Source organism: Melanotaenia boesemani, chromosome 19, assembly GCF_017639745.1.
Source record: "Melanotaenia boesemani isolate fMelBoe1 chromosome 19, fMelBoe1.pri, whole genome shotgun sequence".
Lineage (NCBI taxonomy): Eukaryota > Metazoa > Chordata > Actinopteri > Atheriniformes > Melanotaeniidae > Melanotaenia > Melanotaenia boesemani.
Genome location: NC_055700.1, coordinates 2,342,378 through 2,403,325, shown reverse-complemented (window position 1 = coordinate 2,403,325; position 60,948 = coordinate 2,342,378). Strand labels below are relative to the sequence as shown.

Sequence of the window (60,948 nt, the reverse complement as noted above, 5' to 3'; positions counted from 1 at the left end):
AATATAAAGACGTCACCCACCGGCTCGATCACCATGTCCTCCTCCTTTGCTGTTTAGTTGTAACCGCTTTGTTTTTATTAAAGCAGAAGGGATGAAATATGCGAAGATCTGAGCAGGAAAGATGCAAAAATCTTGTCATGTATCATGTGAAACAGCAGAGAAAACTGTTGCTCTTCTGCTGCAACGTCCCACAGTTAGAGGTCCGATTCCGGTTCTGTGTTGGATTATGAAGCAGAGAACTCTGGAGCACATCCCAGTGCATCTGTTTTTTAATACGGGGGTCCAGAATCTGACGTGGCAAACAAAATACTCTAAATTTAGATCAATCACAACATATAATGCTACTTCAAGACGTCATACTAGGGATTAAGAGAAGTTTTCCTCTGCTGACCCCTAGAAAAATCCTCGTCATCATACACAAATGAACTGAGTTACTGTCACATGCGAAGAACCACTAAATGGTTTTTATTCCAGAACTCTGATTCATTAGCTACTGTGTCTACATCTTCTGTGTGAAACGGTTAAGACACCTCAGATGTTGTTTTTGTGGATCTGTAGTCACAGCTCTGCAGCAGCTTGGATTCCCACATTTTCTGGACCATGTTTCTTTATTCCTGCAGTCCTAGAACTGAAGCTTCATACAGAATCATTTAGGGTGAATAATGACCTTTTTTATATTGTTTGAGTATTGTAGCAAATCTGATTATTTGCATTTTCCATTTTATATAGTATTATATGATTTGGATTGGACTGTATTGTTTTGAATGTACTGTGTTGCCTTTGGTCTGCTTAGGGACTGAAAACGGAAATCAGACCTGGTCATAATCTTGCATGTTTACATGTACGTGTTAATTAATATGCATTGCCCCTTTATAAATAAACAGTTATAGTTGATATGTTCTAGTTTTAACAGGACTCTGAACAGATTCCAGCAAAAAGTCTGAACTTTGTATAACTGATAACTCAACCAGTTTCCAGCACCTTCCTGTTCTTTCTCTTCACTTCCACATTTGAGGACTTGATGCTGTTTGGCTTTGCTAAAAGTCAGTTTTTTTCCATCGATTTGGACCGATCACTGGAGGTGTTTTTGTACATTTTGTAACCATTAAAACTCAATGTGTGGCCATCCAGCCTGAAACCTGACAGCGTGATGATTTTATTCACCTCGCTTGATGCCGCAGTTTCTTGCAAACAGCTGATGCAATTGTTTGGTCTCTAGATGTTTGTCACATTTCTGCACAGATTGTGAAAAATAATTTCCTTTTGGGGCATTAGAGAACAAAAGCTGCATGGCCAAAGGTTTAGTTGATCCTACACATGATGCAACAGCACCATCTACAGGTGAGACAGCAGAACAGCATTCACGTTCTGCGTCTGCAAAGCATCTTTCTCTCACATCTGGGAAGTTTAAACTGGTTTGACAGGTAAGGTGTCAGCCATGTTTAAAGCCTAAAACTGATCCATAAACTCACATGAACTATTTCTATATTTTCTGTAATTGTAGAATTTTCTGACTAGAAGTGAACAAGGTTTTTTGTGAACCATAATCTGATTCTGTTGTTTGCAAAGATAAATTATTGTTAATTCATTCCTCACATCTTAGAATTCTATATGAGGATTTTCTACCATTTTTCCATTTATTTAGCAAATCTTATGTGCATCAAATTATAATTTTAATATTTTCTTCTAGGATATTTTCTTCTTCTAATATCTTCTTGTAGCCTCTTCTAGCCTCTTTCTGAGAGTGCAGCCTGTACATCCCGTTTTACATTTAATGTCTCATAACGGTGAGTAATTCTGAAATGTTTCTGTTAAACAGATGCAGTGGTTTAATGAGGGCATACATTTAGAAGAAATAACTCAAATTAACACTTCAGGACAGAAAAGGCAGTTTTTTTTAATCCCAAAACTCAGTTTTTAATTCAGGTTTTCATTATCAAAACGACATCGTACCAGATATTTGAAATCTGAAGAAATGATTCGAAGTGTTATTGTCAGGATTTATCTCTGAACAGTAAACATAATTACTAAAACCAGGAGCTTATATTTTGATTACAAAGAAATTACCAGCATTTAAAGATAAATGCTGTTTTTATTTACAGTTCATTTTAGATAGGGATGTTCCAATGCCATTTTTTTCTGTCCGATACCGATTCCGATACCTGGGTTTAGATATCTGCCGATACCAAGTACGGCTCCGATACCAGTGTTATTTTATTAAGAGGTCTATGAATCCTATTTCATTCTTCAGCTTCACGTCATTTGTTGTGAGGGATAAAAGGAAGCTTCCTAAACAATTTGTCTCTCTACATCAACAATGTCTTTGTCAAGCTTTTCTCCTTTCAAAATAAGAGTTACGTTACAGAATGACTTCGGTGCACTGTGTCGCTCTTTAATACTTCCTGGTTCCTTAACCAATCATATGCGACTCCTCACGGATGCAGAGCTGACAAAGTTAGTCTACTAGTCTGTTAGTTTACAACAACAAATGTAATGATGTTTGGGCCAAATGAATACTGTGTTTGTCCTTATAAACTTATGAAATCACTATTAATTTATTAAGTGAGACTACGGGAAAATACCAGCTGCTTGGCATTTGTTGATTAATGTAGCTTTTGTTTACACTGTATTTTATGCTAAAGTAAATTAGTGCGTGACGTTAGCGCTAGCATAGCAACTTACTGTGTGTGTATCATCTTCGCTCGTCATCATGATGTTTGCTGGCGCCATGTTCTCCGTCCTTCATAGCTTGTATAAAAGAACCGTCCTCTCACAAATTTGGTTAGTATTACTTGATTGCAAAATTTCAATAGTTTTTAATTGAATGCTGGGAAGGTTATTTATTAACTTTTTTTTTTACCCGGTATCATTGATTTTTATTAAGTCATTTCACATTTCTATGTAAGTCTTTTTTCTGGCGAAACTCTCCGAGGGGGAGGAAGAACACTGTTTTTCTCTTTCAAGTGCAGTTCTGATTTGAAACGCTAGGTGTCAGTGCTACTTATTTCACCTTTAAATGAAGGAGTGCGGGTGTTGAAGCCTCTCACCGGGAAGTGTGCCGGTGAGGGGCTTCAACACCCGCACTCAGTTAACAAATAAACACAATTACATCAATTAGTTTATGCTGTTAACACGTTATTTTTGATAGCCTTGATATTTATTTATATAATTCATGTTTTATTAAAACATGAAATCCATGATTTCCACAGAACTGTTTCAGTTTTTGAGTAAATTCGATTCAGAATCTGACCAAAGAACTTCTATTAAAAACTATCTTGAAATTGGACGTACAGTGAACATTTTCCACAAAGAACAGGAGCTGTTAATCCAGGACAATAAATTGTCTGTTATTGGGGTGGCTTTCTGGCTTTCTTCTAATTCCTCATGTTTTTTAAAGCAACGTTTGTTATTGCTGTGGTTTGTTGCGCCTTTCCTTAAAGGCAAAAAACTCGTGCTGTTTCACGTGATGACAACTCAGATGCTTAATAAAGTCGCTGCTGGTAAATGTGGCAGCATTCATGTCGCCTCTGGAAACTTCAGCCCTGCATATGAGGAATGTCGCTGTTTTGCTAGCAGGATTTTCTAATGAGCAATGACGCTAAATTACTAACATACCATTAATGCTAAATGTTAGCACAACAGTGACAGTGCAGCTGGTTCCCCACCTACCAACTCACAACAACGGTCACACAAGACCGCGTAACTTCCTGTCTGTGTGAGGTCGTGTTCGGCAGGAAACACATAATTATGATTCCGTTTCCATGGTATCGGTTGGTGTTTAGACAGAAATAGTAGTTCCGATGCTAGTATCGTATCGGCCCATCCCTAATTTTAGATTCAAAGTGTTTGGACCAAACGTGGTCGCGTTCATAAGACCAGCGGCTTCGGTTGTTCCCAGGGGAACTCTTTTCTTCCAAAGTGGCCGTAGCAGGCGGTGGGCTGGTAGATGGGTCGCTTCAGTCCCAGTTCCCTGGAAGAACAACACAGTTACATCAGCAGGTTTGATTTTAACCATCAGCAGCCATAAAAAAGAAAACTGGACATACTTCACGATGACTCCAGGCCGGAGGTCGAAGTTGTTCTGCACGATCTGCAGCAGCTCGTCTTCGTCCCTGGTGGACGTGCCGTAATGAAACACTGTGATGGAGAGAGGGTGGCTCACACCGATGGCGTAGGATATCTGAAGGACGGACAGGAAACCAACACTCTCAGCTAGGAACATGGCCGACAAAAGGAGCTGTAAACCGTGAGCATCTTCACCTGAACCAGGACCCTCCTGCACAGACCAGCTTTGACCAGAGACTTGGCGACCCAACGTGCCGCGTAAGCGCCCGATCGATCCACTTTGGAGTAGTCCTTTCCAGAGAAAGCCCCACCTCCGTGCCCACCCCATCCACCGTAGGTGTCCACGATGATTTTCCGTCCTGTCAGTCCTGCATCGCCCTGTTGAACCAGAACACGTCGTTAGCGCATCACATTAGAAATGCATCCAACTCTGTGGTGGAGCCGTCACCAACCTGTGGGCCTCCCATGAGGAACTTCCCACTGGGCAGCAGATGGTAGATGGTTTTATTGTCCAGGTACTTGGCAGGGATGACGACCTTCACCACCTTCTCCATCAGGTTACGTCTGATGTCCTCCAACGTGATGTCCGGGCTGTGCTGGACCGAGATGACCAGAGTGTGGATGCGTAGCGGCTCCATGGCTCCCATGTTATCCCGATACTCCACCGTGACCTGCAGAAAGACAACGCAAGCCTGAAAGTCAACGTTTTAACCCACAAATAAACACAGACAGCAGACAGAAGACATAGAAGAGCCTCATTTTTGCTCTACAGAGGATCACCTGTGTTTTAGAGTCAGGCAGTATCCAGGGACACTCTCCATTAAGCGAGAGCTCCTTCATCCTGTGGTTGAGTTTATGAGCCAGTAGGAGGGTTAAAGGCATACACTCCTCCGTCTCATCGGTGGCGTATCCAAACATCAGCCCCTGAGGAGACAAACAGCACCAGGAAAACGTTGTGGAAAAGTTTAATTTCAGGTTACATCTATGAAACAAATGCTTCCAGATTTGATTGACTGCTGGTCCTTCACTGGAATAACTTATCAGAAGCTCAGTGTCCACAGGATGACTTATGTCTTCTTTAATCCCAACAAAAAATGAAACAATAAATGGGCTTGTTGCTCTGATGTTGGGCTTATTTTGGACTCTAGATGGCTAGAAGATCCACAATCTTTACCTTTTCTTGGTTAGAGGCATGATATCTGTGCAATTCAGGTGTTTGCAAACAGCAGGAAGCAGCAACGCTAACATGTAGCATAGCAACATGACTAGCAGGAAGCAGCAACGCTAACATGTAGCATAGCAACATGACTAGCAGGAAGCAGCAACGCTAACATGTAGCATAGCAACATAACTAGCAGGAAGCAGCAACGCTAACATGTAGCATAGCAACATGACTAGCAGGAAGCAGCAACGCTAACATGTAGCATAGCAACATGACTAGCAGGAAGCAGCAACGCTAACATGTAGCATAGCAACATGACTAGCAGGAAGCAGCAACGTTAACATGTAGCATAGCAACATGACTAGCAGGAAGCAGCAATGCTAACATGTAGCATAGCAACATGACTAGCAGGAAGCAGCAACGCTAACATGTAGCATAGCAACATAACTAGCAGGAAGCAGCAACGCTAACATGTAGCATAGCAACATGACTAGCAGGAAGCAGCAACGCTAACATGTAGCATAGCAACATGACTAGCAGGAAGCAGCAACGCTAACATGTAGCATAGCAACATGACTAGCAGGAAGCAGCAACGTTAACATGTAGCATAGCAACATGACTAGCAGGAAGCAGCAACGCTAACATGTAGCATAGCAACATGACTAGCAGGAAGCAGCAACGTTAACATGTAGCATAGCAACATGACTAGCAGGAAGCAGCAACGCTAACATGTAGCATAGCAACATGACTAGCAGGAAGCAGCAACGCTAACATGTAGCATAGCAACATAACTAGCAGGAAGCAGCAACGCTAACATGTAGCATAGCAACATGACTAGCAGGAAGCAGCAACGCTAACATGTAGCATAGCAACGGGAGAAACTCAGCTAAAAGACTCCACCAAGCATCGGCATCACACCAAACACAGTCCAAACTCCAAGCAGTTCTATGTGAATGTAGAAAACATGACAACAGCTCTGTCCACTTTAGAGCTTCTGCTAATTTCTCCACACAAACCAGGAGTCACATGACAGCAGAGACTCTGCTGGTTACAAAGACGTCTGTCTCATCACTGTGGGACAGAACTCTGGAGCTAGCAGCCAGAACCAGAATCATGTCTTACTTTTGCTGTTTGTGGAGAAAAGTTTGATTCTAAAAAAAACTGCTAACGTTTCTCTTACGACTCTGTTTAACATAAACCATGAAGGTCCTGCTGGTTTCCATGGAGACGAATGAGGTTTATAGTGAATGATCACTCTTCCTATTAGAGACTATCTTCACTTCTTTCTGGATCCTCATGGTGTTTCTAAGGTGAATGCAGGGTCTATCCCTGGATCCTCCTGACTCTGGCCATTGATAGAGGTGTCCATCATCATCATCGGCCGATGGCTTCCTGACATATTTACCTGCGTAACACCTCTATTCAACACCTGGAAACCTGCTCAGGTACAGTTGTTACCCTATGCTGTAGCACAGTTCCTCCTCAGATATTACTTTACTCATTCCTAGATGAACTGAGCTGCTGTCTCCTGGTTTCCACTGAAAGTAATGTGGTTTTCTTTAAGGAGGAGATAACCATTTACATTTTCTATTGTGTTCCAGGTGAATTTACTCTGACACATTAACACATATCTGGAATCTTATTCTTGCCAAGTCATTATTATTGCTGTTATTATGGCTGTTATGGCATTTTAATATTCAATTATCAAATAAACTACACATGAAATTAAAGGGAAAATGTAATTTCTTTGTATTCTTTTGTGTTGAGCTGCACTGAAAAAGAATTTCAGAAGTTTGGCTGTTTAAGGTCAAATACTGAACCTGATCTCCAGCTCCGATGTCCTCCTGGTCCCGGCCTTCAAACACACAGTCCGATATCTCCTCACACTGCGGCTCCAGAGCCACCAGCACATTACAGGTCTTGTAGTCAAAACCTGCATCAGTAAGACCAGATTCAGCAACACTGTCCTCGCAAACAGAGATTTAATCACTGGATAAGAAACCTGCATCACTTCATACTTCACCTTTAGAGGAGTCATCGTAACCGATCCTCTTCACCGTGTTCCGGACTACGGACTGGAGATCCACTATGGCTCTCGATGTCACTTCTCCAACCAGTAAAATCATTCCAGTCTTGGCCACACACTCTGGAAGGACAAAGAGTCTGAATGGATGCATCACATGTTCATGGTTCATCCACTGATCATGTTCAACCTCAGAGAGGTGAAAACTTCAGACTCTGGTTGGGAAAAAAGGTCTGAATTATTCCTTTACAAGATGGAGGAGATGAAGTTCATCAAACAGCTGATACACAGAGATGTACGCTGGATGGACGGGCGGACGGATGGATGGATGGACGGAAGGACGGACGGACAGATGGGGGTTCTGACTAAAACACAGTCATGGAAACCAGGACAAATATTAACAACAGAGCAGCTTTACAAACTAAATCTGAGCAAAGATGCAACATTTAACAGCTATTTAAAAAGTTAAGAAACCTTCAATCTTTTATTATAAACTGCTGCCGGTTCAAAATAATCTGCATGATCTTAGTTCATCTTGTATATACTGAACTGTATAAGGACCACCTTCTAGTACCGGATCATCCTCTTCATCAGGCCCACCTTCTAGTACCGGGTCGGATCTTTTTAATCCTGGTGTGATAGATGAAGCAGGTGGTGGAAACCTTCCTCAGAGGTTTTCTACATATTAACATGACAGCATCACACAGTTGGTGCAGGTTTGTCGGCTGCATCCATGATGAGAATCTCCCGTTCCACCACATCCCAAAGCTGCTCTACTGGACTGAGATCTGGTGACTGTGGAGGCCGTTGGAGTCCAGTGAACTCATCGTCATGTTCTAGAAAGCAGGTGGAGATGATCTGAGCTTTGTGACATGGTGCATTATCCTGCTGGAAGTAGCATCAGAAGATGCTCCACTGTGGTCATAAAGGGATGGACATGGTCAGCAACAATACTCAGGTAGGCTGTGCTGGTTAAACCAGGACACGTTGGTACTAAGGGGCCCAAAGTGGGCCAAGAAAATCTCCCCCCACCATTACACCAGCAGCAGCCTGAAGCGTTGATCCAAGGCAGGATGGATCCATGTTTTCATGATGTTTCCAGCAGATTCTGAGCCGAGCATCTGAATGTGGAGCTGAAATGGAGACTCATCAGACCAGCAACGTTTCTCCATCTTCTATTGTCCAGTGTTGGTGAGTGTGTGTGAATTGTAGCCTCAGTTTCCTGTTCTTAGCTGGCAGGAGGCACCCGGTGTGTCTTCTGCTGCTGTAAACCATCTGCTTCATGGCTGGACGTGTTGTGTGTTCAGAGATGCTGTTCTGAAGATCTTGGTAGATCTTGGATATTTTCTCTTCTTCAGGCTATTCTCTGGAAACCGTAGAGATGGTTGTGTGTGGAAATCCCAGTAGATCAGCAGATAAAGAGCCGATAAAGTGAACGGTGAGTGTATTTGTATCTGTTATTTCTAATCACTATAAGAATTCACCTTTATGATGATGCCTTACTTCAAGTAGAAACATTAAAATCTTAAAGAACTCATTGGAAAAATGAAGAAGGTAAAACGTTATTTTGGGTTGAACTTCTTCAAATTTGAAGCGGTTTCACAGATAAGTTAAACTTTGATAAAAAAGAACAAAGAGGAACATGAAGCCACAAGCGGCCGCTGAGATAACACCGTTAATTATTAATTATAACAATACCTTTGAACTATTTTAGCTCCAGCTGAAGTTTATGGAGGCCAACAAACTAAACGCTCATTCCAGGGATGACTTAACTGTTTGATGTCTCGTGTTCATTGAGTAAAATCAGTTTTAATGTTCGGATAAAAACTGTAAAATAATGATGAACATGATGACACGGATAAGAAAACTTACCACAGGCCACTTTAGAGTCGGGGTCTTGACTCAGATACGCATCGAGCACAGCATCACTGATCTGGTCACACATTTTATCTGGAAACACAATGTCACAAAATTACAGAACACACACACACACACCGAACTGCACTTACAGTGTTTTACACCAGCACTGCAGGAAACCGCAGCTGAGTCAGAGATCAACTTGGGCCCCTATAAAATGCTGATGCTTTCTCTTACTTTCAAATACAAATTCAGTATACCACCCGCATACGTCGCTCTGCATATTTAACGGAGCAAACTGATACCAAACCATTTTTTTCTGAAGTCGCTACCCACGAATCTTTAAAAATGTGACATCAAGCCAACTACAAATACTGCAAATGTATGTGTGTGTTACATTTACAGTGTATTACCTCAACCACTTTTACTAGTTGACTACTAGTACAAGTTGCTGAGGTGGAGTGGGGGGGGAGAGGGGGGTAAAATCTGCCTAGGGCCTCATAAAGTCTCAGACCGGCCCTGGTAAAAGGGAATAAAAGTGTTTAAATGATGAACAGATGATATTAAAGCTGCCTGACTCACACTTCATTTTAACTTAAAGAGCAACTCGACCGCTCTGCACCAGAAAGCAGCTGGATTAACCTCCAGCCCTCTGAGACCCTGCATTGTTGCTCGCGGATGTCAAAGTCCGGTCCTGCAGGTTTTAGACGTTTTCCTGCAGCAACACACCGGATTAACAATAAATGCTTCACCAACAAGTCGTCAAGTTCTGCATTTTGTGTCTTTAAACTGAATCTGAAGTCAAACACTGAAAAGAAATGTGCTTATTAAAATCCTGGCTCCTTTTCTCTGACCCTGAACATGTCCACACGCTTCTCTCTGAGGGACTCCTGGTCCAGTTCTGGGATATTCTGGGTCTACAGTACCGGAGTGTCCTTCTCCGACAGACTCGGATGTGAAGAGGAACGTCTTCCCGCTGCTCGGGTTCATCTTCCAGACGTCGCTTTCTGCAGAAAGTTGAATGAATCGGAGATGAAATCGGTCAAACTGTGGCGGTGTTTGGACGAAAGACGCAGGCTGGAGTTTCGGTCAGAAACTATGAAGCAATGACGAACTGCGGAGGATTTGATAAAAACGTGCGGATATAACCGTCAGGCACTCTGGATACGGCTCATAAATCATCTTATCTTAAACTCATTTCCTGTCCGGGACCGGGACCAGCAGGCGGCCTGTAATGGCTGAAGGTTTTTCTGGGACTGTTTTTCAGCTGTAATCCGCCCAGTCAGCCTCCAGATGGCGCTGTTTCCACACCTTTCACCCCAGGCGTCTCCGCCAGAGTCACGTTCAGCGGAAAACTGTGTTTTTATTCTCTAGCATCGGATTAACAAATAAATATTTGATTTTCTTTAATTAATGTGAATAATTTCTGCAGTTTAAGGACTGGACCACTTAAATTTTCTGAAAAGACTCCAGCTGATCCAAAAAAATAAAATAAAATAAAATCCAGAGCAGAAATTTAGATTCTCCTCTCATATAAAGCTCTCAGTGGCCAAGCTCCATTTGGATCTTAAAGAATTCAGAGTTCCAGATTTTTTCCCTTCAGAGCACCTCCTTCTCAGACTGCAGGTTTACTGGTGGTTCCTGGAGGTTCTGGTAGTAGAATGAGAGACAGAATCATCAGGAACCAGACCCTCTCTAACTTCAGATCATCCTCCTGATAGATCTTATAGCAGGTATGGCTTGGTGACCCTGATCCATCATTTAGTCCTGCTGCTAGAAGCCGAGGCTGCTGGAGGACGTCCCATGATGCACTGGGCTCCTCTCTGCTCTCTTTACTCTCCACGTAGAAACATCTGACGTTGTAGTTCATTCATTTGTGTTTTTCCTTCTTTCTCAGCAGGAATCCCTGGATTCGAGTTCTGCTGCTGGTTGACCCGTTTCCTGTCCTCTACACCCACAACTGGTCCAGAAAGATGGCCTGGTTTGCTTCCTGGTTCCAAAGGAGGTTTCCCTTACCTTATGTGTTCCTGGTTCTGGTTCTGATGCAGGTTTTCCATCTTGGTTCTGGTTCTGATGCAGGTTTTCCTTCCTGGTTCTTGTTCCGATGCAGGTTTTCCTTCCTGGTTCTGTAATTATTTTTTTAACTATGTAGCTCATAATAAATTTAATTGGACTTCAGTGAATTTTGATCAGATTGCATCTGTAAAAGGGCTTCGAGGTGAATCATTTCTATACAGCATCTGAGTCTCTTACATGACTCCATCTGACTCTTGGTGTTTGGTAATCTTTTCCACCCTCCCAGTCTTCTGTCTGACACATCCTGTTTGTCGGGGAAGCTGCAGAGCTGTTGGGATTATTGGACAGATTTGGGATTTCTGTAATAATTGAGAGAATTATTTATTTCTGACTCCACCCAGAGGCTGGTTTCAGTTATTTTACTTCCTCTTCTACTTCCCTGCTCAGCTCTGGTGATTTAAAGGGAAAAACTGTGTTGCAATTCATGCAGGGAAGAAAAGCAGAAAGAAGAAAAAACGGCAGCAAGTTCAGGATTATGTTTAAGTTGGATGCTGCATGTTTACTGACTCAATGCTTACGGGACAGAGCTCAGTGGGACTGAACTAAAGACAGTAAATAACCAGTCTGTACAGGAAATTACATGTTCAACCACAAACTATTTAAAAAATCTTGAATAGACAAACTAAAAAGAGGCTTAAATCAATAAAGAGAAAGAAACGAGCCAAGCCAACTTTATTTATAAAGCACTTTACAACAGCAGCTACTGAACAAAGTGCTGAATATATAAACAGCAACAAGGAAACAAAAACTAAATAACTGAATCTGCATTAAAGAGGCAGAAAACAGACCCTTAAGCCTCATAAGCTTGTAAAAACAAGCACTTCAAGGCAGGTTTAATCAACCCACACTGACTCTGTTTAACTTTATTTGTCTTAAGTTATTTCTGTGTGCTGTTTCTTTTATGGACAGACAGACACGCTTTTTGCCTAAACCGCCATATTGCATGTTCACTAATACACAACTCAGAAGAAGTTAGGGAAATTTGGCTCATGTATGATGTCAGAATGAACATAACCTGCACAGCTGAACATATGACCTTCTCTAAACTTCTTAGTGCACATATACAACTGTTTAAGTATTTATTCGACATGCTGATGATTAACCACAAAAACCCGAATAAGAAGCATCTAAAGCCATGAATGGAGCAGTAAATGTTCTGGTTATATGACAGCTCTTATCTAACCACTGCTCTTCTTCATCCTCTTCACATTTAGACTTCCATGACCATTCAGACTTAGCAAACATGTTTGGGCCTAATCTGGGCCACTTTTGGCACTTACAGCTCACTTACAACTCTGGCAGATGTCGTGTGGGCCAGAAGTGGTCCAGATGTCAGTTGCTGGCCTGGACTTGGGTTACGGGAGGTATTTTGTGAGCCAGAAGTGGTCCTAACATGGGAAGCCTTCCTTATGTGGTGGTCATGTGACTGAGCAACACTCACACTTAGTCAAGGCCAAATCTGGGCCAAACATTGTTTTTAATCTGGACTAACACATGACAAGTTGTTTCAGGATGTAGATTTAGTTTCAATAAATTAAGATCAAGGAATTACTGCCACGATTTTCATGAGATGTCCTACAGTCATGAAATAATCAGTGTAGCATCGACTTTTTTTAAACAAGCTGAAAAAAAGAAAACAGACATGAAGTCACTGCTAAAAACAAACAAGTACAAACTATTGATTTTAGCTTGTTTGTCTTTATCTGCTTACAGAGACAGAATGAAGACAAAGAAAAGCACCAAATAAGATAAACAAGCAAGTACATCTACAAAACAACACATACAATAAGGCTGAAGTTGTGTCTTTTGTTAAAATATCCTAAAAAGATTAAAAATATCCCCCAAAAAATACATTACAAACACGAAGAAGACAAAGATCTAAACAAAAACATGTCAGTTATAAAAGATCCAAAACATGTACATGAGCTCAAAGAAAGAAAAACAGAGGATTTTCCCTAAAGTTAGTTTGTCTGAAGTCCAACCAGAAGCGTTAAACACGACCCTTCATGCTTTCTGTGGAAATAGACGAACACAGTTAGAATCAGATGTGATTTAAACTCCTCGGCAGCAGTAAAGTGTCGTCCTCCTCTTTCTGATGAAATGAGCTGCACAACACAGGATGAGGAAATGCAGTGACTTCACCCCTTTATTGCCTTGCAAATATCCCTGTGCTGCAAACACTGAGCCCTTTGCCCGGACATATCAGTTGATCCTCTGACAGCTGATGGTAGGTAAAACGTAGAACTGGGACTAACAGGTTTTCACCAGCTGCTCCACACGACTTTGCTCTTTTTCTTTTAGATGTTACAGCTAATCCAGGGGCTTTTGTCTCTTTTCTGTGATAAATGTGAGGCAGCCGAGTTTCTGAAAAGCAGGAAATGAAAGTACGGCTTGTTCATGAACAGAGTAAACCTACTTCTTAGTGCTGATCCGCTCCAGTAAAGCCAGCGGGATTTTGATTGAGGCAACTGGTAGTTAATGAGTAACTGGGCAGAGGTGCAACCCTCAGCAGACGTTTGTTATGCGACCGTACGCCGATCACTGTTTGTGTTTATCACTCTAGCTGGACTGGACTGTGCTGGGAGGATTTCTGGTTCATTTGATCTGTATGAGGCTGCGTTTTGCTGGCTTGGACTGATTAACTGCTGTCATGGTGAGTGGTGTCATATCTTCACTCTTAACTTTAGCTTAGAGCTCATCTAAAAAGTTTGTCTTTCTGAAATCACAAAAAAAGACATGGTTTTCTTCTTTTATGTTATTTAAAATGAAATTCTTAGACATTTAGGCAGATTTGGGCTGGGGTGGCTGTGTTGAAGCGACCCACAGCTGACGGCTCTGCTTCCCGTTAACACAGAAGCAGGAAGTGAAATCTGGCCTTCAGAGTGAAGCTGTCAGGCTTTCAGTTTCCTGGACAGGAAACGTTTGGCGTTTCTAAACTGACCACTTCTCCTCCGCCGTTTCCCGCAGGCTGACATGAACTCTCAGCCACCCGCCTCAGGCTCGGCCCAGAAGCTCGACCAGGTGCAGACTCAGGTGAACGAGGTCAAAGTTATTCTGAAAGACAACATCAACAAAGTGCTGGAGAGGGGAGACAGACTGGACGATCTGATCGGCAAGACGGACGACCTGCAGGCGTCTGTAAGTCCTAGATAAAGATGGCGTTTGAGCCTGATGAGCTCATCTCCTTCATGTTTGACTCATTTTAACACACACGGGAGTGTTAGTGGTTAACGGTGCCACACATTTCTCAGACATCTCCATGGACACAATCTGATTCAAACCTTATCCAAAACTACACACCTGCTCCAAACTGGGCCAAATTCCTTCCAATAGTCCAACGTCTGATGGGAAAGGGAAGAAACCATCATTCAGAGTTGAAACAGAAGCCATGTTGCACGTTTATCAGATCAGAACTTAAATCCAACCCCATCTCATCTTAGCCTTCATAAAAACATGCTCTGACACGTTCACACAAGCCAGAGTGTAACTGCAGCTTCCAGCATTAACTCACAAAACGTCACATTTCTTAACCTCTTACAAGCTGACGTCCCCAGACTGAGCAAATGCTGGAGATCTTTACTGTCTGCACTTTAACCTCCAGCTCGGCCTTCAGAGAAAATGTTCACATATTGTTTGATGATCTGATGAAGGTTTGGAGCTACAGCTGCATCACTTTAAACACACTTTCAGCCTGAAAGTGTTTGTCTTGGTTTTTTTAGGCAAACCTGGAACTTTGCATTTGCGCTTTGTGCTCCATTTCTTTTGTTCTTCACCACTAACACACCGATGTTTACACATCAAAATCTCCTCTTTCTATGACTCCAGAAGTATTCAAACCGACCTTGTGGTTGCAGAGATCGACTCATTCAGCAGAAGCCTTTAAAAAAAAAAAAAAGCTCTAAGAGGTAAGAACTAAATGTTTAATCCTGACATGTAACTGCGATGGACTGGTGACCTGTCCAGGTGTACCTGCCTCTCACCTGTTAATGCTGCGATGGGCTCCAGCTTACCCGCGACCCGTAATGGACTAAGTGGTACAGTAAATGAATGTATGTAGACCTTTTTATTAGTATTTATCTGCATCTGCAACTTTTATTTATGAAAGAACTTTAATAAAGTAGACCAACAGCTACATTGTGCAACACACACACACACACACACACACACACACACACACACACATCGTTCTGGTTGGTCAATAATCGACTGATTCTCTGAACGAGTTTACAGCAGCATCTCATAAAATGTTACTCAGAGTAAATTTAAAGAGATTGATGATGAAATGAACAGCGTCTGCAGTCCGGACGAAGAGGCACCGCGGTGGAAACAGTCCAGACTCTTTCTAAAGATGCACTACAGAACCTCAGCAGGTTTTCTCAATGCCCCCATCGACGGCTAATCCTCATCCTTCATCCTGCCTGCATTCTGGGTTCTCTCCAGCCAGTAAAACACAGTCCATCTTGACCCTGGTCTCATCTCTTTCTTTCCTTCCTCTGATAAAGTGTTCTTGTGAAGCTTGTTGCATACTCTGTGAGAAGAGAGAACCTTGTTCTTGCTCTCAAGACCGCAAGAACAAGGAAAAAGTTCCTATTGGTCCGGTCATTTCATCCTCCACGAGAAGCTTTGTCTGCGACTGGGCAGGAATTACTGCAGGGGGCCGTCTGCGTTTGCTGTCCCCTTTCACGTTCACGAGAGCAACATGATGCCATTTTGGTCTTGTTGCCTCATAAAGAAAAAAGTTGTCTCTTAAATCGGCCACGGTGTCTATTTAAACCAGCCGGTGGGTTTCTGTCCGCTCGCTAGCGTGTGATGTGATGCGTCAAGCAAAAGTCAGCTGCAATGTCACGCGGCGTCCCAGATAAAAGGTTGTATGGTGGTTTCTCAGCTTCGGACGCTACTGTACAACAGTTACAGAAATTTACACAACAGACGTCATCAAACGAGTCAAATGCAGAGTTTTAAGCTCTGAGAGTCACGTAAGGCATCTACAGATGGCTTCAGTAAATGTTCTTTTTCCATGTCATCATGTTGCTGAAACTTCTGACCATCTATAAACACAGATTTAATTCACAGCCAGACACATTCCCATGAAATCACTTAACAGCAGGAGCTAAGATTAGTGTGCCTGCTTCTCTGCAACCACAGGGCCTTTTTAAACACCTTTAGTGAAGGATGATGTGTAATTATCAGTTCACCAGTTACTGGTAATGAATAAATAAAAATGGCACAAAGCAAAAATAGAGAAAGTTTCAGGCTTGCCTTCAGAGACAGAAAAGATTTTCTGGGTAAAGACAAATCTGGAATAATACAGCTGTTGCTCTAAAGCTGTCAGCTCATAGAAGAATATGTGAACATTAACTATAAAAAGGCCAAATTAGAGCAGCTTTCAGAGACTTTCAGGTCTCCAAAATGAACATTTTTGCACCATTAAACACCTCAGATTTTAAAGGTTATGAGACAGTTTGGTGTAAAATGTTTATTTAAACAAAATTGACCAAATTTGGAGAAAAGCTGATAGAGATAGAACCTTCTATCTTTATCCGATTACCAGATAACGGCGGCGAGCTGAGACTTTAGACTTTGTTCTAACTTTTAGTAACAATTTAAATAATTTCTCTTTTCATTCTACAAACCTTTAACTACGTTTTCTAGGTAACTGTTGGGGTTTCAATCTTTTACTTTTCACCATCTTCCTGCTGTGTCATTTATTTACACTCATTCAGGCTGATGTGAGCCCCCCCATCAGCATTTAACCAATACTGGTGTCGGACTGTTTCAGGCGCGTCGCTGTCGGTGTGTTATACTGGTGTCAGACCGTTTCAGACGCACGCTGTTGGTGTGGTATACTGGTGTCGGACCGTTTCAGACGCATCACTGTCGGTGTGTTATGCTGGTGTCGGGCCGTTTCAGACGCACGGCTGTCGGTGTGTTATACTGGTGTCGGACCGTTTCAGACGCGTCGCTGTTGGTGTGTTATACTGGTGTCGGACCGTTTCAGACGCACGCTGTCGGTGTGTTATACTGGTGTCGGACCGTTTCAGACGCGTCGCTGTCGGTGTGTTATACTGGTGTCGGACCGTTTCAGACGCGTCGCTGTCGGTGTGTTATACTGGTGTCGGACCGTTTCAGACGCGTCGCTGTCGGTGTGTTATACTGGTGTCGGACCGTTTCAGACGCGTCGCTGTCGGTGTGTTATACTGGTGTCGGACCGTTTCAGACGCACGGCTGTCGGTGTGTTATACTGGTGTCGCACCGTTTCAGACGCACGGCTGTCGGTGTGTTATACTGGTGTCGGACCGTTTCAGACGCACGGCTGTCGGTGTGTTATACTGGTGTCGGACCGTTTCAGACGCGTCGCTGTCGGTGTGTTATACTGGTGTCGGACCGTTTCAGACGCATCACTGTCGGTGTGTCATACTGGTGTCGGACCGTTTCAGACGCGTCGCTGTCGGTGTGTTATACTGGTGTCGGACCGTTTCAGACGCGTCGCTGTCGGTGTGTTACTGTCGGTGTGTTATACTGGTGTCGGACCGTTTCAGACGCATCACTGTCGGTGTGTCATACTGGTGTCGGACCGTTTCAGACGCACGGCTGTCGGTGTGTTATACTGGTGTCGGACCGTTTCAGACGCACGGCTGTCGGTGTGTTATACTGGTGTCGGACCGTTTCAGACGCACGGCTGTCGGTGTGTTATACTGGTGTCGGACCGTTTCAGACGCATCGCTGTTGGTGTGTTATACTGGTGTCGGACCGTTTCAGACGCATCGCTTTTGGTGTGTTATACTGGTTTCGGACCGTTTCAGACGCATCGCTGTTGGTGTGTTATACTGGTGTCGGACCGTTTCAGACGCATCGCTGTCGGTGTGTTATACTGGTGTCGGACCGTTTCAGACGCACGGCTGTTGGTGTGTTATACTGGTGTCGGACCGTTTCAGACGCATCGCTTTTGGTGTGTTATACTGGTTTCGGACCGTTTCAGACGCATCGCTTTTGGTGTGTTATACTGGTTTCGGACCGTTTCAGACGCATCGCTGTCGGTGTGTTATACTGGTGTCGGACCGTTTCAGACGCACGGCTGTTGGTGTGTTATACTGGTGTCGGACCGTTTCAGACGCATCGCTTTTGGTGTGTTATACTGGTTTCAGACCGTTTCAGACGCATCGCTGTCGGTGTGTTATACTGGTGTCGGACCGTTTCAGACGCATCGCTGTCGGTGTGTTATACTGGTGTCGGACCGTTTCAGACGCATCGCTGTCGGTGTGTTATACTGGTGTCGGACCGTTTCAGACGCATCGCTGTCGGTGTGTTATACTGGTGTCGGACCGTTTCAGACGCATCGCTGTCGGTGTGTTATACTGGTGTCGGACCGTTTCAGACGCACGGTTGTCGGTGTGTTATACTGGTGTCGGACCGTTTCAGACGCATCGCTGTCGGTGTGTTATACTGGTGTCGGACCGTTTCAGACGCATCGCTGTCGGTGTGTTATACTGGTGTCGGACCGTTTCAGACGCATCGCTGTCGGTGTGTTATACTGGTGTCGGACCGTTTCAGACGCATCGCTGTCGGTGTGTTATACTGGTGTCGGACCGTTTCAGACGCATCGCTGTCGGTGTGTTATACTGGTGTCGGACCGTTTCAGACGCACGGTTGTCGGTGTGTTATACTGGTGTCGGACCGTTTCAGACGCACGGTTGTCGGTGTGTTATACTGGTGTCGGACCGTTTCAGACGCACGGTTGTCGGTGTGTTATACTGGTGTCGGACCGTTTCAGACGCATCGCTGTTGGTGTGTTATACTGGTGTCGGACCGTTTCAGACGCATCGCTTTTGGTGTGTTATACTGGTTTCAGACCGTTTCAGACGCATCGCTTTTGGTGTGTTATACTGGTTTCAGACCGTTTCAGACGCATCACTGTTGGTGTGTTATACTGGTGTCATTCTGGCTCTGGTTTTGAACCTTGCTGTGGTTAAAATTCAGATAACTGGTCCAGTGACTGAGGGCAACACATCCCGCAGCAGATACTGATGAAACCAGTTCAAATCATTATTAGAATAAAAATCTGTGCTTATTATCATTTTTAAAGTATATTAATTATATCTTTGACATTTCAAGCCCTCTTGGATGCCTCCTGATATCCACTTCTTTAGAGGAACACACATTTTGTCCCTGCTTTGCATAATGTTAGTACACGTCAGTCTCAGGACCAGTTCTTTCTGTGTTTTGAAGCACTTCCATTGTCGCAGCTGTTTTATGTCACTCTTCTTTCAGGCCGACTCCTTCCAGAGGACATCCACGCGGGTGGCCCGGAAGTACTGGTGGAAGAACATTAAAATGATGATTATCATCGGTGTGGTGGTGCTGATCGTCCTGATCCTCATCATCCTCGCTGCCACCAAAGTTATATGAGCGTCCTCTCCATCTGCTCGGGACTGAAAGCTGCGAAGCTCGTCCTCCACGGCTGTAATTGCACTCACAAATTTATCTTTTAAAAGTGTGTCTGTACAGTTAAAGGCTAAGTGTTACCTGATGAGGTGACTGTAATGACTGAATTAAACATCCTGAACACTCCAAAAGTAATTTACACAAGTGGTTCCCAACCTAGGGTCCCTGGACCTCCAAGGGGTCCCCCAAAGAGCACAAGGGGTCCCAGAGGCTTTAACTGTTCAGTGATTTAAATGAAGGCCATGTCCACACAGACAAGTTGGGGTGTTTTATCATCTGGGTGTTCTTATTCACATGGAACCAGTGTTGGGGGAGCCTGAAAACACTAACATGGAGGGGGCCGGGGTCCTCAGGTTGGTAACCACTGATATTCACGACATCAAAACCAGTAATGATGCATCCAAGTGAGTGGTCGTTGTTTTTATTTGATGCTTTTTAAATGTCCAACACAGCGTGTATATATAATGTATGTTTGTCTGTCAGTCGCTGTAATAACATGTATCATATGACTGATAAAGAGGGAAATTCTTTATTTGCTGCCACAGAACTGGAAATGAGTGGTTTGTTCAAATCAATCAAGGAATAAATGAAGCAACTCACAATTAGCATCAGAGAACATTAAACACAAAAAAGGAGGGTCAAAGTGTGAAGCAATCTAAATAAATGGAAATGCTGCAGTAAATATAGAGGAAACTAACTGGAGGTCATAGCAGTCTTGGTTAAGTTTATTATAACTAGCTATGTGAACTTTGTCGGATCATCTCTCTGGCCAGTTCTCCGCCAGCGCACAGCAGACGTTCATCACTGACGCCTGCAGGAAACAAAACAAAGCAAATCAGCTGCAGACGAACCACAAACCGTCCAATCACAGAAAGAAAAAAATAGGAATCCCCGTGTTTTTAATGTCCGATAATTAAAAACAATAAGAAAAAACAAATTATTTTAACATTTTACATCTTTAAAAAGTCTGAAAGTTAAACTAGAGATCCTGAGGTGAAGTTAAAGCGAAAATTACTACAAAAAAATGGAAGAAACCTTTTAAAAATACACATTAAAAGAAGCATTAACATGCAAAATTCTGGAAATGTAGCAACACTTTGATTCTTCTTGTTTAAGCAAAGGTTGTAAGAGGAAAAAGAGGAGTGTTTTCCATCGCTGTCAGTAACAAAACAGAAGAGTACAATTACACAAATAAAGCACTTTATCCCCCAACACAGTAGAGTCCAAATACGAAGCAGGTTTAAGCTCATGGACTACTGGCTAAATAAAGAAACAAGCATTTGAGATAAAGATTAGGAATGCATATATTAACATTAGGAACTGGAAAGTCCAGAGAAAGCTGTTTGTATCCTTTGAAAAGCAAATAGTTATTTTTTCATATTTATAATCATTACTTGTGGGGGAGTAAGGGCCTGTAAAAAATGACAATTACATGTGTATATTTTAAGTTTTACATTACAAAACAGTTGCACATAAATTAAAATGGAAAGAAAGAAGAGACAGCTGGACGTGTCCCATATTGTTTAGATTAGAAATGCTGATACAGGATGTTGTAAGACCATACCAAATGGCAGCATTCGAGAGCGTATGCTTCTCGTACCCGGTCCGCATTGAGCGGGCCCTGAGAGTATCTGGGAGTCAGCTCATGGCCTGCAAGGAAGCTCCGCTGGCAGGTACAAACAAGGTATGTCAGAGTTAGGAGACAACATACTTCCTTTTCTGTTTCCTTGCACATCCTTAACTTTGGCATCCATTTACTGTAGTAGCAGTACTTTACCTGTTAACTTTACAGTTAAAAAAGAGAAGGTGCAAAAGAGGCAGCAGAAGGCCGGCTGTTAAAAATAATCGCCACAACAGCGTAGCGTCTATGTTACCACTACTGTAAAGCACTTGAGGGTGCTGAGAAAAAGAAATTTACATGAGGAAATTATGCAAAAAATATTAAAAACACCAAAGTTAATATGACTACTTTAAGTTTAACGTAAGAGGTTTATTTTAGTCACTACACACCTGCTTGAAGACGAGTTTTTCCCTTTAATACGGCTTGTAGCTGTTGGTGTGACCACCACGTCGTGGAGACTTTCCGTATCCACCAGATTGATCTACAGCGTCAGACATAAAACATTTCAAACATTTTCATCCAAGTAAAAAAGAAAAACTGGACTTCTGCTGCACAGAGACTCACTGTTGTAGTCACCATATCCATAGTAGTTGTTGTAACCAGAGTAATCGTAGCCACCATATCCTCCGTATCCTTGATTACCGTAACCATAATTCCCATAATTCCCATAACCTTGATTCCAGTAGTTGCCGTAACCCTGGTTCCAGTTCTGATTGGGGCCTGCAGGTAAACAATCAGAAGTCAGGTGGTTTAAAAGCTGCTTCTCAAAGTCGAGGATGGAGAAAAGTTCCTGAAAGTCGTGTCAAAAAACACCATGAGAACAGAATGAATTCCTAATTTTACCTTCGGTGCAAAGCCCAAGTCCATTAAGATGTTAAGATTTACTTAAATATTGTTTTAGAAAGTATTAACTAGAAATTACTTTAGAAAAATAAATGCAGTTTCACCTAAATGTTGATTCAGTTACACATTTTCTTTTATTCAGTTAATTTTTTTATTAAGGCTTTTAATGTATTTATTTAAACCTTTATTCCATTTTATATTTGTAAAATGTAGGAGAAATATATTTACATTACATAGCCAAAAGTCTTCACTCACCCATCCAACTAAACTAAAACCAGGTGTTCCAGTCGCTTCCATGACCACGGGTGTATAAAAACCAAGCAGCGAGGCATGCAGACTGTTTCTACAAACATTAGTGAAGGAATGAGTCTCTCTCAGGAGCTCACTGGATTCCAGCGTGGTACTGTGATAGGATGCTACCTGTGCAACACGTTTCCTCACTCCTAAATATTCCACAGTCGGTTGTCAGTGGCATCACAACAAAGTGGAAGCGACTGGGAACGACAGTAACTCAGCCATGAAGTGGTCGGCCCCTAACATGACTGAGCGGGTCGGCGGATGCTGAGGAACACGGTGCTCAAAGATCGGCAACTTTCTGCAGTCGACTGCTACAGACCTCCAAACTTCATGTGGCCTTCAGATCAGCTCGAGGACAGAAGAGATCTTCATGGATCGGGTTTCCACGGCCGAGCAGCTGCATCCAGGCCACACATCACCAGAAGCAATGCAAAGCGTCGGATGCAGTGGAGAGAACGCCGACACTGGACTCTGGATCAGTGGAGACGCGTTCTCTGGAGGGATGAGCATTTCACCATCGGGCGATCTGATGGAAGAGTCTGGGTATGGCGGTTGCCAGGACAACGGTACCGGTCTGACTGCATTGTGCCAAGTGTAAAGTTTGGTGGAGGGGGGATTATGGTTTGGGTTGTCTTTCAGGAGCTGGGCTTGGCCCCTTAGTTCCAGTGAAAGGAATACCAAGAGATTTTGGACATTTCCATGCTCCCAACTTTGTGGGAACAGTTTGGGAACGGCCCTTTCCTGTTCCAACATGACCAACCAGGGACCATAAAGACATGGATGGGTGAGTTTGGTGTCTGCACAGAGTCCTGACCTCAACCCGATAAAACACCTTTGGGATGAATTAGAGCGGAGGCTGAGAGCCAGACCGTCTCATCCAACATCAGAGTCTGACCTCACCAATGTGCTTCTGGAGGAACGGTCACAACTTCCTACAAACACTCCTAAACCTGTGGAAAGCCTTCCAAGAAGAGCTGGAGCTGTTATAGCTGCAGAGGGTGGGCCAACGTCACACTGAACACATTTGATTAAGAATGGGACGTCTGTTAAGTTCATAGGAGAGTCAAAGCAGGAGAGTAACTACTGTTAATATAGTCTGTTTCTAATAAATAAATATTATTTTTAAACCAATATAAAAACATATATTTTATATACATTGTGGGGATATATATATATATATATATATATATATATATATATATATATATTTTTTTTTTTTTTTTTTAATAATTTTTCTAACTCATTTTCACATAACCTACAAATCATAACGGATCTACAAAATTACAAAACATCTAATTCCAGGTATGTGAAACTGAAAAAGATTCATACTGTTGTATGTTTATTTTATCAAATAATTTCTTTTCGTATGGTGTTTCCATTCTTACAGAAGTTAGCATCCTTTGTTATAATCCTGCATGTTTACACTAACCTACACTGTCCCAATTAAATAAATAAAATGAATAGAGACTTTAGTTATTAGGAGCTAAGCCTGGTTTCTGTACATGTATTTAACTCACCACCTCCTCTTCCTCGAGACCTGGACGAGTAGCCCCCTCTACCTCCCCAGTACTGCTGCTGCTGGTACTGCTCCTTCGACACGGCCACCTTTATTTCACACTGAGGGAACCAATCACACATCAGATTTTAACCAAGTGACCATAACTGGACTGAAAATAACTTGAACTGAATAGTGAGTATTTTATCAGGAGGTAGAAACCAGCTGTACCTTGCTTAGTCCAATATTGTGGTACTTTTTCTCCATGATTAACTTCACCGGCTCTTCCTCTGTGAACGTGATGAAGCAGAACCCTCTCCGCTTGTTCGTCTTGTTTTCCATGGGGAGTTCAATCGACTCCACCTGGTCACATCAGTGAAAGCAAGAAATAACACTGTTCACATTATCTAACAGAACTTTGTCATTGCAACAAACACTAATGTACTAATAACAAGCAGGTTAACGCAGAAGCTCCAGTTCAGTGATTCCCAGCCCTGGTCCTCAAGGCCCACTACCCTGCAGGTCTTAGATGTCTCCCTGCTGCAACACACCTGATTCAAATTAATGGCTCATTAGCAGGCTGGAGCATGTGGAAGAAATTTTACTTATTACGCTCTATATATAATATAATCACACCTATAATTCTTTCCTTTACTATATTCATTTTTAAATTGTATTTACACTGATTGTTACTATATTAGTTTTTACTCATCACGCTTTTATTCACTTTAAAGGTTTCTTCTCTTCATATATTCTATTCTATTCTATTCTATTCTACAGTCATTTAGCAGACGCTTTTATCCAAAGCGACTTACATTTGAGAGGAAGAACAACACAAGCATGAATTCAAACAAGATGGGACGTCATAATTAAGTGATAGTCAGACCGCTTTTGAGTCCAGTTGGACCCAGGTGCTGTCATGTAGTGCTAGTGCAGTGCATATAATTGTTTTTTTTTTTTTTTTTTTTTAATACAGGATCACGATTTCATCACACAATATCAACTAGGTCATAAGTGCATGATTTCATCACATAATATCAACTTGGGCATAAGTGCATGATTTCATCACACAATATCATCTTGGGCATAAGTGCACACAGCTTCTTCAGTACTTGGTTGAGCCAAAAAGCTGGACAAATCTTTCTGACTCATTTAGTTAAGCTAAATGTGGAAATGCTCCTTAAACAACTGAGTCTTTAGCTTGGTCTTAAAAGTGGATACGGACTCTGCGGATCGGACGGAGTTTGGTAGATCGTTCCACCACCGGGGAACAACAGAGGAGAAGAGTCTAGCTACTGATTTTGCGCCACGTTGTGGTGGGAGCACTAGGCGTCTTTCGCTGGTAGAGCGCAAGTTTCGAGAGGGAGTGTAGCTCTGGATTAAGGAGTGAAGGTAGCCCGGAGCCGTTTGGGTTATTGTTTTGTAAGCCAGAAGCAGAGCTTTGAATCTGATGCGCTGCAACTGGAAGCCAGTGAAGAGCAATTAGCAGTGGAGTGACATGAGCTCTTTTGGGCTGGTTGAAGACCAGACGTGCTGCTGCGTTCTGGATCATCTGCAGAGGTTTAACTGAGCATGCAGGCAGGCCAGCCAGTAAGGAGTTGCAGTAGTCAATGCGTGAAATGACCAGAGCCTGGACCAGGAGCTGGGTCGTGTGTTCAGTCAGGTAGGGTCTGATCCTTCTGATGTTGTAGAGAGCAAATCGGCAAGACCGGGAAACCGAGGCAACATGATCCTTAAAGGTCAGCTGGTTGTCTACCATGACACCAAGATTCCTGGTAGAAGATGTAGGGACTAGTGTGATTGAGTCAAGCTGCAAGCTTATCTGTGGTGGTAAAGAAGGACTGGCTGGGAAGACAATAAGCTCAGTCTTGGACAGATTTAGCTGAAGGTGGCGATCCTTCATCCATGCAGACATATCAGCAAGGCATGCTGATATTCGCATTGAGACGGTTGTGTCATCAGGTGGGAAAGAAAGGAAAAGCTGAGTGTCATCTGCATAGCAGTGGTAGGAGAAACCATGAGAGCTAATGACTGCACCGAGTGAGGAGGTGTATAGGGAAAAGAGAAGAGGGCCGAGCACCGAGCCCTGAGGCACCCCTGTTGTCAGCCCATGTGATCTGGACACGCCCCCTCGCCAAGATACTTTGAATGATCTCCCTGTGAGGTAGGATGTAAACCACGAGAGGACAGATCCTGAGATGCCAAGCTCTAAGAGTTTGGAGAACAGTATATGATGGTTGACAGTGTCAAAGGCAGCCGACAGGTCCAGCAGTATAAGGACTGAGGATTGACCAGTGGATCTGGCAACCCGTAGGGAATCAGTAACTGACAGGAGAGCAGTTTCAGTAGAGTGACCTTGCCTATATCCAGATTGATATGGATCTAACAGGTTGTTGTCTTGGAGGAACTGTGAGACCTGACTGAAGACGGCACGCTCTAGTAATTTAGACATGAATGGAAGCAGTGAGACCGGCCGGTAGTTTTCAACCTGGGCTGGGTTGAGTGTGGGTTTCTTCAGCAGCAGGGTAACCCGAGCTTGCTTGAAGGCAGAAGGAAAGACACCGGATTTAAGAGAGGAGTTGATAATATGAGTTACTGCAGATTTGACTGTAGGTAAAATGCTCTGCAGGATGTCAGAGGGAACAGGATCAAGAGGACAGGTTGTGGGTTTTGAGCTGACTAGAAGTTTAGAGACTTCGTCCTCATTCAGACAGCGGAAGGAGCAGAGTGAGGCACCAGTAGCTGGTTTGGTAAGGCTGAGTTGGTCAGGCTCAGTGAATTGGTTACTGATGGTAGCAACCTTTTCAGTGAAGTAGGAAGCAAACATTTCTGCAGTCAGCACAGTGGGAGGCTGAGCAGGTGGTGGAGATAGAAGAGAGTTAAACACCATGAACAGTTGTCGTGTGTTGGGAGCATTGCGGATCTTGTTCTGATAAAAGGCTATCTTGGCCGCCTTTAGGCTGGATGTGAAAGTTACGAGTTTTTGCTGCTACTCAGACAAGTCAGTGTGCTCTTTTGATTTGCGCCACTTTCTTTCAGCCGCCCTGAGTCCGGCTCTGTGATCCCTTAGAGCCTCTGTGAGCCATGGACTGGGAGGGTTTTGTCTGGCTGGTTTTGACACCAGAGGACAGAGTTTGTCCAGAGAGGAGGCGAGAGAGGAGCAGAGTGTTTCTGTAGCCTCATTAACAGACAGTAAGGAGAAGTCTGAGTGGGAAGGGAGGGTAGAGTAAACCTCATCAGACAGCTGTGTAGGTCTGAGGGATCTCAAGTTTCTGCGGTAGGACACCATTTTTGGAGCTGCTTGATTGACATGAGGAAGGAAGACAGAGAATTTAACCAGGAAGTGGTCAGAGAGGTGCAGCGGGGTGACAGACAGGTCGGCTGTGGAGCAGTTTCTGGTCAGCACCAAGTCAAGAGTATTACCAGCTTTGTGTGTTGGAGGAGTCTGAACCAGTTTGAGATTGAAAGAGTAGATAAGAGCCAGAAAGTCAGTTGCCTGTGGTTTGTCAATGTGAATGTTCATGTCTCCCATGACAATTAGTGGTGTGCCATCATCAGGAATGTCAGAGAGAATCATGTCCATTTCAGAGACAAACTCAGCTATACTGCCACCCGGAGGGCGGTAAATGACCAGAATGTATGCAGTGATGGGTGTTGAGACCTTTACTGAGTGATACTCAAGTGATGAGCAGTTAGCCATAGGACGGACAGAAGTTAAGTTCCACTTTTTAGAAATAAGAATGCCCGTTCCACCTCCTCGTCCAGCTGAGCGAGGTGTTTGGCTAAATTCTGCATTGACAGAAAGGGCAGCTGGTGTAGCTGTGTTTTCTGGACGGATCCAGGTTTCAGTCAGGGCTAGGACCTGAATGTCAGAGAGATTTATCAATGAACTGATAAATTCTGTTTTGTTAACTGCGGACTGACAGTTCCAGAGACCAAAGGTAACAGAGGGTGTGACTGACGTGCATGCCATTGGAAAGGACAGCTTTTGCGGATTGCAGTGTCTATGGGTGACACGTCTTGGTCTGTACCCATATCTGACAGGGATGGTTTGAAGCACATTGTGCGTTAATATAGTTGTGAGGAGTGTTAAGCTTGTGCCTTTGCTCGGTGGACTCGCGCAGGTAGACTCGCAGGTCTTTACCCTTTGTGGTCTTAACCCGACGTGGGCTGACACAAAGGCTGACGCCTCGCTGACGCTTCAGCGCACCATGTGTGGAAAGGTACCTGGAGCTGACACAGCTGAGCACACTTTGCTTGATTGCACCCGGCTGAAACCGCCTCTATCTGCTTTGCCCTGAGCAGTACACAGTGGGTGTGACCCGCGTCACGGCCTCAACTGGTTGAAGAGAGAAGGTGCTAACGACAGAGCCCCACACCAGCAATGTAAACAATAACCCGAAACCAAGACAGAAACTCAAGCAGTAAACTCACCTAACTGACTGTACCAACCCTGACTGAAATCAGTGCTTGTTCTGCTGAAGTTAAACAAATTCTCTCTTTTATACGGGATTTTCCTCAAAATCACCGCCTCTATCTGCTTTGCCCTGAGCAGTACACAGTGGGTGTGACCCGCGTCACGGCCTCAACTGGTTGAAGAGAGAAGGTGCTAACGACAGAGCCCCACACCAGCAATGTAAACAATAACCCGAAACCAAGACAGAAACTCAAGCAGTAAACTCACCTAACTGACTGTACCAACCCTGACTGAAATCAGTGCTTGTTCTGCTGAAGTTAAACAAATTCTCTCTTTTATACGGGATTTTCCTCAAAATCTATACATGCTCTGTTAAAAGTTCACTATGAGGGTAAGATGACCTTTAACTGGTCCTTCCTCAGACCCTTAGACTGGTTCTGGTGGAGACAACTATGAGGTTGTTTTGACGCCAGCTCTTGGAGTTGTGTGTCCACCCAAGGTCTTCAGGAAGGAGGATTCTTTCTACAGAAATTGTTTTTCCTCTTGCCTCCCGAGTTTCTCTCGACTTCACGCGAGTTGAGACGACCACTCTTATTACTTGCAAGTAATTCTGTATTCAATACTTCTCCTGTCATAAACCTTATATACTTTTACTCATTTCGTACTCTTGATAATTTTTTTCTACAACAAGCAGAGCTTGTCAGAGATACATCAGTTTGAATCAGGTGTGTTGTACCAGGGAGACATCTAAGACCTGCAGGCCTTGAGGACCAGGGTTGGGGATCACTGCTCTAGAGAGACAGCAAACCCTGAATTTAAGGAAATAAAGACAAACCTCTCCAAAGGCACCAAAATACTCTCTGACTTTCTCCTCAGGGGTGTCTGGAGACAGACCGCCAACAAAGATCTTCTTCACAGGCTCCTTGCTCTTCATGGCCTTGGCTTTTTTGGGGTCGATCACCTTCCCGTTGAGTTTATGTTCCTTCTGCGAGGCAACCTTCATCATGGAATAAATGACTGATAAACAGCTCATACAGAAAATCTCCACCAGTTTTCTGAGCCCAAAACAAATATTAGATAATCTTAGTGCAGCCCGTCTTATCAGACTTTACTCCCATTTCTTTCTGTGCAAATCCAAATATTTTCAGGTTGCTGGTCAAACAAAATGAGCTAAAAACATGGAAACAAGACAATCTTTAGAAGCAGTAACAGCAGACCATCAAACTGGTCTAATCCAACTTGCACTTCAGACCAGGGTTCTTAAACCTGGTTCCTCCAGGTTTTAGTGTTTCCCAACAAGAACACACTTCTCTCAAATTAAACGTTCTGCATCCTGGTGATGACCCATTGATTCAAGACAGGTGTGTTGCAGCAGGGAAACATGTAAAACCTGCAGGACAGTACCTCACAAGCGCAGCTGGAAATGTCAGATTTATAGTTAGAGAAAAAATAAACAAACTGAGTTTGATACTAAGAATAGCAAAACTGGGGCTAAATTTTGTTAATAATAATAAAAGTAACACATTTTAATCACAGCTACACTGGGGACAATTCACAAAAATAATGTTTATTATTTATGTCAGAAGGAAAATACCTTATCAACACTTTCAGGTTCTTTGAAGAGAACAAAACCGAATCCCCTTGAACGCCCAGTCATGGGGTCCAGTTTTAACGTGCAGTCTACAACCTCCCCGAACTTTGAAAAGTAATCCTTCAGGTCCTTCTTAGTCGTATCCCAGCTGAGCCCCCCAACAAACATTTTGCTGTTGACAGAACAAACGTGGGGAAAAATGAGAATCTATGTTTATATGAGACAAGTAGAACCTAAGAAAACCATGTGAGGCTGGACAGCAACCAAGCAAATACTCAGTTCATGTGAATAACAAGTAAACATGCTTAATTTTTTTTTTCTTTTTTAATTTGCAGAGCTGTGGTCAGGTGGGGAATGTAAGCATAATGTAAGCATTGAGTCTATACAGGTGTTTTAGTTTATTTTCCTACACCAAATTAGTTTATTCTAACAACTGCATTTGGTACAAGTAAATCAGACAGACTAAAAAGCTGAAAAAAGGTCCATCGTACCTCTGAAAGTTATAGTAGGGTCTTACAGCTGGCGAGTTATTAAAAGCAACACATTATTTACAGTCAAAGGAAAGATCAGCAACTACCTGCATCCAAACCTGAATGCTACTACTTTAAAGATGGCTATTTAAAAGAATAAACAGCAGAACACTCAATACAGAAAATTTCCACTAATCCATCTTTATAATCCTTGTGTATTAATGTCTGTGGAATAATGTCGCTGTCATTAACAGAGCGGTTTATCCAGAGTCCAATAAGAACTACATCCCAGTGGCTCCTCAGGAGGCTAACCAGAAATCAGCTCTGGCATCTTATACGTTTCGGTTTAAATAGTGTAAATACTTTAACCCTAAATGAACATCGCTAACGTTACCGTACCCCTCATCCTCCTCATTTTTACTGGCGTCAATCCTGGAGCCCTCGGCCTCACCCCCCATCAGGCCACCGTCCCCAGCCGCTGACATCGGATCATCACTGTTAGCCTCTCCATCCTCCTCCATTCTCATCATGTTCGGGTCTTCGCTGAATTCATAATCTTCTGACATGTTTTAGCTTTTTAAGATACTAATTTTTCAACAAAGCGCCACCGCAAAACGACAAGGAATCCACAAAAACGTCAAAAACCGAGCAGAAGCTAATCTAGCTAGTTAGCCAAGAGCTAGAGGCTAGCTAATATTTAGTGTGAGATGTTACGAGAGCACGCGAGCTTATCTAACGTAATTAAATATAAAGTTTAGATTAACATATTTAAACTATTCCATTAATCAAAACAACTTTCTGCAATGAAAAATATATACGGCTAATTTATGTGTCTTGTTTTCATCGGCGTATCGCCTGTCTTCTTCTGTGGTTTTCTAAGGAGGTCAAACCAAGCAACAGCGAGCAAACAGCGCCACCTATAGTATCGGAGTGCATTTCAGATAAAAACGTACTCCGTAATTTCGTTAAACGTTTTACAAAACTACATTCAACTTGACAATCATCCAGTTCGTTAAAATAGCTTACGTAAAGATAAACAAATTAAGGTCGGCGCAAAAGAGGAAAAGCTGAATCTGGCTAATAGTTATTAAAAGATGCAGTGATTTCAATACCTTGCTAATTTTTATAAGAAACATCTGCAAACAATTAGGCAAAACAATTTCTACAATTATGAAGAGCTTAAAAGGTGAAGACTTTGTTTGAGCAGCTTTATTCTTAATCACCATTACTGACTTCAAGAATTTAAGAAATCCTGAGTTCTTGAAAGACTTTCCAAAGTTGTTCTTTGGATGTTTCTGCCTTTTGTTTCATTCTGTCCAGACGATCCCACACTGCTTCAATCACGTTAATGTCAGGTTCTGGGGAGAATCCATCCCTCAATCAGACCTGGCCACTGATTTTGAGTTCTTGTGTCATGTGACCTACCTCAGCCTTTCCTCCCCGTTTCCCTTCCTTAAGAACGGCTTCTTGACAGCCACGTTTCCATGGAGACCATTTCTGATGAGTCTTCAGCCAACAGCAGATGAATCAGCTGAAGGTCCAGATGCATCTCAGGTCCTGGATTTGTATTTCTTCAGGACATCACTTTCAGATCCTGTTCATCTGCTGTAGATGGTTTTTAATCCTGGCTCTTCTGTCCTCCACATGTCCAGTTTCTGCCTCCATGCTGAGATAAGCCGAGTTTCCAGCTAACAGCTGTTTGGGAATCACCTTGTTGCTGCTAAAATCCTGATTTCTGTCCAACTATCCCTGGTTTAGGGATTTTTCACATATTAAACATGGAACAAAGATTTTATGCTAGACCACAAAAAAACAATTTTACATTAAATCTTTAAGCTATATTATTAGCAAAGTTGTCCATTACATGTCAACACAACTCTGGTTCATTTTTCAGGAGCCTTTTTTAAATCTTAGTTATAAGTGGCTTAAATATGATGTATGAATGAGGACCTCAATGTGGCATTATAGAACACACATTGAGTTTGACAGTTTGCATTAACCACTGCTAGTTTTCATTCCTTCAGGTTTACATCTGCTCCACATTCTCAGTGCTTTAAACGGGAGGCAGCAACATCTTTCCTCATCCAAATTCTCAGGCGTTGCATCAGATCTTCATTTGCAGAAAGTCCCGTCAGAACTCCAGAGGTGCTGTCATGTCCTGGTTGAAATGGAGTTAGCCTTCAACCTCACAAGGTCCATGATGATCAAGTAATGGTTTTATTCATATTTGATAAAGCTTCATATTAGAACAAAGCTGTACAGCCCCTGGAAAAAAAAAAAATCAACTTTTTATTCAGCAGAAAATTTCAGAAAACCCCCACTAAACCCTGAAGATATTCAATCATTTTAAAAGTGGAAATCAGTTTATATATTTTAACAGCTCAAGACAGTGGATTTCTGAAATGGACTACTGGGTAACATTTCCATTACGAGATGAAATGCCTAATTTTTTAATAAAGGGTTTGAGGGCTCTAGTGGCCTTTATTCAACAATAGGTTGACATGAAAGGGAGACAGTGAGGAACACCTGCAGCAAAGGGCCCAGGTAGGAACTCAATCCTGGGGCAGCAGCACAGTAGAGCCTGTAGCCTTTAAACAAATTAACTCAGGATTTTCTTCATTTTTCCCTTTTTAAAAACATTTTCAAAAAGCTTTACAGTTTAATCCCCATTCTTCTCCATACCCCAATTAAAATAACATTGTCACTAAATCTCAGTCTCATTCATTGGTGATATACCATATTATGAAACTACACAGATAATAATCCATTCCATTTTTACATTAATGCCACAGATGGGTAAATATTAACAGAAATGAGGCAAGTGGGAGACAGGCAAAACTTAACACTCCATGCTTTATTCTCAGCACATCTCTCCCATACAGTGTCTCTGCAACATTATCCATTGACATGTTTAGTTTGGGACCACATTTCAGGTCCATCAGTAGCTTGTTCATCTCTGCAGGAACCTTCACCTGCAGATGAATTAGCACATATAGACCTGTTCTGATTGTTTCCAAAATGCACTTTAAAGCTGACTTGAATGCATTTCCCCCTCCATTTTTCATCTGGAAAATAACAGCAATTTAATTAATGTAAGGCTTAAAAATGTTAGAGAAATCAGACGTGACAAACTTTTAGTTTAATAAAAATACTCAGTGTTTATTCCATTACATCATTTCTGTAGTTTCACATGATGTTGACTCACAGGAGGACATATCACGGAGTCTCTAGTGCCACAGTCACAAAGATGGATAAAGGCGCTCAGTGACACGCAGGCAAGGCACTAACTAATCCCCAGTCCCTAGCTACCTAAAGGAGGCATCCAGCCTCCCCTCCTAACCAGCAGGATGCAGCTCCCCTACTTAGCTGTCTTCACTGCCGGCAGCACTATAAGCTGCGAGCAGCACCCACCCACCACAGTGCCTCTACTTCAATTGCCACAACCTCCAGTCCTCCTCGACCCCCCCTCTATCCCCTCTAACACTGAGACTTATTACTTCCACCACAGGTGAACATCAGGCAGGTGTCAGCACAACACACCCACACTACACTATGTACAACCACCGTGGTAGAAAATGTTTTAGAGAAAGAATATTTCCAGAATCCCAGTTCTGATTGGATAGTAAAAATCCATGTCACACCATCCCAGCAGCACCTCCACCTTCCAGTCCATCAGAAAAATGGTTTCAGTCCAGACGCATGAACCAGGAAGATGACATCAGACCTCAGCTCTGTAAGGGTTATTCTGGATGTTAAAAAAAAAATAATCTTGATTACAATTTTATTTTAAAAAGAAATTTTTACATATTTAAGTCTGATATTACAAACCAACACTCCTCGTCAGGGTTACTGGTTGATGAGGGTCTGGGGTCTGGTCAGGTTCTAGGATTCAAAGCTGCCTCCAGTCTAATACACCATCTGCAGGTTTGGAATGAAGACTTTAGATCTTTGATTGTAAAACATTTGGAAGTTTTACATAAAAGCTTATTCTCCGTGTGAAATATGTTTGAGTAAGTCTAGGCTTCTTGATTAAGGTTTGAGTTTTAGTCCTAGGTGTAAAATGCAGACATCAATACAACCTTACGTACCTGGGTTCAGGTATTTGATGACCTTCAGCAGATGTCATCTATGTTCAGGCTGAGAATGTGGATGAATCCAAACTTCCTGAAAATTATAAACACAAAAAAGGACATGATTTTAAAGTATATCTAAACATTTTTTTTAAAAAAAGGGACAAAGTCTGAATCTCAAATACCTCCAAATGTTCTGGTTCCACATGTCCACATTGAAGTTTATTCCAAGTTCATCTCCTCCTTAGGTCTGTAATAATATAAAACATTTAGAAATTCAAATTTTCTTGCAGGTGGTGTTGGAGGGGATCTTACATTTGGATTAGTTTCCAGCAGCATCTCATCTCCTCAGGTCATCCATCAAGATTAATGCTACTGTCGCCATGGAGGCCATCCATCAGATCTCTAAGTGCAACTCCATCTCTTCCACAAGCTGAAAAGGTTAAAAAAAGTTCAGAAGAATGACAAATTTTTGCTTTAAGATGTTGCTGCAACTTTAACACTTACTGTTCTACATGCTGGTTATCTGGGGAGAAAGTCACCATCCTTCTCTCTCCAGTCTTTGAATACATCTCTGAAGGGGGGGGGGGGAGAAAAAAAAAAATGCAGCAAATTTGAAACATACATGCTTCAAGCAACATGTCTGGAAACATGGAGTTGCATGGATACCACCGACACTAAACAGAATCATAGCTAAATATAAAATCCATTTAATTTACAAGGTAGATTAAATTTTAATTTCATACTTATGTGGGGAAGCAGTCGTTTGCACGATGAGATCTGATGGACATGGAGTGCTCCACACAGACTGAGGTAGAAGCAGGTCACCCAGGAAGCAGCTTCAGGCTGGTATCGTCCCATGCTGGTCCTCCTGGAAAACTCGAACCTACTGACCCAGACATGCCTCTCTCCAGCTCCTCCTGGGGTTATTTCAGGAGGAGCTCGAGAGAACATATACAAGGCCAAAGGCCAAAAATCCACAAATGAAAATATAACCTTTACAGCAACTCCTAGATCGGTCCTTGGGTCTCTGAGGAGGACATGCCTGGAAAACATCCAAGTAGAGAAAATCAGAGCCTCCTAATCCAATGTCCAAACCACCTCAGCTGAATCCCTTCAATCCAGAGTAGCAGCATTGTCCTTTGAAGCCATCTCTGGATGCGTCTGCGTCGCACTTGCTCTCAGGGTGAGCCCAGCCACCTTCTAAAGCCACACATTCCCAGACATCCCTCTCTCCAGCTCCTCCTGGGGGTCTTCCAAGAGCTGGAGAGAACACATCCAAGGCACGCCAAGAATATATAATCTTTACAGCAAGTCCTAGATCTGTCCTTGGGTCTCTGAGGAGGACATGCCAGGAACACATCCAAGTAGAGAAAATCAGAGCCTCCTAATCCGATGTCCAAACCACCTCAGCTGATTCCCTTTAATCCAGAGGAGCAACATCGTCCTTTCAAGCCATCTCTGGATGCGTCTGCGTCGCACTTGCTCTCTCAGGGTGAGCCCAGCCACCTTCCAAAGGAAGCCCCTTTCAGCCACACATTCCCAGACATCCCTCATCCAAGCTGAATCCCTTCAATCCAGAGGAGTAGCATTGCCATGTCAAGCCACCTCCGGATGCGTCTGCGTCGCACTTGTTCTCTCAGGGTGAGCCCAGCCACACCTTCCCAGACATCCCTCTCTCCAGCTCCTCCTGGGGGTCTTCCAGGAGCTGGAGAGAATACATCCAAGGCATTCCAAAAATATATAATCTTTACAGCAAGTCCTAGATCGGTCCTTGGGTCTCTGAGGAGGACATGCCTGGAAAACATCCAAGTAGAGAAAATCAGAGCCTCCTAATCCGATGTCCAAACCACCTCAGCTGAATCCCTTCAATCCAGAGCAGCAGCATTGTCCTTTGAAGCCATCTCTGGATGCGTCTGCATCGCACTTGCTCTCAGGGTGAGCCCAGCCACCTTCTAAAGCCACACATTCCCAGACATCCCTCTCTCCAGCTCCTCCTGGGGGTCTTCCAAGAGCTGGAGAGAACACATCCAAGGCATGCCAAAAATATATAATCTTTACAGCAAGTCCTAGATCTGTCCTTGGGTCTCTGAGGAGGACATGCCTGGAAAACATCCAAGTAGGCAGAAGCAGAAAGCCTCCTAATCCCATGTCCAAACCACCTTTGCTGAATCCCTGAAATCCAGAGGAGCAACTTCATCCTTTCAAGCCATCTCTGAATGCGTCTGCGTTGCACTTGTTCTCTCAGGGTGAGCCCAGCCGAGTCAAACACACACTGAACTAGTTCGGCTTTGTGCGGAGAGTGACGACACAGTTCTTGCTCTGGGCATCCTGGGACCAGATAGGCCACAACGATGACTCCAACACCTCTTGCACCTGCAGCCCCCCGCATGATCCTTTGAGGAACACGACTGTAAGCCTTCTACAAATCCACCAAACCCATACAGTCTAGATGGTCAAACTCTCATGACCCCCCTCAACATCTTTGCAAAGGTCAAATCTGGTCCACCGTTTCACAACCTAGACAAAGTCCACAATACCCAGAGATTCAACATCAGCTAGAGCCTCCTTCCCATCACCCTGGAGTAAATTTCCCAAGGGAGACTGAAAAGTGTGATCCTCCAAGAGCAGGACCAACACATTCCAGTCTCCTTTCTTGAAAGCGGGAACCACCACCACAGTACCACTTCACGAGTTGTCCTGAAACTCCGTGTGATATTGAAGAGGGTGAGTCATCCAAGACAACCCCATATTATCCATTCTCCTTCAGCATCTCAGGGTGGTTCTCATCTGCCCCTGGCAATGCATTTCCAGGGAGCTTAACTACCCAGAAACCCTCTGCCCAAGTGATGGGTGCGTATTCCCCCAAGCTTTCAGACTCTCCCAGCTTAGTGTAAGACTGTGGCTGGCTCAAAGAGAACCTTGCATTTTTTCCACTGCTCAACATCCCCAGTTGGGATCAGCAGTAATCCACTGAAGCCAGGAACTAGCTGGGATGGGTCACCTTCCCATTCGGAAAGCTCACATGGTTGACTACAACTTCTTTGAGGCCAACCAGAAGTCCGCCATGGTTTTGTCGAATTTGTCCCATATCAGTTTTAGCTTCTGGAACTACTGATGCTGTAGCACATTTGGCCATTTGGTAACGGTATGACGCTTCAGAGCAGGGCTACTCAATTTGGTCCTACAAGGGCAGCAATCCAGCAGGTTTTCCATGTATCCCTGCACCAACACACCTGAGTCAAATTAGGTGGCTCTAACAGCCAATCAGGTTCTACACAATGACTCATTAATTTGACTCAGGTGTGTTGGTGCAGGGATACATGAAAAACCTGCTGGATTGCAGCCCTCGTAGGACCGAATTGAGTAGCCCTGCTTTAGAGTGACCCCTGGGACAACAAAGTCTGATAGGCCTCCTTAAGCTTGCCAGCCTTCCTCACTGCTGGCATCTACTATTAAGTCTTCTGGTTGCTGCATCTGGTCAATCTGAGACTGTACTTAAGACCTCATGAACAGGGTCCTTGCCAGAAATTCCCAGCTAACCCATACTACCCATTTAGGTTTACCATGTCTGCCTTTTAGTCTTGATGCCAGATTTAAATTGCCAAAAGGCTTTATATAAATAGTTTAAGACATACAACTGCACATCTGATAGAATTACACAAAACACAACTGACCTGTCACATTCCTCTGCAGAATCGCCACCTTATTGTGGTAGAGGAGTTTGCGCTCTCCCATGATCCTGAGGTCTGTGTTGGGGTCATTAGGCCCTGTTGTGGTCTCCCCAGGAGAATCCACTTAGAGGGGCCAGGCTAAGCAATTCAAGGACCTTAAAAAGGCCCTAGAGTGCATTACACAACCAGCAAATTGCTAGTGGTCAGCCAGGCCCAGTCTGAAAAGGATGCTACTGCCATGTTGGTTCACCACCTATGGTAAGAAAAATATTTACAAGCACCAGGCTACGTGCCTTGGTGTTGCAGTTCTCCCCCATGGGACACAGAAAGGTCCAACTGCTTTTTGCAATTGTGATCCAGAGCCCCGGGTGGTGTCCCAGTGGCATCTGAGGATTCCATTTTACTCCTGGCGGACTTCAGTGCCCACGGATGCCATGGAGTCATGTACAGGGGTGTGAATGAGGGGAACAGCCTCCTATAGCCGAACTCGAGTGGCGTTTCGATTTTGGACTTCTGTGGTAGTCAGATTGTCCATAAACCCCATGTTCAAGCATAAGGCTGTTCATATGTACACTCGGTACCACCCCACTTTAGGCCTAAAGTTAGATTTTGTAATTCTCAGATTTGTAACTGTACATCTCATAATGAAAGGGGCAGAGAGCATTCTGCAGATCACCTGACTGAAAGTTAAATCTGGTCAAGACAGACTAATAGGCAGACAAGGTAACCTAAATGGGTAATAAGGGATAAGTGGGTATGTCTGGCAGAGGACCCTGTTCATGAGGTATTCAGCACAACCCCAGAGATTAACATTCTTTGATAGGCTGGGGACATTGAATCTGAACGGGACATGTTCAGAGCTTCCATTTTAGATGTGGCTTCAAAGAGCTGTGGCCAAAAGGTTGTCTGTGCCTATTGCAGCAGCGACCAGAAGACTTACTAGTAGATGCCAGTAGTGAGAAGGTGGCAAAGCTCAAGGAGGCCTATCTGACTTTGAGCTAAAGGTCACCTGAAACATCAAACCGCTAACAAAATGGCTAAAAGCGCTACAGCATCAGTATTTCCCAGAAGCTAAAACTCTGGTATGGGAGGAATTTGGCAAAACCATTGAGGACTTCAGGTTGGCCTCAAAAGAAGTTGTGGTCAACCATGTGAGGGTTCTGAAAAAAGGAAAGCAAGACCCATCCCAGCTAGTTCTTGGCTTCAGTGGATTACTGCTGATCCCAACTGGGGATGTTGAGGGGTGGAAGAAATGTGAAGTGCTCCTTGATCCAGCCACAGTCTTCCACTGAGTAGGAAGAGTTTGAAGGCTTGAGGGAAGACATGCCCATCACTTGAGCAGAGGTTGTCTGGGTAGTTAAGCTCCCTGGAAATGCATTGCCAGGGGCCGATGAGAACCACCCCGAAACGTTGAAGGCTCTGGACACTGTTGGTCTGTCTTGAATAACACACCTCTTCAGTGTTGCATGGAATTCCAGGACAACACGTGGAGTGGCAGACTGTGGTGGCAGCCCCCATTCTCAAGAGAGGAGACCAGAGTGTGTTAGTCCTGCTACTGGGCGATTGTACTTCTCAGTTTCCCTTGGGAAGTTTACTCCAGGGTAACTGAAAGGAAGTTCTAGCTGATGTCGAACTTCAGACATTGTGGGTTTCATCCAGACTGTGGAACAGTGAACCAGACCTTCACCCTTGCAGAGTTGCTCAGGGAGGTCATTGGAGGTTGACCATCTAGACCACATGGGCTTTGCAGACTGAGAAAGCCTACAGTCGTGTCCTTCCAAGGATCATACAGAAATCCTACAGAAGTAAGGGATGCTGGAGTCACTGTTGTGGCCCATCAGGTCCCAGGATGCCCAAAGTAAGGGCTGAGTCCACATTCTCTGCACAAAGTCCAACTAGTTCAGTGTGTGCTGGATTCTGCTAAGACTATCCCTTGTCACTAATCCTCCATGTGGTCTTCATGGACAGGATGTCCCAGTGTAGTTGGGGAGAAGAGGTTGTGCAGTTTGGGAACCTCAGGCTTGCATCCCTGCTCCTTGCAGATGTGGTTGTGTTGACTTGGCACAAGATTTTCAGTAGCAGTGGGGTGGGGTTCCTAGCAGAGTGTGAAGCAGCCAGAGGGGGCCCACTTTCTTTCCAAGGCCATGATTCTCAACCAGAAGAAGGTGAAGGGATCCCTCTGGGTTGGGAAAAGATTGTCACATCAAGCAGAGTTGAGTTCAAGCATCTCGAGATCTTGATCGTAGGAAGCCGTGCAAGATGGACAGATTGCGGCTTCATCAGCGGTATTGACCACACTATCGGCCTGCTTTTGCTTCAGTATACCGAATTCCTGAGGTACTTTGAACCAAAAATCTTAGCTGTGGGTCTTTCCCTCTTCTCACACAATGCTCTCAAGTTCTACAGCTCTGAAAAGTAAAATTGCTTTGAAGGAATCTTCTTACATATGCTGCCATGTAAACCCCATCTTCTGGCCTCAGGCTCCTTGTGGGTTCCATGTTTTTGTATCCAGCCATCCCTTCCACTTGACCCATTTCTCCATTTCATTCAGTTTGTACTGTAAAGCCATGGAAGTATAATCCAGCTAAATTTTCTCAGCAGATTCTTACTTTCCATCAGAAATTTAATGTACTTGTTAGGAGACGTGAGCGGTTCCTCATTTATGGTCATTTCCTCAATCCAGAATTTATTCCTGGAAAAAAAAATATTGGGCTTCCCTTTGAACAGGAAAATACCTAGCTGCCATGTGAATCCCATCTTCTGGCCTCAGGCTCCATGTGAATTCCATGTTCTTGCATCATCCATCCATCTATTTCACTTCTGACACATTTCTCCATTTCATTTAATTTGTACTTTAAAGCCATGGAAGTTTAATCCAGCAAGAGTTTCTCTGAAAGCATATTCTTGGACTTTCTACCTGAAATTCATAGTCGTCGTCGTCGTCAGGAGCCATGAGCCGTTCCTCGTTTATGGTCATTTCCTCAAGCCAGCACTTCTTCCTGGAAAAAAATATTGGGTTTCCCTTTGAACAGAAAAATACCTAGCTGCCATGTGAATCCCATCTTCTGGCCTCAGGCTCCATGTCAAGTCTGTTTTTGTATCATCCATCCATTTCACTTTGACTCGTTTCTCCATTTCATTCAAATTGTACTGTTAAGCCATGGAAGTTTAAATCCAGGTAGATATTCTCATTTAGCAGATTCTCAGACTTCCCACCAGAAATTCATAGCCGTCGTTAAGAGCCATGAGTTCATGGTCATTTCCTCCAGCACTTGTTCCCGGTGAACATATTGAGCATCCCTTTTAACAGAAAAATACTTAAGCTCCAAAAAAATAAAAAAAAAAAATAAAAAAAAATTTCAAATTTACAGGGAAAATCCAGTTTAGTCAGGAAAAACTTGAATTCTACCATGTGGCACTTTCACAGTTAAACATTAAACTCCAGAAAGATAGCTCATATTCACATTATGGTTCAAATTTACCCTCTAACAAAGTTTTAAATACATACAGATGAATTTATGTTGTCAGACGTTACAAATATGACCAGTATCGCTTGGATAATTAGGCAAATGTACTCATTCAGAACCTCTATAGTCACTAGATCTCAGTCTCCCTCTTCCAGGTTTATTCCCTCCAGAGTTCAAATGCACTGGTATCAGGTGACGCCGTTTAATGGCGGAAAGGAAAAAAAAAAAAAAAAAAAAAAAAAAAACTCGCGTTCCGTATCCAAGTCTTGTCGGTGTAACGTTTCATGTATAAGATAAAACATGTCTGCAGGGGAGAGATTTACATCCCCTGCTGGGAGGCCTCCCACCACTCTGAACAAAAGTTAAAACGAGGTTTTTAAAACTAAACGAGACAAGTCAGGAATAAACATGGCAGAGTGAGACCAGCCAGTAATATTATCAAATATTTAATGCCAAAGATTTAGGCCGTGATAACTGACCAGACAGGCAGTTAAACCAAGTTAATACATACTCCCATACATAGAAATATAAAAACAATTGCATTAAAATAAAAATTGCTCAAGTACATATTAGAAAATGAGTCCCTACAGCAAAAAAAAAAAAAAAAAAAAAAAAAAAAAAAAATTGGGGTACATAAACACAGACAAACAGGGAACCCCACATACCAGGACATGAGAACAGACACCACAGTGAAGACCCAACACCATCACCAGACAGACTGAGGTGACAGATCCAGACAGACTTCTGTTATAGCAAACTAAAGATTTCCAGAGCATTGCTCTTTAACTTTTTTTCCAATAAAATCCGTTTGGTAAACTTATAGAATTTTAAAAAATAAAAATTCAGCAGGTCATTAATGAGAGCTGCATTTCACATTTTTACATGTAACCAGGCACTGGTGCAGAAGTGGCATCCAGTCAACTAGAAAATTTCAATTACTCTGCAGTAGAAAAAGTAGATAACTTCAGTGGACGTGTTTTCAGTTTAACTGGTGGACGCCAATCTGAAGTTTAGAGTTAAAGAAAAACACTTAAAGGAAAACAGTTTAAGAAAAGCAGTAGTGTTTTACTGCTTGGTTAAACATTAAATTTATCCGTTTAGTCTCTTCTGTTCCTGCAGAGTCCACACATTGTGCAGTTATTGTGCTGAAGATTTAAAGTCTAGTTGAACGGGAAATATAGTTCAGATAAATCAGCGGACCAAAAGTTAAAATGCTCCAATTAAGTCACTTTACCTTATATAATTTTTAGGTGATTAAAGGAAATGTGACCTTTGTTATGCCATTTTAAAGTGTTAACTTTCTTTGAAAGCGTACAAAAGACCGTTTTATATAGCATTCACGATGTAAAGTCCTTATTTAGTCTTGGATAATTTAAATCCAGCTTTTGATCAGACCTTACAATTCTTGTTTAATGTACAAAATAGAACATTTGGACTTTTTCTAGTGAAATGGCCTCAGGCTAAATGGAAAACTTGTTTTGTGAAACAGTTTTAACATGTAGGATCTACAGGTTTGAGTTTGGGATAATTTTAAACCTACTTACAATTTGCGATGTCCAGCTGTTGCATTTAGACTGTGGGATTTAAGGTTTTTATATTTTATAAAATATATATATACACTGGAGACAGGAAGCTGTCAACACGCCAATTGGTGGGGCCAAATTACAGTCCCCACAGGCCAAATTAATGGAAGGGTTCAATGTTTTAGAAGCTCAAATAAACTTTAGTTATGAGCGCTATCAAACCAGTAACATAACAGAATACACCACTTAACAGCACAGCCTATCTGATACTACTACTACTACTACTACTACTACTCCTACTACAACACATTCCTCTGTACTAAAGTAACCAGCAAGGGCCAAAACCAACCCAGTTCTCAGGATGTTATGGTATAAAAGACAGGGATTATTTTCTATACAAGTCTACAAAAGACAAAACCTGGATCAAGTTTACTGAACCTGGACATTACCGACTGATTCCTATCTTACATTAAGAAAACCTTACACCATAAGACAGCCCATGAGTCACATCTTTAACATTCGTGAATAATCTATTGATCAATATAAAGCTTTCTATACACAAACATTTAACATCTTCTACCAGGTGAGCATCTAAAACCTTCAGATACAGGATCAAATTCAACCCTGGACAAACTAAAAATCTCCTAAAGTCAATTAAAAATCCACCTCTGGGTTTAATTTGGTCAGAAAATAGAGGAAACATCTGAGGTGAGGCATGGTCCTCACTTCAGAAGGAAAAACTGATGAGAGTCTGGCATGGCAGCCAAAAGCCAGGAGAAAGAAACTGAAGGTGCCTTCGTCACAATGAGACCTGAACAAATGCAGCATGTTCATTTTAAACACATTTTGTAAATGATTGAGACATCTTATTTGGAATGAACCGCGACGACGGACTAACGGCTTGTCGGAAAAACGGACAAAAATATGACAGTGAATGACATTTACAATAATTCACAAGCATACAGAATCCATAACATCAGGACAGCGGCACAGGCGGCCAAGAGGGCGAACGGCACGGCGGCCGAGAGAGAGGCACGGCGGCCAGGTGTGTATGTGTGTGTATATGTGCGTGTAATACAGCGGCACAGGCGGCCAAGAGGGCGAACGGCACGGCGGCCGAGAGAGAGGCACGGCGGCCAGGTGGGTATGTGTGTGTATATGTGCGTGTAATACAGCGGCACAGGCGGCCAAGAGGGCGAACGGCACGGCGGCCGAGAGAAAGGCACGGCGGCCAGGTGTGTGTGTGAGTGTGTGAGACAGACAGCGGCACAGGCGGCCAAGAGGGCGAACGGCACGGCGGCCAAGAGAAAGGCACGGCGGCCAGGTGTGAGTGTGTGTGAGAGAGACAGCGGCACAGGCGGCCAAGAGGTCGAGCGGCACAAAGGCCGAGAGAAAGGCACGGCGGCCAGGTGTGTGTGTGTGTGTGAGTGAGTGAGAGTGAGTGTGTGTGAGAGAGACAGCGGCACAGGCGGCCAAGAGGTCGAGTGGCACGGCGGCCGAGAGAAAGGCACGGTGGCCAGGTGTGTGAGAGGTACAATGGCTGTGTGTACTTGTGTGTGGGAGGGGGGTGTTTGTGTCACAGAGGCACGGCGGCCACATTCATGACAAAACTCTTAAATGATGAACTGTACCACTGACCAAACAACCTTGTATAAAGAAATAATCGGAAGGGACTCACCTGTGAGGATGATTCTTTGTCTCAAATTACACGTGATTACCGTACGAACACGCGCGCAATGTAGACTGATGATGTTCGATGGCAGCCATCTTGGGCAAATTGAAATGAGGACAAATTTGATGAACACTGTAAAAAAGAAGTCTGTTAAAGACTCACCTTTAAGTTGAAATGTTTCTCCTCAGATCCATCCAAAGTGAAAAAACCACACATTTTATTCAACTCAACTTTATTTGCAAACCATTTGTGACGGTCATTCAAGATAATCCCATTCAATCCAGTTCATTGTGGACCAGTCACGCATGGTCAACTCAGAAATGGACTGAAATATTTTTAAACGAAGACGTCGCATTTGGTCAGTTATTGATCATGGTGGCAAATAACAGAACTGTAATTAACCTACAATGTTTGTTATAGTTTTCTTATTCACTTAATATTCAAAGTTGATGTTTCAATATAAAGGATCATGTATTATATTTACCATTTGTTTTGTTGGAGGGAAAAATGTATAAAAATTAAGACTTACAGTTTGTAGATCTTCCTGTGGGAGGAAAAGTTAATACACCAATACAATAAATTCAGGCCTCATTGTGACATTTAATCTGTGTTGATTTAATAATTCAGACAGGATGCTGCCAAGAAAACCTTTGTACCGTTTCAGCGCAGTGAAACATTAACATGAAGGCACCTTCAGTACAGACCAGGCAGAGAGGCCATGAAGAAAAGCAACGGCACGGCGGCCGAGAGTTGCGGCGCGGCGGCCAACATACAAAAAACATGGCACTTACTGGTCGAAGATCTTCCAATCAACCTGGAAAAGAGAAAGAAAAAAAAAATCAAATTTTGTTTCCAACTTAGTGGATCCTTTCCAGAAATGGAAAAAGTTTGAGATCACGAGTCAAAGGGTCGAAGGAAAAACATGACATTTGTCTAAACTACTTATTGGCTCTTTTAAAATCAAGTACATCATGGACATCTACACCAGGTACTTTCAATAATAGCGGCCTTTTTCTGCAACCTCACAAAACACAGTAGTCCTTGTTAGTCTTCCTAAACCTCCAGAACCTTTCCAGGAGGCCATGAAACACATGGAGCTAAAGTCAAAGTCAAAGTCAAAGTCACTTTATTTGTCAATTCTGCAGTATGTTGAAGACATACAGAGGATCGAAATTGCTTTTCACACAGACCCAAGGTGCAGACAATAAACATTTAACATACATCTTTTAAGTAAAAGAAAAGGTCTCTGCTTTGCTATACAATATATAAGAAACTATATTATGCTACATAAAAGGAATAAAAGAAAGAAAATATAAATAATGAAAAGGGCACAAGTAGCAGCAACATATTGGGTAAAGAAAACCAGATAGTGCAAAATGAATACAGTAGTGCAAATGGCATGGCAGTTGTGCAGGTTTAGCTTATATACTGGGGTTTAGCTTATATACTGGGAGTTAAGTGTCCATGAACAGTTCAGAGTCTGGAGGTTTTGTGGGCAGGGCAGGGAGAGAGTTCAACATCCTGACAGCCTGGTGGAAGAAGCTGTCCTTCAGTCTGCTGGTCCTGGCGCTGAGACTCCGCAGTCTCCTCCCTGAAGGCAGCAGACTGAAGAGGCTGTGTGACGGGTGGGTGGGGTCACCAGCGATGCCGAGAGCTTTGCGGGTGAGGCGGGTGCAGTAGATGTCGTAGAGGGAGGGGAGAGGGGCACCGATGATCTTCTCAGCTGTTCTCACAATGCGCTGGAGGGTCATTCGGCAGGATGCGGTGCAGGAGCCGTACCACACTGTGATAGAGCTGGACAGGATGCTCTCCACAGTACCTCTGTAGAAGGTCTGCATGATGGGGGCCGGGGCTCTAGCTCTTCTCAGCTTGCGGAGGAAGTAGAGGCGTTGATGGGCTTTCTTGGTCAGTGCTGTTGTGTTGTTGGTCCAGGAGAGGTCCTCTGAGATGTGTACACCCAAGAATTTGGTGCTGCTCACCCTCTCCACAGCAGCACCGTTGATGGTCAGAGGAGCATGTTGGGAGTGGACTTTCCTGAAGTCCACAACAATCTCCTTTGTCTTCTCAACGTTCAGAGAGAGATTGTTGTGTGTGCACCACAAGGCCAAGCGGTTCACCTCACTCCGGTAGTTTGTCTCATCCCCGTTACTGATGAGACCCACAACAGTCGTGTCGTCCGCAAACTTGATGAAGAGGTTTGAGCTGTGCAGTGGGGTGCAGTCGTGGGTCAGCAGGGTGAAGAGGAGGGGGCTCAGCACACATCCTTGAGGGGCCCCCGTGTTCAGAATGATGGTCCTGGATGTGTTGCTGCCGACCCGTACTGCCTGTGGTTGCCCGGTCAGGAAGTCCAACAGCCAGTTGCACAGCGAGGTGTTCAGCCCCAGCCTGTCCAGTTTGGGAATGAGCTGTTGGGGGATGATTGTGTTGAAGGCTGAGCTGAAATCAATAAACAGCATTCTGGCGTATGAGTTTTTTGAGTCCAGGTGAGTGAGGGTAGAGTGCAGGGCAGTGGAGATGGCATCATCGGTCGAGCGGTTGGGCCGATATGCAAACTGGAAGGGGTCCAAGGAGGGAGGGAGGACAGATTTGATATGTTCCATGACTAGCCGCTCAAAGCACTTCATGAGGATGGGGGTGAGTGCAACCGGGCGGTAGTCATTAAAACAGGAGGGTGAGGACTTCTTCGGGACAGGGATGATGGTGGTGGCTTTGAGGCACGTGGGAACGACACCCTGACTCAACGAGGTGTTGAAGATGTCTGTGAAGACATCTGTGAGTTCTGCTGCACAGTCCCTCAGCACGCAGCCAGGTATGTTGTCTGGACCCTGAGCTTTGCGAGCGTTGGTCCTGCTGAGTGCTCTCCTCACCCTGTCCGGGGTTGGCGTCAGCACCTGGTCGCCAGGAGGGGGTGGTGTCTTCTGTGCAGGCGTGCTGTTGTGTGTCTCAAAGCGAGCAAAGAAGTCGTTCAGCTCGTTCAGCAGCGAGATGTTGCCATCACAGGTCTGTGGTGGGGGTTTGTAGTCCGTAATGGTCTGTATTCCCCTCCACAGGCTCCGTGTGTCTCTGCTGTCGCTGAAACGGTGTGATATTTCCCTGGAGTACTGCCTTTTAGCCTCTCTGATTCCACGGGACAGGTTGGCCCTGGCTGTCTTCAGGCCCACCTCGTCTCCTGCTTTGAAGGCAGCGTTCCGAGCCTTCAGGAGCCTGTGGACCTCTCCTGTCAGCCATGGCTTCTGATTGGCCCGCACAGAGATGGTCTTTAGTTCTGTTACATCCTCAATACACTTGGTGATGTAGGCGGTTACTGTGTCTGAGTACTCCTGAATGTCTGTGTTGTTATCGTTAGTGGCGGCCTGTCTAAAAACATTCCAGTCTGTGCTGTAGAAGCAGTCCTTTAGTGCCTCTGAAGACCCCTCTGGCCACACCCGTACCTGCTTGCAAACTGGTTTGGTGACTTTAACCAGTGGTCTGTGTGCAGGCATTAGCATGACAGTGAGGTGGTCTGAGGCTCCGATGTGGGGGAGGGGATGGGCCTTGTAAGCCCCCTTCTGAGTGGAATAAACTTGGTCCAAAGTGTTATTCCCACGTGTTGGAAAGTCAATGTGTTTGTATATTTTAGGAAACACACTCTTTGGGTCTGCGTGATTGAAATCCCCAGCCAAGATGAGAAATGCATCTGGGTGGGCTGTCTGCTGCTCACTGATGTGTAGATACAGTTCATTCATTGCCTCTCTCCTGTTATTGTTGGGGCTGGGAGGCACGTAGACTGCTGTCATCAGTATGGCTGAATATTCCCGCGGGAGGTAAAACGGCCGACACTTAATGATCATAAACTCCACTAACAGTGAGCAGTATTTGCAGACCACAACAACGTCACGGCACCACGCGTCATTGATGTAAACACACAGACCACCGCCAAGAAGGTTTTACCTTCTTCGGCGAGTGCTCTGTCCGCCCGGTAACATGCTAGACCCTCGAGCTGGACGGCGTGGTCCGCCACGTTGTTGCCGAGCCATGATTCCATAAATACGTAAACACAACACTCTCTCAGTCCTCTGAGTAGTCCGTAATAGTCGTATGTGATCCAGTTTGTTGTCCAAAGAGCGTACGTTCGCCAGCGTGATGGAGGGAATAGCCGGCTTGTGTGGGTTTGCTGCTAGCCTGGCTCGGATGCCTCCGCGCTTACCCCGCTTTTGTCTGCGCTCACGCCGTTTGTGACGCCTCTACTCTGGGCGAGGTGCAGGGCAGGGGGTCGGTGGTGGTGGTGTGGGGGTCCGGGGCAGACCACAGGCGCATAGCTCCTCTTTGTGTGCAGAGAAGTCCAAATTTATGGTTTTGCTGATGTCGAGCAAAAACTCACGACAGTAGGTGCGCCTCAGGACAGGTAGACATGACGAAGACTTACAAAAACACTGCGACTTACACGACAAAAAACACGAAAACACCTCTTTGTCGGGAGAGCGTGAAGCCGCTGCAGCTGTCCGCGCCGCCATCTTAGTATGAAACCATGATCACAATATCTCCAGAGGTCCAACACCTTTTCTTCTCATTCTGTTTCTTTCTTGGTGTAAGGCCAAGTACTACAGTCTGAAATGTGCTGTACTCTACTCCAGCATCTTTTCCACATACAGGTCATCCTGCTCAAACACCCCAGGAAGCAGAGCTGGTTTTCCCTTCCAGAGAATAACATGGTGTGGGGCTTAAGTTTCCAGATCATTGGCGTCCGATAGCTTGATGATATAACTCAAAATGGCCTCTACTTCACAGAAACTGTATGGAGCCCATCGTCCAGCTTCTGTTGACAGAACTGACTAACCTAGATCTTCCTCTCCCACACCACTATGGTGAGAGCCTGTTGGTGGATTACAACTACAATGGATTCCAACCTGTGCCATAGCTCCTTGAGTCCCGATTCAAAGCGTTGAGCTTCCTTTAGTTCTCCGTCTGCTCTAATTAGTGCCATTGTCTGAACTCATGTTCACCTGTCCTCTCCTGACAAAAACCACCATAGGGCCTTCATGAATGCATCTGCTACTTCCAGATGGACCGTCCTACTTGCCATAAAGATGAACAGAACTTCATACATCTTACAGGTTGGCCTTCCTCACTGCAACCGGTCTAAAGTAATCCACCACTGTGTTTTGGTTAATGGTGGGTCAGGAAGGATTCTCACCTTTGACAGGCCCACCATTTTTTGCTCCAAACCTCTTCCATTGTAGCACCCACAAACGCAATCACATGATTTTCCTGACTGTTGAACTGGCCTCTGTAATCTAAAATTTCCTGCTCACCTTGGACAGTACGTGAATCCACCCACTGTGACCCAGATTCTGATGTGCATGTCTGAGAATGAGCATAGAATCATGCTGGTCTTTGGAGAGAGAGTGGATGCTTTGCTTCGTCTGGCATTGCTCCTTCACCCAGTCTTCCTCCGACTCAAGTCCATCTTCAAGAACTGGATCCAAACTATATCGGACTGTCTGTTCACCATCCGTCCCCCAGATGACCTAACACATCTCCTGGCCAAGTTTCCGTTTGCTGAAGCTGATAACTCATCCACTGTCAGAGTGCCAGTCCTGGATGTTGATGCAGTTTGTCCATCAGCTCACCTTAAACCGTTCCTTTCATCACAGCGTCAAAAGGCTTCATCGGTCAGCAGTTCCAAACCAACAGCTCTACAACCGAGGACCCATGCGGCTGCTGCTTTTTCTTCTCCAGTCAGAAGTCAGGTAATGAGCTGGTCCATTAGGCTACAGATGTCACACCCTTTTAAATTTGTCATTTCCTCTCTTCTAAACCTCCTGGTCATCAGGATCCATTGAGACATCCAACAGTTTCAGGCCAGTCCTCTTTCGTCCTTCTAGCCACCTTGTGCCATTCAGGAAATCAGATCTTCATTCCCTTTGATACAGAACCCACCGGCTTATGTTTGGAGGAGACATGCCTCCCTCCCTCCATTGCAAAGGATCAGATGTTTCTCTGCTGGTCAAGATTCTTTTGGCCAGACGCATGAAACCTTCCGTCCTCAGATATTTCAACAATGACATCAGTCCAAAAGACTGATTCCTCCAACAGAAAATCTTCACTGTTTTTAGCCATGAACCAACAGCATCTTTACTAGCTCCGAGTATGAACTCCAGTCTTAGAATTAAAATGATTACAGCCTTCGGTGGTGTTAAGTTTACAGAGCAAACTCATGTAATTTTCCTGATTACTCATCCAGATGTTACAGTTCCATATCCATTTACTCTTTCAAAGTGTAGTTAAGCAGGTTTGAACTTGCCAAATGCCATTGGCTTGATGCACCTCCCTACAGTGAATACAGTTAGCTGATCAAGTCTTCCAACCACGTTCTCCATTGAGCCAAGATGTCTTTGTAGATCATCCTCTCCACAGCCTCTTCCACGGAGCTGGTGTTGCAACAGCTTGGCAAATATGGAAAGTGATGCCAGAAAATCCAACGGTTTGAACCCAGCTTGTAACTGTCAGCCTCCACACAGACCACTGTAGACACAGAACCCTTCCACTGGAAGTTTGTTGGTCCAGATTCAAAACCTTTAAGCTATAATCTTCTGATTGCCTTCAACATGACTGTTGCTGATACATTTCTCCAAGATGAACCCAGCCCCTTTCCGACAGAAAGCATTAAGGTCTCTCATACAGATGGCTTCTTCCGTGTCCGAACTTCCTTGGATCCAATATAAGCGCTTAAATTCCCTCAAGTGTTTCCAGTTGTTACTGTTGTGGCCACAAAGTTTCCCTTTAGTTTGTTCCTGGTTTGCTGTTTAAAGCCAGCAACTCTGGAACCCAGCAACACCAGGTAGATCCTGTTCACAGTAACAGAACGCTGACACTCAAACATGACCAGCTCGATGAACAAAGCTGGCTGATTAGTTGTCGCCATCAAGCTACGGTTCTCCCTCATACTGAAAAGCAACTTGACATTTTTATCATGTTTATTGGCATCTCTCATTCCTGCATGTCCTGGAGCTCCATCACATTGCAGCATCATCCTCAAGGTAAAGCATGAGCTTTGAGTTCCTTCACATCCTCATTCACCATGTTAAAGCCTTCTCCATACATGTACTTGCCATTTTGTACTGGTTTCCAAAAACCTGAACTCTTCAATCATCCACAAAGAAATTTTGCATAACAGATTGAACCACCACATAAAACTGACTGGTTATGAGTAGTTCTCCTCTGGGTGTAGCTTGCACAACTAGACGACAGCTCCAAAGAGGTGCAGTCGTCCGATGCTCCATGAGGTCCTCAGTAACGTCAGAGCAAAAAATCTAAATGACTTGAAACAGTTTCAATATTAAAATGTCAGGTTCTTTTCCAAAACGAAGCTGGATTCCAAGCAACGAGCTGGTGAGATGACCTGGCCGACAGTTTGCCATTTAAGGATGGACCTTGAAATGTGGCTCAAACGTCACACGGAGGGATCCTTTTATTGAATGATGAAAGCCATGGTGAGGGATGTACCACACCTCCCCTACACTATAATCCCTATAATGCAGTTGAAGCTGAGGCAGTTGCTCTGCTTAGCCTTTACTGATGAGCATATTCATGTGCTCAGCATACTCCTGTTGAAGCCGTTTACTGCTCAGGAACTTTTCTTAAACCTTGGATCCTTCGTTTGGCCAGCTGTTACTAGGCAGATAAACCTCATTATTGTAACGTGATTTAAAAATATCTTCCCTCCTGAAGTACTGCTGAGTGCTGAATGATAACCAAAACCTTGGTCTTCTCTGGACATCTCATTCTCCTTTGTGGGTTCCCCCCCACTAGCTCATAATTGTACTGCTTGACCAGCACGTATTCAAGCTTTACATACAAATCCTGTTTATATAGCCATGGCAGCTCTGCTTCTGAAGCACCACCGTTCAGTCATTGGGCCATTAACCCATCCCAGCACCGTCTGGGTAGCGTTTCTGCAACCTTTGACCTCCCATGGTTCTAGTATCTTGAAGGCATCGGTACCAATTTTGCCACATTGCGCCCAACAGAAACTTCCCATATTCTGCATTAGATGTTCTGAGCAAAATGTAGCTAAACTTCTTGAGTCCAAAAAGGTCCAGGTTTTTATACAGTTTACCTTTTTGCTTCTTACTCTCATGGGCAGGATGGATAACCGGTCTAGACCAGCTGCTGTATGTCCATGTTTTAAGTCAAGTTGGCTGGTTAGATGTTTCCTGTAGCTCTAAGGCTGATTGCCTTTTAATATGCAGAACAGTGGGATGGTTTAGCCCCGTACTTTACACCTCAAGCACTTGACACATTCACAACTCATGTTTTCCCACACAGACATGCAAAACAAACCCCTGGCCCCTAAAAACAGTCTTTTCCTTGTGCTTCTTTCCCTTGAACTGGATGTACTCCAGAAACTGGCTGGAACCACCGCAAAGGCATCCAGCTTTCTCAGACCTCTTTGGATCTAATATGTGCTATTTTACTCCCTCAGACGTTTCCAGTTACTGTGGCGGCAACAAAATTTCCCTTTAGTTTGTTCCTGTGTTGAGGATTAACGCCATCAAGTCTGGATCCCAGCAACACCACTCAAACATGACCAGATGGATTAACAAAGCTGGCTGATTAGTTGTTGCCATGATGTTGTGAGCTACGGTTCTCCATCTTGAAAAGCAGCTCGACATATTTCTCATGTTCATTGGCATATCCCATTCCTGCATCAACTGGAGCTCCATCACATTGTAGCATCCCTCAAAAACAAAGCATGAGCTTTGAGTTCCTTCACATCCTCATTCACCATGTTAAAGCCTTCTCCATACGTGCACTTGCTTTTTTGTACTGTTTCCACAATGTTTAAGATCCTTAGCAACTGTATAGCCACGCTCGAGCCATCTGCTGGCAGCTTCGCAACCCCTGTGGCTGCCCTCTGGTGATCTGCTCCAAATGGTACAGACAGTCCGCTTTCCCAGCCTTGTCCTCCACTCCTTGCTCAAAAGCTTTGATGAATGCTTTGTATTTAAGGGATCTCCATGAAGTGTTGGGTTACATCTTGCTGGCAGAGCAGTGTCATTCTGCTGCACCAGAGCCACCATTATAATTTGCCTATGCACAGCGGTGAGCTTGTCTCCAGGCTAAACTTGACGTTTATTTTGAACATGCTGTGATGTCCCCAGTATGTTTTCCTGATGCGATTCATTCATGCCACTTTAGCCCACTACTGTTTCCTTTGGTTGCACATCCTTTGATCGGCTTCGATTGGGCAGTGATGCCCAATTTGTTGAATCCCTTTGTTGTACATTCTTGGATTTAACATCTTGCTCGATTCTGCTTCTTCCTTTCCAAACGGGAGTTTATTCCATTGGTGGGACCTTAAGTTTCTTTATCTGAAGCTTGTAATACATCTAACTTAGCTGTGGATGCAGCCATCTTAGCCTTCAAATCAAGTTGCTCCCTCATCTGCTCCTCCAAAGCATCCTGGGCTGTTAGCGCTGCAGCACAGGCAACAAGTGCAGCCTTCTCTGCTGCAGAGGTGGTACTTGACCTGCCACCGTAAGGCCATCCACAACATTCTTTTCATTTGTCATGTGAAACCAGTCTTAAAAAAAAAAAAAAAAAAAAAAACACAACAACAAAAAAAAAAAACATGTTTTAAACCATTCACCATGTTTTTCCCTTCATATATGGGCAACCCAACAAAATGATGTATATTTCTCAAAACTTGTCCAAGAGCATTTTCACCCATTAAACCTTGTATTGTTTTCTTTGCAAGATTTGTTGATATTTCAACAAAAAAAAAAGTGCACATAAAGAGGACAGAGTGTAACACCACAAACAGAATCTTTATGAGTTTGCTGCTGTGCTGTCATCCTGTGGTCAGGTGATCTAGCGGTCCGCTGCTCCATATTCACCGGCAGTTCCAGCGTAGACACCAGCTTCGGATGTGGACCTCCTCCAAACAGGTCCAGCAGCTGTCCTCGTCCTCTGAACTCACGGCGCTCGTGCCAAACGTGCCAAAGTTTTCCACAAAGATCCAGCCGTTCTGGATTTTGACTGTTAATGGAGCAAAGTCCATTACTCCCGAGTGTGCTTGACCCAGGATTAGGTTGACATGCCTTTTCACCGTTGTCCGATTTTTTATCCACATTTCTTCTAGATGCAGGTTCAGTGACTTTTAGTTCATCATGCATACAAGTGATTTTGTTCATACCAAACAAATGCAGCCTCCATCTGGGGCCATTCCAGTCAAAAACCTTTTGCACATCTGATGACGCACCAACGTCTTCCGCTTTAGACGTTACTCCCCGAGGTAATTCAGCACTCCCCAACAGGAACAAGGTGAACTACTGTTGTGTAGTATGTTTCTCAAGCAGAAAGAAATATTTTAAAGATTATCCAGGTTGCAGGTCTAGAACAGTGAATACCTTCTGGTAGAAAACTAAACACGTAAACATTTCATTTTGGTCAAAACCACACAGACAAAGGTTATAGGTGCTTTCCAAAAATCAAGGACATATCCTCAGCTGCTTCATGTCTAAAATCCTTCCATGACGGCTTAGGAAGGAAGCTCCTGCAGCCTGTTGTCAAAATTACCCATGATCCTTGTGAGCTGAGATTGCATGATAGCAGTTTAGTTTGGTAAGTTACGAAGTGTGTCTTTAAAGATGGTCGATAAATGGATATTTCCAATAGATTAAAAATACTAAATCAGGACCAGCATTTGTTCAGTTGAAGCAACTTCATGAAAACCATTACAGCTCCTTCAAAAACCTCGTACAGTTGTCTGCTGGCAGATCCTCTGAATTTATTTAAAATACAAGTTGACTGACAAACAAGTTTATTTTCAGAAAAAAAAAAAAAAAAAGCTGTTGGAAATTTTATTTTATTATGTTTAGCTCAGACTAGGTGCTTTTACCTTTGACTTAGTCTCTGATGCTTTCTGTCCAACTCCTGCCCGTCATCAGCTGCAGTCCAGGCTCCATCCTGCTGATCAGGAAAAATAAGTCAGGTCTGTTTTTGCCTTTTTAACGCTCACCAACAAAATAAAGTTGAATGGGAGTTTAGTACCTACCTGCCTGGAAATCAGATCCCCAACTCTGGTCTTTGAGGGCTGTCCTGCAGCTTTTAGATGTTTCTCTGCTGCAACACATCTGATTCAAATAAAATGGATCTCCAACAACTTGTCATGTTCTTCATCCTTATCTGAACCAGGTGGGTTGAAGCAGGAAACCCTCTGAAAACAGCAAACACCAGCCCTCAAGGACTTGAGCTGATGACCCCTGGTGGCTGCCACAAAATAAGGCTTCACTTCCACCAACTTCAGAGCTGCAGATGGAATTTTATACATTTTCTCATCTGGATGAAAGTTAATTTTTCATGTCATAACATGGTTACATTTTTAAGTGAACTTTTTTTCACATGTCTTAAGAGGACAGGTAAAAATATTTTCCATTACTCTGAGCACGTTGGTGTCCGTGTGGAGATCACGTGACCATTTCATGAAGGCATGATGACAAAAGAAAATCTAGATTTTAGAAATGTGCTGTACCTCCACTGACTGGACGGTGGGTGGCGGTGTTTGAGAGGACTGCTGTCCGCGGTTACGAGCAGGTAGATTTTTTAACTGGTGTCCACTTTGAGGACCAGTATGTGTGTGAAAACGTTAAATGCAAAATATTCGGTCATGTCCTGCTGCTCTGCACCGTCCTGAAAACAGTCATTGAGTAAAGTTTCGGAGTTCTGCAGCGCTGACTGTTAACGCGGTGACCTCCCTGCTCCAACACACCTGGCTCTGTCGATGGCTCATTATCAGGCTCGTGCAGAAGCTGCCAATGATCCACTTAATTAGAAATCAGGTGTGCTGCAGCAGAGAAAGTGGCCCTCGAGAACCGGAGTTTGTAAATTTTAATTTTAATCGCTGCACATTTAATTAAACCACAAAAAGTTTAATTTAAGAAACCAGTTGTTTGAGTTGCGTTTCCCACTTAAACGTGCTTCTGAATCAAGAGACGCGTTTTACAATTTAGAAATATTTTAAATAAAAGTTCACTTTTTATACGAACGTTTTAAATAAAGTTAAATTAAACGGCTTCATAAGAAGTCAAACGTGTAAGCTTTAGATGCACGCGCAAGCACAAACACATGTCAGTCGTTAAAACACGAGCTCCTCCAGCATAAACCTGAAGAAAATCAAACTTATTCCTCACCTTCGTGATTTTCTGCCTCTTCGGAGTGATGAACGGGCGCAGTTCCGTCTATTAAAGTCTAAACTCGCAGCGCGCGTGAGAAACACACTTTTAACTTCTCGACGCGACTCCTTTCAACTACGTTTGCTAAAATAAGGCGCAGCTGATCCGCGGGAACTGGTGATTGGGCTGCGCGTGCACACCTGTTCCAATTAGGAGTAACCATAGTAACCACAGAACCACCTCAGGAGAACTTACAGGGGTTTCTTTCTCTTTTAAGAACTTATTATTATTATTATTATTATTATTATTATTATTATTATTATTATTATTATTATTATTATTATTATTATTCGTTAATTTAGGGGGGAAACTAGAAAGAAATGACAAAAGAATAATTCAAACACCTAAAATCTAGCGGCTGGAAAAAATAAATGAGAGGCTCAGAACTTGCACACAATATTATATATTCCATTTACCAGTTCTATTTTATTTTCAGTGTTATGTCTATACTATTATTTCGGGATAAACGTGTATAAAATGTAAATACAAATTAATAAAGTTTTTTCCTCGTTTGTTTTCAAACTGTACACAAACACGCTGGCGCCACCTGCTGGATGGAGGCTGAACCGCCAGAACGGAACATGTGAGTTGGTGCTTTGTGTGATCGATATCAAAGAAGAAATGGCACGGATACTAAGTTAGGGGCGAATTACCGACTACATTTCCATCTAATCGGTGATCTCTGCTGTACTTGATCTGTCCAGTGTGGAGAAGCGGGGAGGACCGGGGCGCTGCCTGGCTGTGACACCGCGGTGGTGCTGCTAATCAAGCTAACTTCAGTTAACGCTAGCTGCACACTCCCGTAACAAAAAAGATGGCATCTGTTTCTATTCCCACATCCACCAGTGCCCTTTTGCTGGACATCGAAGGAACCACCACACCAATAACGTTTGTTAAGGTAAATTTATTGACAGTGTTACTGCTTGTACAGCGGTGCTAACAGCTGCCTGTCACGCACAGGGACGCAGGCAAACCCGGATATTTTCGTTTTATTAAATCAATGGAGTCGTAACAAAGGCTCACACTGGTCTGGTTCAGTTTATATCGTTCGCATATATGTTGGTATATTGAGGAAGAAGCAGGTTAAATTGATCTTTTTTTAGCATTCATGATCGCGAACCAGACACAACCCGTATGATGCCTCCAGGTCCCACAAGAATATTCGTAACTACGAGACTTATCGTAATCACGGATGTCTATTATGCGTTTAAAGTCGAGATCAACCATCAGAGCCAATATTAAAACCAGTGCCTTTCATTCTTGAACGGCCATCCTTTTAATCATGCAACATTTATCCCTTTATTTAAGTAGTCAGAAAAGTGGCTATCGATTAGTTTACGTCCATCTTTTCCCATGGAACTTGAATGCAGCATAATTCGTGCGTTCACTCTCAAAGGAAGGAATGAAACGGGAATAAAGATTAAAAATGTCCTGTAAATGTTGTAAATTGGAAAAAACGAGCCCATTTTGTGTCTCCACCCCAGGATATCTTGTTTCCCTACATCAGGGAGCATCTTGAGGATTACCTGTCCACTCACTGGGAGGAAGATGAGTGCAAACAAGATGTTCATCTCCTGAAGAAACAGGTGGGAAGATGAAGAGTTTTTATCTGCAGTCCATGATGATGAGATGAAATGTGTCAGCAGGTTAATGAGTGATAGAGGGGCTGCAGTCATTTATTGTTTACTTTCTTTTACCTATATACTGTAAGTGGGGGCACAGTTTAGGTTTGTATGTAATGTTTTGATGGAGGATTGTTATTTTACTCAGACTTCATGCAGCTGATTTTGATATTGGAAGATAAAAACTTCTGTAGGAAACAGAAAGGTCATTTCTGTTTTTCCCACACATTTTAATGCATAAATAACCAATCGTAATATTTTTGCCTCGGGCGTCCTGACAGATTGAGGAGGACATGAGGCAGAACCGGGCGTGTCCTGTCCACACCGTGGACCAAACGGTCCACACAGATGAGGAGAAGGCCATCCGGGAGGTCGTGGAGAGTGTGCTGTGGCAGATGGCTGCAGACAGGAAGTCCACAGCACTCAAACAGCTGCAGGGTCACATGTGGAGGGCAGCTTATACTTCTGGAAGAATCAAAGGCGAGTAAGTACATTGGTCATTTTCCTCGCTATTAAACGTTCAACTTTTACACAAACTCTGCTGAAACCTGACAGTTAATGCCCTGCTGTCACAACGGGACTTCTCTTGTGGTTATTTTCCAACATTTTCATTGACTTCTTGACGCTTTAGCTCGTAATCAGCTCACTGGGAAACATTTATTAATAAGAGCATCCCAAACAAAAAACCTCCACACGGCTAAAACACGCAGTCACATGACAAACAGGAAAACGCTAACAGGCTGCAGCATCTGGAAAACACTGAAGATAATCTGCCAGAGATGTTCACATGTCCTTCTTTTGAAGTCTTAAGTCTTTGTCCTCAAGTCACAAGTCACTAGTTGTAATGAGCAGTCCACCATATGACACCTGCCATCTGGTTTGCTTAGAAGATGACTAATGTCCAATCTATCTTTATATCTATCTATAATGTCTGATGTAAAATCTGTACTCAGCCTTCATCTACCGGTAACATCACTGTCCCTCTGCTCTGGATGATTTCTTTGTTATACTGAATTTGTAAAACCTGTAGATGAAAATGGAAATGTTTTTAGCTTAGTAAATATGTTCTTAACATAACTTATCCATGAGTTTTTAATGTGAACCAAACACAATCTGGACCCAGTGAGAAACTGAAAATACTAATTCTGCAGTTCGTGGCGTTTTGTCCTGACTGTAGAGAGGAGGGCCAATATGCTGCACTTTGTTCAGGATCACCGGCTGTCGTCTTTGAGCCGTTTCCCTGCATCAACACACCTGAGGCCTGTTCCAGAAAGCAGGTTATGTCAAAACTCTGAGTATTTTAACCCTGAGTTGAGGGAAGGTATGGGTTGTCCTTTCCAGAAAGCAAGATTTAGTCTTATCCTGAATCTGTTACCATGGTAACTGACTCCATGATGTGAACCTCCTCACTGGCAGGTTGATCATAAAGAAACCCTTTCTACCTGTCTCCGCCACCTGAAGTGGCTTGTTGGAAAGCCTTTTATGTTTCCTAGTTATCTTGAAACTTGAGCGTTGGTGATGTTACTTCCGTTCTGCGGAATGTGTGTTATTATGCTAATATAGCTCCTGAACCTGCTTAGGTATTGCATGGTTGAACTGTCTAACTATTCTGTGTTTTATGTGCATGTTTTAATACTTGGTAGTGCGTTTTAGTATTTAATCAGGTACATGTGACCGTGTAATAAGCCCTTGTTGGAGTGTGATAGGTTATCCAGCTTTAAGCTATATCAATTCAGACCAGCAACACCCTCCCACACTGTCCCGCTCTATCACGCAGCTGTCAGACATGGGTTGTCTGTACCAATATGATTTCAGAGATTTTAGAAGCTGAATTAATACACACTGATTTACATAGAGAGACTTTCAGAGCTCAAACATATGTGATATAATTTCCTTTTTTAATATCTCATCAAAAGGTACTGTTTCTAGTCGCTCTGGTTTTTCTGCTGTACATGTCCAACACGACACGCCATGAACATGAGATGACGTCACAGCAATGTTGGTACTTTGCGTGGAAATCATTTTTAAAAATGTCTCTTTATTTATATTGGTGGCAACAGAGAACATTTTAGATCGATGATGGTGTGTTGAGTTATCAGGAAAGTCCTCGCACGTGTGAATTCATATTTCCATAAATGTGTGATGTGTAGAGATCGACTGTCGGCCTCTCTGGATCTCAGCAGACGGTGTCTCCTCAGCATCCTCTTCCTCCTTCCAACCCAGAGTTTCTATTAGACCCAGAGTTAGTTAAATGTCCCTTCTGGAACAGGTCTCTGATCCACATTATCCCAGTTATGTACAAGCCTCTTAATGAGCCATTAATAATTAGCAGCAGGTAAACATGTA

General features: G+C 43.6%; 4 protein-coding genes and 1 long non-coding RNA gene across 15 annotated transcripts in view; 2 read left to right on the top strand and 3 right to left on the bottom strand.

Moving 5' to 3' along the window:
- Positions 1-1,888: 1,888 nt before the first annotated feature.
- Positions 1,889-10,390, bottom strand: mat2al (methionine adenosyltransferase II, alpha-like). 3 transcript variants are annotated; one of them, XM_041969360.1, is made up of 9 exons: positions 10,034-10,390; positions 9,123-9,200; positions 7,251-7,373; positions 7,048-7,160; positions 4,846-4,989; positions 4,518-4,736; positions 4,261-4,443; positions 4,047-4,180; positions 1,889-3,970 (listed from the first exon to the last, which is right to left on the bottom strand). In XM_041969360.1, exons 1-9 carry the CDS (start codon positions 10,095-10,097, stop codon positions 3,868-3,870), a joined length of 1,161 nt encoding a protein of 386 aa, XP_041825294.1. In that variant the 5' UTR covers positions 10,098-10,390; the 3' UTR covers positions 1,889-3,867. The 3 variants fall into 3 exon arrangements, with proteins under 3 accessions (XP_041825294.1, XP_041825295.1, XP_041825296.1); XM_041969361.1 differs by lacking the exon at positions 10,034-10,390 and adding an exon at positions 9,690-10,014; XM_041969362.1 differs by lacking the exon at positions 10,034-10,390 and adding an exon at positions 9,303-9,406 and having other exon boundaries at positions 9,123-9,229.
- A 2,688-nt stretch (positions 10,391-13,078) lies between these two features.
- On the top strand, positions 13,079-20,164 carry si:ch73-234b20.5 (uncharacterized protein LOC449923 homolog). The gene is made up of 4 exons (XM_041969370.1): positions 13,079-13,410; positions 13,747-13,836; positions 14,151-14,321; positions 19,452-20,164. Exons 2-4 carry the CDS (start codon positions 13,834-13,836, stop codon positions 19,587-19,589), a joined length of 312 nt encoding a protein of 103 aa, XP_041825304.1. The 5' UTR covers positions 13,079-13,410; positions 13,747-13,833; the 3' UTR covers positions 19,590-20,164.
- Positions 20,031-31,237, bottom strand: hnrnpd (heterogeneous nuclear ribonucleoprotein D). 5 transcript variants are annotated; one of them, XR_006008402.1, is made up of 9 exons: positions 30,759-31,237; positions 29,893-30,061; positions 29,134-29,295; positions 24,113-24,244; positions 23,904-24,003; positions 21,811-21,966; positions 21,636-21,727; positions 21,190-21,291; positions 20,031-20,436 (listed from the first exon to the last, which is right to left on the bottom strand). XR_006008402.1 is itself a non-coding variant. In XM_041969364.1 (8 exons), exons 1-7 carry the CDS (start codon positions 30,923-30,925, stop codon positions 21,660-21,662), a joined length of 954 nt encoding a protein of 317 aa, XP_041825298.1. In that variant the 5' UTR covers positions 30,926-31,237; the 3' UTR covers positions 20,031-21,291; positions 21,636-21,659. The 5 variants fall into 5 exon arrangements, 3 of the variants coding, with proteins under 3 accessions (XP_041825298.1, XP_041825299.1, XP_041825297.1); XR_006008401.1 differs by having other exon boundaries at positions 21,190-21,727; XM_041969364.1 differs by having other exon boundaries at positions 20,031-21,291.
- Positions 31,238-33,217: 1,980 nt separating this feature from the next.
- Positions 33,218-36,585, bottom strand: LOC121629663. Of its 4 annotated transcripts, none has more exons than XR_006008404.1 (7): positions 36,088-36,585; positions 35,176-35,938; positions 34,937-35,003; positions 34,615-34,679; positions 34,448-34,523; positions 34,188-34,277; positions 33,218-34,104 (listed from the first exon to the last, which is right to left on the bottom strand). It is a non-coding gene; the product is annotated as an uncharacterized LOC121629663 (long non-coding RNA). The 4 variants fall into 4 exon arrangements; XR_006008405.1 differs by having other exon boundaries at positions 36,382-36,585; XR_006008406.1 differs by having other exon boundaries at positions 36,395-36,585.
- Positions 36,586-57,458: 20,873 nt separating this feature from the next.
- Positions 57,459-60,948, top strand: part of enoph1 (enolase-phosphatase 1) — a 12,001-nt gene continuing 8,511 nt past the window's right edge. Inside the window, exons 1-4 of one of the 2 annotated variants that reach the window (XM_041970461.1) lie at positions 57,459-57,563; positions 57,685-57,878; positions 58,465-58,566; positions 58,884-59,086. In XM_041970461.1, coding sequence (XP_041826395.1) covers positions 57,795-57,878; positions 58,465-58,566; positions 58,884-59,086 — 389 coding nt within the window. In that variant the 5' untranslated portion in view covers positions 57,459-57,563; positions 57,685-57,794. Of the gene's footprint in view, positions 57,564-57,684; positions 57,879-58,464; positions 58,567-58,871; positions 59,087-60,948 lie in introns of those variants that run through there. The other variant, XM_041970462.1, reaches the window with a different exon arrangement.

Coding starts and splice junctions, on each gene's coding strand:
- mat2al (XM_041969360.1), bottom strand. CDS start 10,097: ATGAACCCGAGCAGCGGGAAGACGTTCCTCTTCACATCCGAGTCTGTC. Junction 9,201..10,033: donor TGTCGGAGAAGGACACTCCG/GTACTGTAGACC, acceptor TTGTGTTTCCAG/ATAAAATGTGTGACCAGATC. Junction 4,737..4,845: donor TGCCTGACTCTAAAACACAG/GTGATCCTCTGT, acceptor GTCTTTCTGCAG/GTCACGGTGGAGTATCGGGA.
- hnrnpd (XM_041969363.1), bottom strand. CDS start 30,925: ATGTCAGAAGATTATGAATTCAGCGAAGACCCGAACATGATGAGAATG. Junction 30,062..30,758: donor AAAAATGAGGAGGATGAGGG/GTACGGTAACGT, acceptor TTCTGTCAACAG/CAAAATGTTTGTTGGGGGGC. Junction 21,967..23,903: donor GTCTCGAGGAAGAGGAGGTG/GTGAGTTAAATA, acceptor GTTTACCTGCAG/GCCCCAATCAGAACTGGAAC.
- si:ch73-234b20.5 (XM_041969370.1), top strand. Junction 14,322..19,451: donor CGGACGACCTGCAGGCGTCT/GTAAGTCCTAGA, acceptor CTCTTCTTTCAG/GCCGACTCCTTCCAGAGGAC.